This window comes from Phoenix dactylifera, unplaced genomic scaffold (genome assembly GCF_009389715.1).
Source record: "Phoenix dactylifera cultivar Barhee BC4 unplaced genomic scaffold, palm_55x_up_171113_PBpolish2nd_filt_p 000051F, whole genome shotgun sequence".
Lineage (NCBI taxonomy): Eukaryota > Viridiplantae > Streptophyta > Magnoliopsida > Arecales > Arecaceae > Phoenix > Phoenix dactylifera.
In genome coordinates, this window is record NW_024067670.1 from 22,331 (window position 1) to 94,419 (window position 72,089).

The 72,089-nt window shown below is 39.5% G+C and overlaps 4 protein-coding genes across 7 annotated transcripts in view; 3 read left to right on the forward strand and 1 right to left on the reverse strand.

The window, feature by feature from the left end:
- The first annotated feature begins 3,943 nt into the window (after nt 1–3,943).
- On the forward strand, nt 3,944–5,323 carry LOC120104623. Its single transcript, XM_039116072.1, has 2 exons — nt 3,944–4,540; nt 5,074–5,323. The coding sequence occupies exons 1-2, from the start codon at nt 3,962–3,964 to the stop codon at nt 5,227–5,229; spliced, it is 735 nt and encodes a 244-aa protein (XP_038972000.1). The 5' UTR covers nt 3,944–3,961; the 3' UTR covers nt 5,230–5,323.
- A 409-nt stretch (nt 5,324–5,732) lies between these two features.
- LOC120103921 lies at nt 5,733–7,124 on the forward strand. The gene is made up of 2 exons (XM_039116073.1): nt 5,733–6,331; nt 6,864–7,124. Exons 1-2 carry the CDS (start codon nt 5,753–5,755, stop codon nt 7,017–7,019), a joined length of 735 nt encoding a protein of 244 aa, XP_038972001.1. The 5' UTR covers nt 5,733–5,752; the 3' UTR covers nt 7,020–7,124.
- Nucleotides 7,125–11,914: 4,790 nt separating this feature from the next.
- LOC103705749 lies at nt 11,915–57,859 on the forward strand. Of its 2 annotated transcripts, XM_039116074.1 has the most exons (20): nt 11,915–12,240; nt 12,329–12,398; nt 16,608–16,650; nt 26,842–26,919; nt 27,054–27,138; nt 27,256–27,338; nt 27,561–27,618; nt 31,505–31,615; nt 33,923–33,980; nt 34,443–34,539; nt 36,414–36,449; nt 40,831–40,967; nt 43,944–44,014; nt 44,108–44,161; nt 44,987–45,129; nt 45,305–45,448; nt 49,857–50,096; nt 50,729–50,788; nt 55,969–56,202; nt 57,348–57,859. In XM_039116074.1, exons 1-20 carry the CDS (start codon nt 12,120–12,122, stop codon nt 57,486–57,488), a joined length of 2,064 nt encoding a protein of 687 aa, XP_038972002.1. In that variant the 5' UTR covers nt 11,915–12,119; the 3' UTR covers nt 57,489–57,859. The 2 variants fall into 2 exon arrangements, with proteins under 2 accessions (XP_038972002.1, XP_038972003.1); XM_039116075.1 differs by lacking the exons at nt 34,443–34,539; nt 40,831–40,967.
- A 7,423-nt stretch (nt 57,860–65,282) lies between these two features.
- The window catches only part of LOC103705748, a 13,267-nt gene continuing 6,460 nt past the window's right edge, over nt 65,283–72,089 (reverse strand). For 2 of the 3 annotated variants that reach the window (XM_008789590.3, XM_008789591.3), the window contains exons 2-5: nt 68,674–68,877; nt 68,452–68,574; nt 65,988–66,090; nt 65,283–65,795 (exon numbers count right to left, since the gene is read on the reverse strand). In XM_008789590.3, the coding sequence (XP_008787812.1) occupies nt 65,502–65,795; nt 65,988–66,090; nt 68,452–68,574; nt 68,674–68,768 (615 nt within the window). In that variant the 5' untranslated portion in view covers nt 68,769–68,877 and the 3' untranslated portion in view covers nt 65,283–65,501. Of the gene's footprint in view, nt 65,796–65,987; nt 66,091–68,451; nt 68,575–68,673; nt 68,960–72,089 lie in introns of those variants that run through there. The other variant, XM_039116076.1, reaches the window with a different exon arrangement.

The following is a 72,089-nucleotide window of genomic DNA, read 5'->3' on the forward strand; positions in this document are numbered from 1 at the left end:
TTACATTGTGACTGTAAATCTGCAATAGATAAGTGCAACCAAGAAAATGCCAATGTAAAAATGAACAGGCACTTAAAAGTACGTCATAAATCATTGAGATATAAATTGAAAAATAATGTTATTGCCTTGAATTTTGTAAAATCAGAAAATAATTTGGCTGATCAGCTTACAAAAGGTTTATCTAGAACAGTGGTTCTAGAGTCGTCGAGGGGGATGGGGCTTAGCCCATAAAGATAGATCACCACGGTGGGAACCCAACCTTAAAAGGTTCAATGGGTAGAAACAAACCGAAGTGTGACTAAGAGGAGCACTATTTTATGTTGTCCTCATCCCTATGGCGCTAGTGCTCATAAAAGCAAGCGGTAGGATGAGTTCGTTTGTATAACTCTTAATGAGTCCGAGACTCAAGAGGCAGGAGCTTCCTTGCTAGCATCCTTATTAGGACTCACCTATATGTGCAGTCGTGAGGCCGCGATTATGGGAAATGGGCGATTCCCTAAAAAGCACATGAAAGATACCTGCGCATGGCCATAATAGCGCAACCCGCTTAGAACCCAGATCGGGCTATATTATGTGTGTTGTTGATTTAATCTGAGCCATGGACCGAGGTTCAAGGTTAAGACCACCTTGGCTCCACAGATGTAATCAATTGTCACTAAGTGAAGGTTCAAACCGAAAGGTACCTACACCTATTACATAATATAAGATATCCAGCATTTTATTTTGATTTTAAAATTATTTAAATTTTTGTGGGGGATTGGTGGGAAAAATTTAAATGCGCACGCGGCCCGAAATTTGGCCGCGTGCGCGTTTGAGAGGAAAAAAAAAAGGTAACGCCCAGCGGGCGTTACGCATTTCATTCTGGAAACGGCCGCGGCCGCGGCCGCGTGCTCGTTTGAAAACGAAAACGCTCGTTGGCGTTTTCGTTTGCATTAAATGGGACGCGTGCGCCCGTTGGCGCACGTTCGCGAGAAGAGCGCGGACGCGTCCGCCGAAAAGACCATATTGCCCCCGATTAAATCCCTATATAAACCCCTCAATTTCATCTCCTTTGGTGTACGAAAAAAATATAGAAAAATAGTGGAAAAACTCTGGAGAAATTCTTCTTCCCCTTAGCCACTTCCGATTTTCATTTTTACATTTTTATTCAGTTTTATTTTATTCTTTTCATACTGCTCTTTGCTGGATCTGCAAGTCCGATCGGGTTCGTTTTGACTTCTTCCGAGACGTGCCGAAGAAGAGGTTGTAGGGTCGTCGTATCTCCGAGAAGGATTGCCGGGTGACCCGTACGTGGGGGCAAATACTTCTTTGGGACAGCGTCTACGCGCTTCGACCTGCTTTCAATCAGGCTACTTTCTTCTACCTTTATTTTTAATTTAATATTAGTAGATTGGTAGGATTTGAAATTCTATGATATAAACTTATTAAATGCATAGATTTATTTTGTGCTAGAATAGATTTATTTTGTATTAAAATAGAATTATTTGGATGCCGAATGATATGCATGTATATTATTTCCTTTAAGATTTTTATTAATTGAATTTATAGATTTATTTATTTAGTTAGGAGATATATTGCTAACACGGGGGACCAACTGAGCCCTAGCTCAACAGTGGCTGAGGAGGTTATGGTGGACGAGGCTCAGGAGAGTGAGGCCCTAGCTTCTCGTGTTAGTTCTGTCCTGGGGGACGGTGAGGAGAGTGACCAGAGTGTAGGATGGGGAGCTGTTGGCAGGGTGACTGGGGATCACTCTTCGGTGGTCCAATAGGTCAAAGCAGCGGTAATGCAGGTTGGCTCGGGTATGAGTGAGGGAGGTGACCGGAGGGTGGCAGTAGGCCACGACGTGGAGGTGGTCCATGAGGCTTAGGGGCAGATTGACTCCGAGGCCACACTATCAGGAGGTTGCCTATGAGGATCCTAGTATGGAACTATAGGGGGGCAGCCAAGCCTTCATTTATGTCGTCATTTAGGAGACTGGTGCAGGTCAATAGTCCAGAGATCTGCATTTTGTGCGAAACGCATCTGTCTGGAGACGGTCTTAGCCGGATGCAGCGACGCTTTGAGTTTATCTGGGAGCTGTTTGCAATAGAGGCCCAGGGCCGGTCGGGGCATTTTGGTCCTGTGGAAATGAGAGGTGGCAACCATTGACGTATTTCGACAATGCACCCAGCATGTGATTATGGTTATTTCAGAATCTCAGGCAGCTCCATGGATTCTTTATGCGGTCTACACAAGTACGGATTATAGGACTAGGAGAGTACTATGGGAGGAGATTGCCAGTCTGATCTCCCAAGGCTTTCCAACTGTTGTAGTGGGTGATTTTAATTGTATATTGTCCCCCAGTGAAAAGAGGGGAGGTAGGGCCTTCACGGATTCTCGGGATAAGAGGGAGTTTCGGAACTTTGTGTCACAAAATGCCCTGGTGGACCTTGGATACACCGGGCCACGCTTCACATGGTGTAATAATCAATCTGGTAGAGCGAGGGTTTGGAAGCGGATTGATAGGGCTCTGGGTTCCCTAGAATGGGTCCTCCGATTCTATACCTATCAGGTGAGGCATCTTCCCCGGATTGCATCGGACTTGCTTATCTCCACGGCTTTGGGCTCCAGCCATAAATCTCCTTTTTGTTTTGAGAAGAAATGGTTATCTTACCCCCAATCATGGGATATTGTGAAGTCAGCCTAGTCCATGCCAGTCCGAGGTGATGCAATGCAAAGAGTTTCTCATAAGTTTGAGCTCACCAAAAGGCGGCTTCGCCGATGGAACTGTGAGGTGGTGGGTAATATATTCAGGAGGTTAGAGGAGGTGGAGGCCTCGATTGTTGATCTGCAGGGTAAGAAGGATCAGAGTGGCGAGCTCTTGGCATCTGATATGGTAGGTTTGTGGGGACTTCTTGCCACCCACCACTCACTCTTACGACAACAAGAGGTTTTTTGGAGACAAAAGTTTAGAATACAGTGGGTCAGTGAAGGAGATCGTAATACTAGTTTCTTCCACCGATCGACTATTATTAGAAGACATAGAGGCACGATTAGATCCTTGCGAGATGAGAGGGGTCAGTGGGTGGGGGATGAGTCGATGGTTCGGGGGATGCTACTCGACTTCTTTAGATCCAGATGGACGGAGGTGGAGGATTCCTCTGGCACTGGTCGCCTTCCAACACCAGAAGTCCTTATAGGTGATATGGAAAATGAAGGCTTCGTTTGACCAGTTTTGGATAGGGAGGTGTAGCAGGCGGTTTGGTCCCTAGCGGCGGACAAGGCCCCGGGTCCGGATGGCTTCTCCCCCATTCTTTTTTTGTAAATATTGGTGCATCATTTGGAGATCAGTGATTGAGGCGGTCCAATGTTTTTTTCGACAGGCACATATGGTGGAGGGATGGAAGGCCACATATGTCACCTTTATCTCGAAGCATCAGGACGTGACTGAGCTGAGTCATTTTAGGCCCATTAGCCTATGTACAATATTGTATAAGATTGTGGCAAGAATTCTTGTGGCAAGGGTAAAGCTAGTGTTGCCGGCTATTATTTGCCAAGCACAGGGGCTTTTGTAAGAGGTAGGAATATTTCGGATAATATCATGATTGCCCAGGAAATGATGTGGGATCTTTGGAGGGCACCGAAGAGACGAAGTTTGATGGCGATTAAGTTGGATATGGAGCGAGCATATGATAGGATCCGATGGAGCTTCCTCAGACTTGTTCTGGAGAGCTACGTGGTGGGGACACCAGCCTGTCTGCCATTTAATTGTAGTTTGTCTGTTATTTTCTTGGAGTCTTGAGTTTTTAATTTACATCCAGTATTTTAATTTGAAGTTCAGTTCAAGTTATGTCAGCCCAGTCCAATTTTGGTTTGAATTTGTGTCAAGCCTAGACTAAGTCATGTTCACATGGGTTACATAATGAAACCAGCCCAAAGAACCCAATGCCAGCAACCCTATGGATCCCACCACCCCATCTCGATGTGTCCATCAAAGAACACCCATCATGTGGATCCCACGGTATCCTCTATCGCACCTCAGCCCAGTTTCACATCATTTAAGAGCTCCATCGTGAATTCCTCATCCCAACAAAGCATCCCAGCCCGGTTCTCCTCTTCCCGAAAAGGACTCCAATACAGCCCAACCGAAGCAATTGAAGACATTCCAGCCTGCAGCCGGTTCTCCCCGATTCAGCCAACGAAGGATATTCGAAATGATGCTGTGAAGAGTCCCCGTTTCCCATCGGGATTTCCCTTGCAGTTCCAGCCGAAGAAGATGAAGAGGAAGTTCAGCCTTTTTCCTCCTTTCCCGAAGCAAGAACCCAGCCGGTTCTTCTCCCAGGTTCTTCCCTTCCCGCAGAAGCTCCCAAACCGAAGAAAACCCACCCGGTTCCAAGCCCTCCAGCCGTTCCTTGAAGAATCCCAAGAGGCATCCCGTTCTTCTTCCCAAAGCATTTCAAGCTCCAAGTCTTCTCCCCAGGTGGCTCTTTCCAACATTCCAAAGTCAGCCACGTCTTCATTAAAATCCCATCACAAGATGTGCAACCGGCTTCTTCCCAAGGTATTCTTCCCACAGGTGGTTCTTCCAACACTTCAAAGCAAGCTGATTCCAAGGACTACTCTTCCCCTTTCCGAGGCACTTCCAGCAAGTCACCCATCCCCATCGAGTTCTCCCATGCAACGCTGCCAACTGTGCTTTGAAAACCAAAGAGTAATCTAGGAATTGAATCCCGAATGAATGCTGTAAAAATCGAGAATTAGTCCTTGTTATGCCTATAAAAAGGGCTTGATATTATGAATGAAGAACAGAAGCTGTTTGACAAATTGCCTGAAAGAGTTTGGTTTCCAAACCCAAGAACCTACCTTTCTTCCTTCTCTAAAATCTTTCTCTTCTAAGTGAATGCGGCTTCTCCCTGTCTTCCGCGAGTTCTTCCAGCGCAGGCGGCGCATCCACCGGCTCCTGTTCTCCTTCCGGATTCCTTTCCCGATCCGACGATCCGTCGTCCGGATTAGTTATCTTGTATTTTAAATTTGTCTTGTTCCATTTCAGTCCACACAAAAAAATAATCCCTTAAAAAAAAATCTTGTTTTCAGATCTACTCGGAGTCCACCGTGTGCCGAGACGAAAGGCGGCCCGTTCGACGATCCCGGATCTCAGGGCCTTCCTCCCTCTTCCAGGATTCCAAGTGTCGTGTCGGTGAGAATCTTTCCACTTTTATCAGGAGTAGATCGTTATTGGTAATCATGTGACAAAAAGCCCTATTTTATGCTTAACCCGGTATAATTTAAAAGTTAGATCGAGGTGCCTTAATTTTGTGTCGATTTCTTAATCGACACCGGTCCATATTTTCTTAATTTAAAAAGGAATAGAATTTTTTTGCATTTTGTTCCGCATCGTTGGTAAGGTCAGCTAAAATCTTTGACACATGAGTAACCCGAGAAGAGCTGCACCAGTTTTCCCTAATATTCTACCAGGTCCAAACCATATTTCATTCGACGGAGTCGAATTTTTTTCAGCCTGGGAGAATTGGTGGGGACACCAGCCTGTCTGCCATTTAATTGTAGTTTGTCTGTTATTTTCTTGGAGTCTTGAGTTTTTAATTTACATCCAGTATTTTAATTTGAAGTTCAGTTCAAGTTATGTCAGCCCAGTCCAATTTTGGTTTGAATTTGTGTCAAGCCTAGACTAAGTCATGTTCACATGGGTTACATAATGAAACTAGCCCAAAGAACCCAATGCCAGCAACCCTATGGATCCCACCACCCCATCTCGATGTGTCCATCAAAGAACACCCATCATGTGGATCCCACGGTATCCTCTATCGCACCTCAGCCCGGTTTCACATCATTTAAGAGCTCCATCGTGAATTCCTCATCCCAACAAAGCATCCCAGCCCGGTTCTCCTCTTCCCGAAAAGGACTCCAATACAGCCCAACCGAAGCAATTGAAGACATTCCAGCCTGCAGCCGGTTCTCCCCGATTCAGCCAACGAAGGATATTCGAAATGATGCTGTGAAGAGTCCCCGTTTTCCATCGGGATTTCCCTTGCAGTTCCAGCCGAAGAAGATGAAGAGGAAGTTCAGCCTTTTTCCTCCTTTCCCGAAGCAAGAACCCAGCCGGTTCTTCTCCCAGGTTCTTCCCTTCCCGCAGAAGCTCCCAAACCGAAGAAAACCCACCCGGTTCCAAGCCCTCCAGCCGTTCCTTGAAGAATCCCAAGAGGCATCCCGTTCTTCTTCCCAAAGCATTTCAAGCTCCAAGTCTTCTCCCCAGGTGGCTCTTTCCAACATTCCAAAGTCAGCCACGTCTTCATTAAAATCCCATCACAAGATGTGCAACCGGCTTCTTCCCAAGGTATTCTTCCCACAGGTGGTTCTTCCAACACTTCAAAGCAAGCTGATTCCAAGGACTACTCTTCCCCTTTCCGAGGCACTTCCAGCAAGTCACCCATCCCCATCGAGTTCTCCCATGCAACGCTGCCAACTGTGCTTTGAAAACCAAAGAGTAATCTAGGAATTGAATCCCGAATGAATGCTGTAAAAATCGAGAATGAGTCCTTGTTATGCCTATAAAAAGGGCTTGATATTATGAATGAAGAACAGAAGCTGTTTGACAAATTGCCTGAGAGAGTTTGGTTTCCAAACCCAAGAACCTACCTTTCTTCCTTCTCTAAAATCTTTCTCTTCTAAGTGAACGCGGCTTCTCCCTGTCTTCCGCGAGTTCTTCTAGCGCAGGCGGCGCATCCACCGGCTCATGTTCTCCTTCCGGATTTCTTTCCCGATCCGACGATCCGTCGTCCGGATTAGTTATCTTGTATTTTAAATTTGTCTTGTTCCATTTCAGTCCACACAAAAAAATAATCCCTTAAAAAAAATCTTGTTTTCAGATCTACTCGGAGTCCACCGTGTGCCGAGACGAAAGGCGGCCCGTTCGACGATCCCGGATCTCAGGGCCTTCCTCCCTCTTCCAGGATTCCAAGCGTCGTGTCGGTGAGAATCTTTCCACTTTTATCAGGAGTAGATCGTTATTGGTAATCATGTGACAAAAAGCCCTATTTTATGCTTAACCCGGTATAATTTAAAAGTTAGATCGAGGTGCCTTAATTTTGTGTCGATTTCTTAATCGACACCGGTCCATATTTTCTTAATTTAAAAAGGAATAGAATTTTCTGCATTTTGTTCCGCATCACTACGGCTTCCATAGGACTTGGATAGATTGGGTGATGGGATGTGTTTAAGGGCCTAGTTTTTCTATTTTGGTCAATAACACACCATCACCTTTCTTTCGTTCCACTATGGGGTTGAGGCAGGGGTGTCCACTATCCCCATTTTTGTTTATTATGTGCTCGGATGTTTTGTCTCGGGCCTTACGTGAGGTAGTGGCCACTTGTGCCTTGGTAGCCTATGTTCCTACTCTAGGAGCTAGACCTATCTCTCACATCCTCTTCGCTAATGACTGTCTTCTAGTAGTGAGGGCTAGGGCGAGGGAGGCACGAGTTCTTAGAAGAGTGATAGCTGATTATTGTCTAATATCTGGGCAGCGAGTGAATCTTTCGAAGTCAGCCATTACGTTTAGCCCGAGTACGGAGCATGGTGTTCGTGGGGAGATCAGGGGGATCCTTGAGATATCGGAGTAGGAGGGAGCTTGGAGCTATCTGGGGGTACCTATTACTGGTAGGAGGCTACGGGTCTCGGAGTGCTCTGGCCTCGTGCAGCGGGTTCAGAGCAGGCTAGAGGGCTGGCGAGCTCCATCTCTCTCCATGATGGGTAGATTGACCCTGGTTAGGTCAGTGCTGAACTCAATACCTATATACCTTATGGCCAACACAGTTGTACCGCAGACGGTGTTGGCTAGGATCGAACGGCTCCTTCGGAGTTTCCTTTGGGACTCCTTGGGGGGGGTGCATTTGGTCGACTGGGAGAGCGTGTGCCGGCCTCTACGGGAGGGTGGCTTCAGTGTGCAGTCTCTTCGGGCAAGGCGAGAGGCCATTATTGCCCGTCATGCCGTACGGTTTGTGCTGGAGCCTCAGGAACTCTAGAGTCAGGTTATGGCAGCTAGATATGGTCATGTGGGGTCTGCGGAGATGCTTCGGCGTAGACGCACGATCTTCTTTATGTGGTGAGAGATCGAGAAGTATTTGCCGATTGCTATGACCAACACTAGATGGCTGATAGGGGATGGGAGGAGCACCGATGTGGCAGGGGATACGTGGGTGGATGCATTGCCCTTGAGCCTATGGCCGACTATGGTTAGTACATAGGTGGGCAATGGACTACGAGTGTTTGACCTGCTTAGTCTTGAAGGTGGTCCGTGGGATGGTGATAGACTGCGGCGGCTTTTCGAAGAATCCCTTGTAGCACAGGTACGATCTCTTTCGGTACCTGAGTGTGGGGGTCCGGATGTCAGGGTTTGGCAGTTTTCATGTAGGAACAGGGTTAGGGTGGGGAATGTTGCTCGAGTTCTGCAGCAGGATCTCGAGGCAGGCCCGGACTATGCTTGCGTCTGGCAACTCGGCCTTCACCCGAGACTGGTTTTGTTTCTTTGGAAGGTGGTCTGGGATCTCCTACCGATGAGATCGGTACTCAATGACCGTGGGGTGAGGATTCCCCCCCGGTGTCCGACGTGTGATGTTGACGAGACAGTTGAGCATGTGCTGCTACAGTGTGTGTGGGCGAGGAGGACCTGGTCTCTCGCAGGGTTCCCACAAGACGACTGGGGACTGAGGGATCAGTTCTTACTGGTCATCCGATGCTAGTCTGCCAGGCCCCAGCTGCGCCTAGTGGCTATTAGAGCTATGTGCATTGCTTACTAGATCTGGCTGGCAAGGAATGTTAGGATCTTTGGCGGACACCGTATGTCGCCGAGATATGTGGTAGAGTATGCGTCTGTACAGGCAGAGGAGCTTAGTTATGGGACCTCGTCAGGTAGACCTTTGATAGTTCGGGATATCTGGGACTCCCATTTTGCTCACGCGACGCCTCGTTTGGTGTTCTTCACGTGGGAGCCCCCACCCCCGAGCTTCCTCAAGATTAACTTTGACGGGTCGGTATTGGATGGTGGATGTAGAGGGGTCGCTGGGTTCGTTATTAGGGATCTGAGCTCTCGTGTAGTAATGGTGTTAGATGTATGCCCTAGAAGCCAATCTGGCGGACACATTATTAATTCTGGAACATAAATTTGTACTTAACTTTATTATTATTGAATAATAAATGGGCATCTTTTCATTCATATTGTTTATGTGTCTATGAATCGTCCAAGGAATTAATAAGATAATGATACATATTCTCAAGAGTTGAGAATTTGAGCCATGTATCATTGGTGATTAATTGCTAAATGCTCCTGATCAATGGATCATCACGAGGACGGTGATCGATCCGATCAGTGCACAGATCGCTTTCCTTATGGATGGACGAGACTCGAGTCCACAGTGTAGGGACACTGAAGTGATAGTGTAGGTGCTTGTTAGAGAACAAGGGTACTGAACGTGACCAAGACAAGAAGTCACTTGGATGTCTATCCACTTGTCAGTGACTTGCTTGATGTTGCAGTAGTGTGACTGGTCCTTTGACTTGCGGTGCTTCGGCTATTCACAGTGAGGTTATTGTAGTTTGACTGCACATACACATGGTCTCTAGTTATATAGGTCCTTATAGAGTAGATTGGCTGCAATAGGTTCACTGTAGGAGTAGGGTATGCACCTACATGGAATCTATCGACCTTGATAGATGAGGAGTGATCCTATGTGATTTATTAGACTGAGTTCTAAGACCTTGGCCAGGGCAGTAATATAAAGTGGAGAAAGAGTTTTCCACTCTCGAACTCAAGTCGAATAAATCTAGACATATGACAGACGACGGGGTTTGACGAGTTATCCATGACCTCCGGTCTGTAGGGATCCACGATAGAAGGACTGTATCATACGATAACTGCACCTAGATATTCATCATTCTATTCTGCTGGGTAGCCACTACATACTGCTAGGTGTCACTGGTGGATGGTGAGACTCACAGGGATCATCTTGGTGGTCGATAATTCTTAGTGAGTTGAGTTGGAATTGTTTCAACCCATTGAAAGGAGTTTTCAATGATATTGTGATAGAGATCGCAATATATCTCACTACCAGTCAGAATAGAACCTATGGGGTCACACACATTAGAGGTATTGACCGATCCGATGGTTGAATGTGATTAGGAATCACAAATAATCAATTAGATTGATAAATGGATAACCCGCTAAGAGTTAGTGGTTAGAAGAAGGAATAATTGTAATCGGATTGCAATTTAATTTAATTAATTGGATTTAATTAATTGGACTTGATTATGAATCCTACTTGGAGTGGGATTCATAAAGTCCTAATTGGATTAGGATTTTAATTAAATTAGAGTCCTACTTGGAATAGGATTTCTAAAGTCCTAATTGTCTTAGGGCTGAAATTTGAATAAGTCCTAATTAATTTTAATTTTAATCTAATTAATTAAATGACTCCTAATTGGATTAGGATTGAAGAGTTCAATTGAGTCATGGTTCAATTAAATTCTAATTGGATTAGGATTTGGAGGAATTAAATTGGGTGCACTTAGTCCTATTTTGAATAGGATTGGACCTAGAACTAGTCCTAACCCAATCCCCACTTAATTTGATTAAGTGGGGCTAACCAAATGGGAGAAGAGGGAGGGGCCTACACCCCTCCCTTGGCTGGTGGCGTGAAGGAAAAAGGAGGGGCCACCCCCCTCCTAATTTGAATTCACAAAGAGATAAAGATGAGCTCCTAAAATTTAGGAGCCCATCTCTATCCACACACCATAAAAGAGGGGTTCAAAGGGGCTACGAATTTTTCATGATTTTTCTTGGGATTTTTGGCAGCAAGGAACCATCTCCCATTCCTCCATTCAACCACAAGAGCAAGGGAAGAAAATAAAGGTGGCGTCATCTCCTTTCTCTTCTTCTTTTGGTTCTAGCGCAAGGGAAAGTAAAAGGCTGCGAAGAGCCTTTGTTTCTTCTTCCTTGGCATTTCCTTCTTCTTCCTCCTCTCAAGCCAATCAAAGGTTGATTCAAAGGAGAGGACCTCAGCCATCTAAAGCCATCTCTGCAAGGGAGCTAGCACCCCGGGGAGATCCAAAGGCTTCGATCGACTCACTATCTCGTGTGGATACCCGTAGAGGCCGGACACGTGTGCGGCTTCCATCGAACCTTCTACAAATCCACGTAAATCAGATTTGTAGAGACCATCTACCCGCACAAGGTGAAGATCTGATCTTCTTAATGATTTTAAAATGGTTTAAAATAATTTAATTCTAATCTATCTACAAACGAAAGTTTTTTAAAATACGTTCATGCGATGAACGGATCCCGCATATGTTTTTCCGCTGCAATCTGAAAATTATTTCGAAATTTTCATGGCATATGAGGGATGCTAACAAACGGCTGATGGCTGTCAGCTAGTAGAGACCCCGGTTCCTAGCGCCGAGCTGAGGGCTGCATGGGAGGGCCTTCGATATGTGCGGCGAGTATTGCAGGCCCACTCCATTATTATGGAGGGCGACTCGGCCACTATTATAGGGTGGATCCAGGAGGGTCTGAGGGAGTCGGGGTGGGATCATCCCCTACTTCGAGATATTTGGGCTATGGATAGAGATGGGGACACCTTCCTAGCCATACATGTTTATAGGAAGGCTAATGAAGCCGCTGATTAGATGGCATCTTATGTGACCAGTCACTCAGGCGGTACTTTATGGATGCACGGAGGAGAGCTGTCTATGGCTTTCCGTGATATAGTATTTTCTAATTTTATTGGATGTCCTCGTACTCGAGTACTGTGAGACATCCGTCTAAGAAAAAAAAAAAATCTTATAATGGCCGTTTTATTGGCCCATGGGCGTCGTAGTATTTAACTATTTTCCACCCTGCCGTTTGCCGGTGCCAGTTTATTCAAGCACGCGACGGGACGTCCTCGATTTCGTGACTCCCTCGCCGATTTTCGAACTATATCTGGACGTTACACCGCCTATAACTTGGGAACCGGCATGCTCACACGTAGATAGAAACCTCCCTATCTTTCTCGTCTCTTTTTCATTTTCCTGAAACCCTACTTCGCTAGGGTTCTCGCGTTCCCTCTCCCCCTCTCTTACCTCCCCCATTGGAAATGGCAGTCTCTATTCCTCCGGTTCTAAAACGCTACTCGTTTCCTCTTTTCCTCTTTACCCTCGGCCTCTTCTTCCAGATCGCCGTTCTCCCTTCCTCCTTCCCCCCCACCCATTACCAGGGTAAGTCGACTGCTGTTAGGGTTTCTGGTGAAGTTTGCTTTCTTCTTTTCTGCTGCAATGACCGTTCTGGTACTTGGTTCTTGGCCAGTGCTCGGCGTGAAGAGGTATGCATCTGTTGAAGAAGTCACAGAAGCGTATGACAAACTTTCAACCAAATGGTACTCTCCTCATCTTTATATGATATATGCTTTCCTTTTCACTTAATTACTCTCATCTTTATGGTTTCTTTGTTTGTGAGTTAGCTAATTCTTTTCTTTGCTGCAACCGATCCTGTTACCCTGGAGATTTAACTAAAAGAACACTTTTTAATTTTGATAAACTTTCGATCTTGTAGATGCTATCATTCTTTTGATTTAGTTGGGATCTTTCTTTAGTGTGCACGCGATTCTTGTCTTTCTGAGTCCATTACTAATCAGAAGCATTTCGTGGAGAAGAATCTTTTCTTGATTTGTTTGCATTTGTTTGAATTATCTGGAACTCCATGTGCCCTATGAGAATCATAAAATTGACACAAAATGCTGATATTATATCTCCCGACAAGAGGAATATCTCAATCCTAATGGATTGATGAGCTTTTGTAGCAGAGGTAGGGCCCTTCCATAGTTCATCTTTGCATTTTGGTGCTTAATCTTCAGGTCATGTTTCTTTCTGCTTGTTTGGATTGCTCAATACCCCCCTGATTGTTGTAACAGTCTTTCCAAGACTGACAGTGATAGATATTAGGTAAATTAATTCGAACATCTGAATCTGTTAGGTCTATTTTGTCCTCAGGAATTCTACCTAAGGAGCATTGCATGACTGCAGCAAGAATTTATAATTGATCTCTTAAGTTAAATATGGCCTTGAGGCTTGGGTGGCTTTTTCCACCTCTTCTTTTTCCCCTCTTAATCTCTATTCTCTGACCTATTATATTCATCTTTTTAAGGTCTCTCATTCATTTTTTTTGGTATTAGAGCTGGAGCATTCTACTTTGATTCAATAGACCAAATTCATTCCTTCTTTCATTTAGTTGAGGTCATCAAGTTTAAGATAATACTAGGAAGAGTAAGTTCCTTCATCTACTTAGCCAAGGAATGATTAGTTTTTTTTTTAAATAAATTTTGTGCATATATCAGGAGCATGCATATGCTGAGTCAAGGGATTGACAAATGAGTTAGTGGTCTTAAAAAGGCCTTCCAGTTGGCATAAATGGCATAAACTCACAATTCATTTTCAAAGCTTCATTGACAAGATTATGTTGTTGTCCTTTCGTAGCATGTCCTTTTTAGATTACATCTATCGATGCGGCAAAACCATTTTCTTTTTCTAAATCTTTTATAATTGGAAGTCTTGGAAAGCTTGATCTTTAAAGTTTAAATGGTCCTTTGAGGTCCTGTGCAAATCTTCTTGTTAGCAATGAAGATCTTAAAGAGGATAATGCAATTAAAATGGGAATAATTGCTACATCAGTCTATAAGGGTATTGAAAATCATATGTAAGAGCAATGCAATTATGGTATGGGTATCCAAGGAAATCATATTATCGTATTATTGTTCATCTTCTTCACCAAAATAAGATCCTCAACCATGAACTGCTTAAAGGAGTTATGTTCTATGGAGTTCCATCATGTTGATAGAAACCATAAGAGGGAAAGGCAGAAAAGGGAGGAATTGGGAAAAGAAAGATAAAGGAAAAGTGGTGGAATTTACCGCTATACTTCAATTGACTTTAACTTGAAATCAAGTTTCCATGCTTCTTCTTGAGAACCGGGATGGGAGGAAGCTTGGCTGAAAATCAGGGGGAGGGCAGGAGTTGAACCTCGATCACTAGTATCCAAGACCTTCTGACTTCACCAGCTTTGTTATTTGGCACCCTTAAGTTTCCATGCTTCATACAATCGACCTATGTTCTATTCTACTTATTTAGACATAGGATGTTACATGCTTTAACTCCCTGTAAAACTTAATTACTAGTACCACTCTCTATAATAAAATTACAATATTTGAAGGAAAACCTAAGAACCACTTTCGCTTTCTAAGAGACAAATAAACCAATAAAAGTAATAAGAACTTAGCCACCAAGTACTCAATACATATGGGGGAAAAGAAAAGAAAAAGAGAGATGAGAGGGGCAATCATAGAAAGAAGAGAAAAATGGGACAAGTGTGTGTTGGTGGCTGGAGGGACACTATATAGTTAGAGAAAGTAAAGAGAGGGATATGCTGCATCAGCCCTCTCTTAAGTTGTGAAATGTGGATCCTTCAATGCCCTCTCATGAGCCCAACAGATATGGGTGATCTTGTATAACAATGTATAGCATAAAGATATAAAAGTTTCCTTATTGAAAGTACAAAGAATAAACTTGTAGCATAATAATTTTTTTGCTTGGGATTCATGTATGTGATAGGTGTCTATGTGGTTGGTTATCACAAGAGGGTAGACAAGACCAGGTGCCCATCCAACTGCCTATGCAACAAGGTATTTGACTTTTTTTTCTTAAAAAAAAAAATGGGGAAGGGTATACGACTTTTCCAGGTTATTGAAAACTCGCTCTGAAAATGCCATAACTCCTCCATCGAGATTCATAACCCCTTGCAACAGCCACCATATTTTCATATCTCAACTTATATATTCTTTCAATTGTGCTGTTAGGTACTTCATAGGCCACCTATGCCCACTATTTCCACACATGTACATACATGCATTCATACATACATGCATATATACATATATGAATGCATGCATTTATACATACAACCAGAAATCTTGCAACAACCCTCTATAATCCTTTAAACAGCTCTCTCTCTCTCTCTCGCACACGCACACGCGCACACACATGCACACATACGCATAGAGACAGACACATACAACCAGAAATCTTGCATACAACCCTCTACAATCCTTCAAATAACTCCCCGGCTATTATACTTATAAGCCTGCTCAACTTCCCTCGATTTACCAACTACAGTCCTTAGATCCTCGCACCTTGTATCACTAAAGCCTGTTTTCCCTATAATTCCTACATCAATTGCATGTTAGAAACATAAATTGTCTTAATGTGATAGTAAACAAGGATTGAGTTATCATTAGCTAACGTGGTAGTTTAGCACAGCGTCATTGGCATTGATAAGGTAAGTACTGTACCATGCCATGCTGTTTTGTGCCAGCAATTTGCATGCTTGGCATGCAGTGGTAGAGCAGCATGTCAATTACTGGAACGCAACCAGCTGGTGTTGCATGCAGGTAAGGCACTAGACAGTATGTGCAATGCCATGCTGAGCACCATTTAAATCCATGATAATAGTTATATCTAAGCTAACTTGTTAGCAAGAAAGACTATTGAAATGCTTTGATAATTGCACTGACCAATACTTTGAAAGACGAAACAGATAATATAATATCTTGTTATTATTTGTTGTCTTATTGACATTACACAAACTATAAGGTATTTGTGGTGTTGTTCCTATTTATAATAGGAGGAACGATAGTCTTTCTTTCAAATCTAAGTAAAACTTATTTGTTTTAAATAATCAGTTATAAATATTTCAAAATTTAGTATATTTCAAAATTTAGTATATGCATTATTTCCGAAGTATAATGGCTTTTCTTGGTCAGAAGTGATCATCCACATCTACTACTTACGAGTTTCACTAGATCTATTTGGGAGGCTGTTCCATTAATTAGCAAAAATGCACGAGTCACGATGGAATTATTTTTTGTTGACATTGCTTTTGAATAATGATATAAAAATATTTCTGAAAATGTTTTCCTCATCACATAGCATTGTCTTTATCTTGGATATTCTTAATATCCTCAAGTAATGGAGCAACTTTTTCAATGAAGCATTTTAAATATCATTACATATGCATAGTTGACTCTTATTCTCCAATTTAATTAAAATTAGGAAATAAAAAACCTTTAATAAGAATAATAATTTTATAGTGATGATGAAACATTATACCGTCTATTTGTTTTTGTCTGATGATTTCTTCATTGTCATTAGCTTCTATTAAGGGCAAGAGCCTCAAGAGTCAAGAAGAACCAATCTTTTTTTAGTTCATTCATCAAAACTTCCATCTAGGATCTTTCTTACCAAATATCATTATTTTGATTAAGTTTGATAGATGGCTCCATTAGAAATTGCCAACTTGGCCTTGGTCATTTGGATGGCACCTTTCTCCTCGGCATGTGCACTGGACAGAGGTTCTAGATTCAATTTGGAAGGTTGCGATGCCACCATTATTTAAAAAGAAAAGAAACTGCATCATGAATTTACTTAATGACACAGTTCGGACCTTCACAGCAATTTTCTTTGTGTGGCCTACCGCTAGATGGTCCTTTTAGTCCAAGCATAACATTTGGATTCATGTGGATTTATTGACATTTCAGGTTCTCAGGCTCAACGCCCCCAACTACTATAGAATTCATCAAGGTTAGTTTTTCATTTCATTTTCAAATTCGTGACACTTCAAAAATTCATAAATCATGAGTCCATTTTTAAATGATTACTGTGGTCATTGAATTTATTTAAATATTTTTGTTATGGTGTCAATTAAATGTATAGTTGTTAGAAATGTGGTTTGTAATATAAGCCTATTAGTGATATGTAATGTTAGACTTATGGTTTAACTGATAAGATATCTTGAACTGCCTATACTTAGTTAATCTTTTTAATGTATGAATTAGTACGGACCCTTTTAAATCATAATGAATTGACATGAGAACCTTTAAATTGTAGATGCAGTTATTAAATATTTTTGTTATGGTGTCAATTAAATGTATAGTTGTTAGAAATGTGGTTTGTAATATAAGCCTATTAGTGATATGTAATGTTAGACTTATGGTTTAACCGATAAGATATCTTTAACTGCCTTTACTTAATTTATCTTGTTAATGTATGAATTAGCACAGACCATTTTAAATCATAATGAATTGACATGAGAACCTTTAAATTGTAGATGCAGTTATTACATTGGTTTTCTATAAACGAATATCACAACATGATCCTCATAAATTGAGTGTTGCATGCAGGTGCTTTTGTACATTTATGATTGCAACGATGCTTATATGATTCAAGAGTATTGTTTTAGGCTGTGTTTTGTTGTGGAATGAATGCTAGATTATGGGGTTATTCTAGTGAAACTATTTTGTAAAATTGGGAATGGATGTGGAATTTCTTGTTTTGGTCAAAATGTTATTTCCAGCATAAGTGTTTCTTCTAATTGGAGTAGCCACCTTCTACCCAATTTTTTCCCATTTCCTATGCCTACCTAGTCGATGATTCTTGAAGATATTCTCTCCTTTCTCCTTTCCTCCTTTTCCCTTTGTAATTTATTATTACAGGCAAATTTATGACAACAACAATATTATATGCTATGTAATATAACATTTCTATAATAACAACATAATTGGTATATGGTATGTGAGATATGATTATATTAGAGGAGTTGTAGGAGTTGCACAAATTAAGGATAAAGTGATGGATATTCAATTGAGATAGTATGCAAATGAATTGTGAATATCTAATGGATTTGAACTTTTGTTGAAGGATGTAGAAAGAGGAGGGGAAGATTGAAGGGAATATGAATGGCAGTAGTCAAAAGGATATAGAAAAGCTTGAAAAAACATTAGAGGCAATTGTTGATAGGAATGCCGGGAGAAAGAGGATTCTTAAAGGATTATTGAAGAAAAGAATGAAGGTGAAGGGTCTAAAAGATATGCAAGGTATTGAAGAGTGTGAGGAATAAAAAGAGATAGCCAGATGGTGTTGTCGGCGCCCACGCCGGAACCCACTCACACCAGCGCCGCCACCGACGTCGGACAAGCAAGAGAGATACAAACGGATAAGCACTCTCTCGCTCCCTCGACTCCGGACTCAAGGATCACCTCTTCGCTCCGCCTACGAAGGGCAAAAGATTACCCCGTGGTATCAGTAGGGTAAAACACTTGAGCACCGCAACGGATTATCAAAGATCAAAGGAAGAAGAAGGAAGAAAATAGCAAAGCAAACACAAAGATGTAACGAGGTTCGGCTACAAATAGCCTACGTCCTCCACCGCTCCAAATCTCAATAAGGATGAACTGATTACAGAGATAGCACACACCCGAACGATCACAAGCGATCGATCTACAAGAGATTCACACAGAATTCCCTTTGCACAAGAAGTAGGATCCCAATCCTCTTCTTCTCTAGAACCCTAGCCTCACAAACAAGAGTCTCTCTCAAAATACGGCCAATCCCTTAACCCTAGGGCTCTCATGAGTCCTATATATAGTCTCAAGACCTTCAGATGATCATAGCCGTCGAAACGCCAACAAAACACCAAAAAGAAACTCATCCGTATGATTTCCCGCGAGCCCGAGTCGACTCGGCTGAAGTCCGAGTCGACTCTGGCACGTCTGAACAACTTCCAGTTTAACTGGCACGATCTCGAGTCGACTCCACTGTATCTCGAGTCGACTCGACGATGCTCCGAGTCGACTCGACTGTAGTTCGAGTCGACTCTGACAGTCCAGACAGAAACATGGTTTTTGCGGCTTTCTCCTCTCGGGTCGACTCGACAGACCTCGAGTCGACTCGACTGTTCCCGAGTCGACTCGACTGTAGCTCGAGTCGACTCCGACAGTCCACCAGACGGAACTATTCAGAATTGATTCTCCTTCAATTCTCTTCATCACTAAAGGTCTCCACATACCCCAACAATCTCCCACTTGGAGACCTTGGGTATATTCTCTTGTTACTTGGTTCTCCTCTGTGCTCCTACTGAAACTGGATCATCCTAGTGAAATCGGTACGATGCCTCCTCAACGTCTTCAAGCATGAAGACCAGCAGAAGCTGAACAGCTCCTCAGCTTCTCCACCGTGACGACCTTCGTCAACATATCTGCAGGATTCTGACTTGTATGAATTTTCTCCAACTTGACGAGTCCCTGCTCGAGCAATGACCTCACGAAGTGGTACCGTATGTCAATATGCTTCGTCCTTGAATGAAAAGCTGAATTCTTCGCCAGATGAATTGCACTTTGACTGTCTGAATATAACATGCAATCCTTCTGTTCCTTCCCAAGCTCCTTCATCAAGCCTTGAAGCCATATTAGTTCCTTGCATGCCTCTGTGGCTGCCACATACTCCGCCTCCGTAGTCGACAATGCAACAATTGGTTGCAACCTGGAAATCCAACTGACAGCTCCACTGCCCAAGGTGAACAAGTACCCTGTCGTGCTTCTCCTGCCGTCCAAGTCCCCTGCCATATCTGAGTCCACATAGCCCTGTAACCGGATCTCAGAACCTCCATAGCACAATGACATGTGCTCAGTGCCTTTCAGATACCTCAGTATCCATTTGACCGCGCGCCAATGCTCCAAGCCTGGGCAGCTCATGAAGCGACTCACAACTCCCACTGCTTGAGCAATGTCTGGTCTTGTACACACCATAGCGTACATCAAGCTCCCCACTGCCGATGCATACGGGATTTTTGACATATTGAGCTCCTCCACCCGCGTCTTCGGACTTTGCCCTTTTGAGAGCTTAAAATGGGCACCCAGCGGTGTGCCAACAGGTTTGGCACCCTCCATGCAGAATCTCCTGAGTACTCGGCTGATGTACTCCGCCTGAGATAGTCTGAGGATATGTTTAGACCTATCTCTGCTGATCCGCATCCCAAGGATCTGTTTTGCTGCTCCTAGATCCTTCATTGCAAATTTTCTTGACAGCTTCAGCTTCAATTTTGCAATCTCATGCATGCTAGCTCCTGCAACTAACATGTCATCAACATACAATAGCAAGATAATGTAAGATGTACCGAAGTCCCGGAAGTAGCAACAGTGATCCTCCTGACATCTCCTGTATCCTATCTCAAGCATGTAACTATCGAACTTGAGATACCATTGTCTGGGTGCCTGTTTCAAATCATAGAGGCTTTTCTTTAGTTTGCAGACTAAGTCACCCGTGCCAGCTGCAATGTATCCCTCCGGCTGCTGCATATATATCTCCTCATCGAGATCTCCGTGGAGAAAGGCCGTCTTCACATCAAGCTGCTCTAAGTGAAGATCCTCTACTGCCACCATGCTCAGCACCGCTCGAATAGTACTCATCTTGACTACAGGAGAAAAGATCTCTGTGAAGTCGATACCTGCTCTCTGCTGAAATCCTTTTACAACCAGCCTGGCCTTGTATCGCTTCTTCCCGCCTTGCTCTTCCTTCAGCCTGTAAACCCATTTGTTTGACAGTGCTTTCTTCCCCTTGGGCAGATCCACCAAATCCCACGTTTGATTCTGCTCCAATGACTTCATCTCATCATCCAGGGCCAACTCCCACTCCTTCCTGGTATCAACCTCCAATGCCTCCGTGAAGCATTCAGGTTCGCCATTATCTGTGAGCAGCAAATAACTAAGAGTCCCATCATACCTTTGAGGAGGCTTCCCATGAGTACTACGAGTGGACCTTCTTAGTTGTGGAGGGGGTGCCAATGCTTCAGGTTCTTGCTCTGACTGAGTCTTCTGACCAGAATTTGTAGACTCCTCTTCAGGATCCACAAAACACGGCTCAACAGGTTTTGTTTCTGATTCAGTGCTCTGCTGCATTTTCTCATTGAATACCACATCATTACTACGAATGATCTTCTTGTGTTCGGGATCCCAAAGCCGGTACCCAAACTGTTGACCTCCGTATCCAACGAAAATACACTTCTTTGATTTGGCGTCTAGTTTGCTTCTTTGACTGGAATCAACATGGACATAACTGGTACAACCGAATACTCGTAAGTGCGCCAAATCAATCTTCTTCGCTGTCCATGCTTCCTCAGGAATCCCAAATTCAAGTTTCTTTGATGGCCCTCTGTTGATCAAGTAGGCAGCAGTGTTAACTGCTTCCGCCCAAAACTGCTGTGGCAATCCAGCATGTATCCTCATACTCCTGGCACGCTCATTAATTGTTCTGTTCATCCTTTCAGCAACTCCATTTTGTTGTGGTGTTCCTGGAACTGTCCTCTGCCTGACGATCCCAGCATCTGCACAGTAGTCCTCAAACTCCCTGCTACAATACTCACCACCGTTGTCCGATCTCAGGCATTTCAACCTCTTTCCTGTCTCGAGTTCTACCATCGCCTGCCATCTCCTGAAGACCCCAAATACCTCTGACTTGTGCTTCAAGAAGAACACCCAAAGCTTCCTGGTAGCATCATCAATAAAAGTAACATAGTACTGAGATCCACCAATGGAAGAAACTGGTGCAGGCCCCCACACGTCCGTGTGCACGAGATCTAGCTTTTCTTGCTTCCGAGGTTTACCTTCTTTGTTGAATGAAACACGCTTCTGCTTTCCGAGAACACAATCCTCACAGAAGTCCATCTCAACACTCCTGAGACCCTGCAGCTTTCCCAACTGGTGCATCACCTCCAGTCCCTGATAACTCATGTGCCCAAGTCTACAATGCCATAACTTGGTGTCCACATCTGCTGCAACAACTCCAATAGAGTTCTCCGTGCCGTTGGTGCAATAAAGTGTCCCAACCTTCTTGCCACTAGCCACCGTCAACGAACCTCTGGATATCTTCCACTGATCAGCTGTGAAAGTAGCCTTGTACCCCTGGCTCGCCAACTGTCCAACAGAAATCAGATTCCTCTGCAGTTGAGGCACGTGCCGTACGTCCTCAAGCTCAAGTGAAGATCCAGAAACCAACTTCACTTCCGCGCTTCCCCTTCCTTGTATGGTGCAAGGCTCTCCATCCCCTAGGTAGACTTTGCCAAAGTCTCCCTTCTCATATCCTCCAAGAAGCTTCCGTTGGGATGTAGCATGGAAAGACGCGCCCGAGTCTATCACCCAAGACTCGTCACAGGTAGACAAAGATAGAACGAGGGCATCCATATCACCGTCTTCAGCAAGATTTGCCAGATCCTTGCTGACTCCTTCGGTGTGGTCGCCTTGCTTCCCTTTAGGAGATTTGCAATCCCTCCTAAAGTGCCCCGTCTTCCCGCAGTTCCAGCACTTCGCTCCCTTGTTCTGAGGTGCTCGAGACCTGCTGGATCTCGACTTCGAGTCGCTTCGAAATCGACCGTCCTTCTTTTGTCTTTCCCGATCAGAGGTGTTTAGTGCACTTCCAGACGACTCCGTAGCTCCAGAAGATTTCCTTCTTGCTTCTTCACTCAGAAGCACTCCCACAACGTCATCAAAAATCAACTTCCCCGTTGCCGAAGAGTTGCTCACCGCCATCACCAGGCCCTCCCAGCTATCAGGCAATCCGGAGAGGATTAGCAATGCCCGAATCTCATCGTCAAAACTAATCTCCACTGACTCCAACTGGGCCGTGAGTCTATTGAACTCGTTGAGGTATTCTGCTACGCTGCCGCCATTTTTCATACGAAGATTAAACAACCTCTTCATGAGAAATACCTTGTTTGATGCTGAGGGTTTCTCGTACATCCGCGACAATGTTGCCATCAACTCCATCGTCGTCTTCTCGTTTTTGATGTTGAATGCCACTTGGGATGCAAGTGACAATCTGATGGTGCCGAGCGTCTTCCGATCGAGGACCTCCCAGTCTTCATCGGACATCTTCTCTGGTTTCTTTGCTCTACCTCCAAGAGGTAAATAGAGATCCTTCTGGTAAAGGTAATCTTCTATTTGCATCTTCCAAAACCCGAAGTTCGTGCCATTGAACTTCTCAATTCGCAACTTTCCTTCATCCGCCATTGCAGAATAACCAATAGCTCTGATACCACTTGTTGTCGGCGCCCACGCCGGAACCCACTCACACCAGCGCCGCCACCGACGTCGGACAAGCAAGAGAGATACAAACGGATAAGCACTCTCTCGCTCCCTCGACTCCGGACTCAAGGATCACCTCTTCGCTCCGCCTACGAAGGGCAAAAGATTACCCCGTGGTATCAGTAGGGTAAAACACTTGAGCACCGCAACGGATTATCAAAGATCAAAGGAAGAAGAAGGAAGAAAATAGCAAAGCAAACACAAAGATGTAACGAGGTTCGGCTACAAATAGCCTACGTCCTCCACCGCTCCAAATCTCAATAAGGATGAACTGATTACAGAGATAGCACACACCCGAACGATCACAAGCGATCGATCTACAAGAGATTCACACAGAATTCCCTTTGCACAAGAAGTAGGATCCCAATCCTCTTCTTCTCTAGAACCCTAGCCTCACAAACAAGAGTCTCTCTCAAAATACGGCCAATCCCTTAACCCTAGGGCTCTCATGAGTCCTATATATAGTCTTAAGACCTTCAGATGATCATAGCCGTCGAAACGCCAACAAAACACCAAAAAGAAACTCATCCGTATGATTTCCCGCGAGCCCGAGTCGACTCGGCTGAAGTCCGAGTCGACTCTGGCACGTCTGAACAACTTCCAGTTTAACTGGCACGATCTCGAGTCGACTCCACTGTATCTCGAGTCGACTCGACGATGCTCCGAGTCGACTCGACTGTAGTTCGAGTCGACTCTGACAGTCCAGACAGAAACATGGTTTTTGCGGCTTTCTCCTCTCGGGTCGACTCGACAGACCTCGAGTCGACTCGACTGTTCCCGAGTCGACTCGACTGTAGCTCGAGTCGACTCCGACAGTCCACCAGACGGAACTATTCAGAATTGATTCTCCTTCAATTCTCTTCATCACTAAAGGTCTCCACATACCCCAACAGATGGTTGGTGTGTTAGCGCTTGGCAGGAGGAGGTAGGAAGGAGGAGGTAGGAACTGAGAAATGTGAAGGGGCTGGTTTGAGGGAGAGGGAGGTGATAGGCTGGGAGGTGTGTTTGGCCAAGATATGTTAGAAACTTGAAATTAGAAAAAATTATTTAATTATCTAATAGGTCAAACTCTTATGTCTCAATCATGATTTCTAAATATTTAATTAATGTTTTTAGATGCCCCTTGCAATTTGCGAACCATGAGTAGATATAGGGGCATATTGTGGTATATAGTATATACTATACGTAAACATAAAACTTATGCCCTTGTTCTGAATAATGTAAAATAGTATGCTCGTAGTATATTATATTATTACATGCTGGTAATTTACACCCAACAAATGCCATTATAAATCTCTATAGATCTGCATAATCAATAGATTTTTAGATCAAAACCATTCATTAGGCCTTTCAACTTGCAATAATCCTTGAACCTGTCAAAGATAGAGTTGGAATTTCATTGAAATGAGCTCACTTTTTTCTCTCTCCAGATTTTCTGCTCGTTTCATATTGGAAACCAAGAGATTTGACTATTCTGGCTTGAGAAAAGAAAAAGAGTGTATGTCCACCTAAGAAAAATGAACAATCATGGCATAACAATTCAACGAAGAATAAGTTTTCTTATTCCATTTCTCCTATTCTGTGATTGAAGACTGCCTTAGGGTTTAGGAGTTTGAGGGTAGTTGAGTATCTTAACTTTTATCATAATTTCTTGATATATTTTTTCAGGGTGAATCTTTTTCAGTTGAGTCAACTTGTGAATATTATACTAATCCATTGTCTAGTGACATTTAATCTTTCTCATGACTTGTTAAGTTATTTGATGGTGTTTCAACTTGGCTCTTTGGGTTGTGTTGCTTGGACATAGTTACAACTCCGCTTTTTGAAACTTGCATTTTAGCGGTGGTTGCATGTTATTTTTCCTAGTCTTGAGGAATCTTGGTGGGTTGTCCCTGGGTTGCATATGTTATAGTTTATGGACAATAACATAGTCTTTCCTCGTGACTAGATTTCAATTTTGCATGGATGGCTTCTCTCTTGTTTCTGGTTACTTAGAAATTTGACACCAGAGCACTGGGTCCTGTAGGCAGGTGTCTTTGAAAGTTATTTTTCCTTTCATCAATATGTTTTGGTTGAAAAAGCCAAAAACATAGTGCTTATTGATTAAAGTAAAGATACTTGACTTGCTAGGTTGTCATATGGCCTTTAAAATATGAATTTATAAGTAACCATATGAGTTTTAACTTTTTAAGTAAGGTGTTCATTAACTTTAAGAAGTATACAATGCCCATTTCAAGTGATTTTCTGCTAAAGAAATCCAGTTTAATTGTGTACGAGCGTAATACATCAGGGATATCCATTATTTTTAGCAGGATTTAGCATCACATTATTTGTGTATATGTGCATGCATTCATGCATGTATGACATACTGTTGAATTTTTTATTGCGGTTACCTACAAGCAACTAATCTAGTTCTTTTAGTGTGAAAGCAAAGCCCTTGAAGGCAATGATGCCTTCTAGAATTTCTTTGGATCAAGGATCGCCGAACCAGTACTGGTAGGCGTACCGGTCGGTCACCGGACCGGTTCGAACCGCTACCACTAGTTCGGCCTCCAAAAGCCCAAAAAAATTCAGCCTAGCAGGTACGGACCGGTACAGGCTGGTATGAGGGCCGGTACCGCTTTTAACGCCGAATCAGACCGGTCAGAGACCAGACTGGTTTGGTACGGACGGAACCGGCTAGTATGGGCCGGTTCAGCATTCCTTGCTTTGGATGAAAATAAAGGAAAACTAATTATTTAGGATTTATTAGTATGATGGAAAAATTCATGCATACTGTGAGTCAATTCCATAAATTAAATATCTTTCAGGCAAAGATACATTGAAAGGAATACGACACATTTGCTTTCTTTAACAAGAAAATAGATCCAAAATTTACATAGTGATTGATTATAGCAACTAGCAGCAAGCCTCACTGCTGCTATTGGGCTTGAATTTATGAATACATTTTGTCCCTGTTAAGGTGAAAGAGTGAAACACTTATGATGGATCTAAGTCAAAGGTGGAGAATTGGCATCTTATTGACCATTAGTTGTAGAAAAGAGGCTTAAAAAAAAAAGATTGGATATTGGTTTTTCATAAACAGTTAGGTATGAGGAATTATATATGTTGGAAAAGAAATATATATGCCCTCATGAGAAAAGTGTTTTAGATTAAGAATAATAGACCCTGATTTTTTTGTTGGATCACATTATTGGAATAGTAAAATCCAATGACTGGATAGCATTCACTTGTGAAAAGTGGTTCTCATTTCTCCTCCATGGTAGTGGTGAATTTGAAAATCGGACAAGGCCAATAGTATTTATTTTACAGTTATGTAGCAGGCTTTGGTCCAATGCCTTGTTCAATGTTTCTGTTGCACACTCCTTTGATCTGGCATGTGCAGCATTCTACCACTGCCTTTTTTCTGGATGAGGTTATTCTAAACAGTTAAATTACATGGTTTAGCAGGTGGTATCATGCCCTGACCTGCCCTTTGCAGAAATGGTCATCCAAGTTGCAATATAAGTTGATAGTGCAAAAAGTTTATCCATGGAAGCTATCTAGCTGGTATTGGGCCAGATGTGTGCTGAAAAGATCATCAGTGTTCCTGTGGATATTGTGTCCTGCAAGAAGCATATTTAGTACTTTTTGAATAAGTTGGGGTTGTAAAATATGCCAGGATCCGCATATATAGCATATTAAATTCTAATAGCATTTTAAATTCTAAGAAATACTGTATTTTATATTTACATGCAGGTATGAGAAAAGCTCCCATTTTAGTAGAAAAATGACACTGCTTGATTCTTGACATTTAAAACATATCCATCACCTCTTGCAATGATCATTATATTTACAGGTTAGTTCATGGTATTTGCAGATTCGCTATGCATATGAGATGTTGACAAATCCTATATGGAAGAGAGACTATGACCTTTTTGGTATTGATGAGCAGCTGGTGAGATTTAGATTATTATACTCTAATTATAGGGCATAATGAAATCAATGTTATTATCTTTTGCGATTTCATTTCCTCTATCATCATAGTCAGTAAATAGATGTTGATGCTTTAGCGTCATTTCTTGGCTGTAGCATGCCATCGAGGAACTTAAAAAACATTATGATGGGGTGGACTTTTCAAAAATTGAACTACCACTGTTGAATGCGTCTATATCTGGTCAGTTTGGATTATTCAATTTTTTATATTTTGATATCAAATAATATACACTTGGCAACTTTTTCCTCCATTTCCTTATGGAATGAGGATTGATGTTTAAACTTGTCCTTGTCTTAGACTCGGCGAACCATGGCTTTAATGTACTCACACCTGAGGAGTTCGTTTCTATTACTGGGAAGAGAAAGGTGGTGCTAATACAAGTAAGACCGTTAACTATTCTTCAATTGAACATGCTATATGTTGATGAAAATCAGATAAACAAAAGACAAAACTGACGTGCTTGTTTGGCAGCTAATTAAAAAGCATGAAAAGCATCAATTCATGATATGGAAGCATATTATTTTAAACATGATTATTCTAGGGATGAATTGTATTCCTAACCTTTGCATTATGAATCTTGTTCATGGCATTGGCAAAATAAGGCTTATTCAGTTGGGAGTTCTCGCTGTGCCCAATTCCTCAACAGTTGGAAGAGAATCGGTATGTGTGTCTTCTGCTGTACATTAAATCATAATAGCTCGAACAGAGTTCCTTGTTATTGTATCCCCTAGATTTGGGTAATTTAACTATTTTGGTCGTTTCTGTACCCTGGGTCAAAAACTTTGAATAAAGGGATAGCAAGAATGGCCTATTGGCAAATCCCTATTCAAATTTTGGAGTTAAAGAACATGTATAGCAAGGATTTTTTGTGAACCTCTTGACACACTTCGCTGCTCATTGGTGTTTGGCAAGGATAATATGGTGGTTTCATGTCTGGCTAATATTACTGTTCTTGCAATACCCAAACTCATCTTCTTAGCTCATTACATTTTCAAGAAGCATGACATGCTGCACCAGTGTGCTTCTTAGGCTGTGTTTGAATACTGAATATCTGGCCACCCTTGAATAAATTTAATCATGTGTATTCACCCCCTAAAGCAAATAAACTTATTTGCGGTTTGGTTGGTGCTCCCTTGGTTAGTAGGATAAAGTTTTGGGAAAAAAAATGAAAAAGTAAAGAGGGAGAGAGAAAGCTCTGGTTAGTATCTGTTTGAGTCTTCGACCAAATAAAGTTATACTTTTTGGATGGTGTTTGGCTAATTAAACAAATAACTCCTCTTCATCCACAGTTTAACCAGCATCCAAATGCAGTCTAAGAAAGATGACATGGAATAAAAACAGCTCAATCTAGTTATTCTATGAAAGGCTGAAATTTTTTTCCATTTATCTTGAAATTAATTATTTCAGTCAAGGTAGGAAATCTGGTTACCCCAAAATAAACTACTCTACCAGGAGAGATGGAGTAGTTTATTCCACGTGCGCAGTGTATTAACACAATTCCATCCCAAACATAACCCTTAAGACTCTTTCTCCCCCATCTCTCGATTAAACCCTCTTTTCTCTCATCTCTATGCCTTGGCAGATGTTGCCCTCCTCCCCACTATGGTGCCCATCATCACCGGTAACCAAGGCTCCCACTCCTCCTTTGCTGCTCGAGCCTCCACCATCTACTAGTTCATGCTATGGCTCCTTGATGTGAATGAGGTGTTGGAGCAAGCATGGGCGACCAAGGTTCCAAGATTTCCACTCCTCTCCGCTGCCTGAGCCTCCACCACCTCCTAGCCCATACTCTGGCTGCTTGACATGAACATGAGGTTGGACCATGTGACGGTACCCTAGCCCCGACTCCAATTTCAACCTTTTCCTTTCTCATTTTTGAGGACTGAGGAGCCTAGTGAACCACGAGGCTAAGAGCTTCCTCACCCAACTTGGTCTTGATGCTACCAACATAGTGTATGATATCATAGGTTGGATTTGGATTAGAGGGAGAGGAAGAGGTCAGAGGAATTGGGGAGCTCTGGCTTGCTGAACTTTACGTGTACTCACAGGAAAATTAAAGAACTTATGGAATTTATTTTTTTATATATATATGATATTGGGAATTTCATGTAGTGTGTAGGTTTCTGTTTTTTTGATTTTTGAAATTATTGGTTCTTTCACTTATCATTTGATGTTAAGAAGATGACAATCTAGGCAAATAGAGGTGGTTAGATTAATTTAAGTTAAACACATATCATTTTAAAATATTAAATATTATTACTTTCACATAGAATAATGGTAAGTAAATAAAAAATTATTCATTAGCTTATATACTGTTAAAATAGTATAAAAAATAATATAATATACTTTCTGTTCTTCCATGTCATTTTTTTCATATATACAACAACAATTTTGTCCAATTTCTATTTCATATTTTAACCTTCTTATTCCAAACAAAATTTAAGCTTTTTCCATTTAATTCACGGGGTAACTAGAATACAGATAATTAGAAACAAATTATTTTAATAATTGTATTCCGCTTCCAAATGCAGCCTTGATGTTGCACCCTATTTTGATTTCATCTAATAGGGAGTTTAGTGATCTTCTTTTGATTAGCCTCTACACCCCCATTATTCATCTGGGCTTGTAGTCATATGCAACACCTGAAATAGTATGCCTGAATACAAAGGGTGTACATCAATTTGCTCTTGTTCTCCGAGCAACCTGCACGATGTTGCTTTTTTTTTTTTTGCAGGATGGGGGACCCTAGCTATTTGTATTGTTATTTGTATGATACAAGGTAGGGCTCAACAAACTTAACATCTAGACAAAAGGATGAAAAATGGGGGAACTCCATAAATACTTGTTAACTAAAATTCCTGCCGTACCTTTTGACTTTAAAAATTCCAAAAGAGTTGTGCCACATCTCTTTCAAATTTTCTCCTTAAGACTTAATAATAGTGCCAGCCATGGTCTGATGCCGGTATTGGGCATCAGACTGATTGCCCAGTGGCACGGGTCGATACGGGCCTGTGTTGTGTTGTGTCGGGCCGGTACCAACACAGTAGAGGAGGCAGGAGAGAGGGCGAACAGGAGAGAGGAAAAGAGAGAGAGAAGGGGGGAGAGGGAGGGAGGCTAGCTGACTTTATTTAAAAATTGCAAAATTTTTTAGCGGCCGGATCCCTGTTTCGAACGAAACAAGAGACTCGGTTGCAACCTCCGCCTCTTGCTCGGGCGCCGGCCTCTGAAGGCCCTCCGCCGGCCTCCCTCCCTCTCCCTCTCCCTCCCTCCCCTGCTCGCTCTCTCTTTTTCTCTTTTTTTTTTTTCCTTCTCCCCTTCTGGCAATGGATTTTGTTTCTGTTGCCGGAACCGTTCTGGTCCGCAATCAAGACGGCTCGGTACGACTGGAACCGCCTGGTTTGGGACGGTTTCGCCGACCCTAGTGCCAGCTGATATAGAAGTCCATTTTGTAAGATGGGCTTGCTTTGTTTCTCTATCTTAAAATAGTTAATTGGCAGTTAACTAACAAAGGAAGTGCCATTATACACTCTTTAAGCATACGGTCATCAGTAGTAATGTCCCATGATTTTCAGCATCTAAGTGAGCTGTTTATATACTATGTAAAGTTATGACATGCATACCTACTTGTGAAATACAACTTGTATTGATTTTAGAAATCACAGTTCTTGAAATGAAAGGCACTTAAAGTGATCCAAATTGAGAGATTCCATAGAATGGAAATGTTTCAACCAACTCTTAATCAGAATATTGATATGCTTGAATATTAGAATCATTGGTGTTGTTATTGGCTAATCAGAGGTTTTTGAGATGCATCCTTTAGAAAAATTAGAAATAATAGGTTTTGTTCAACTTCTAAATGATTTGTAAAGTAACCTAAAATCAAGTGTTTGTCATTTTATTTTTGATAGGAAACTGCAAATAGACAATCCAATCTGTAGCTTTGTTGATTTGAACTGGCATTTCTGACTTAACCATTGTTGTCAGTTGGAAAGGATGCTAAGTTGGTTGGCTGGTTGAAGTTGATTAATCAGGATCTGACAAACATCGAATTAGACTATTAGTTATGGCTAAGCTGGTAATTTTGCCTCCATCTTTTCACCAGAGTCCACACCTGATCATCCTAAACTCAGATTTGGTAGTCACATATAATGGGGATTACTTTTGAAGATCATAGCAAGAATTCCCTGAAGAGCTGTAGAAAGGATATGAGTATATGATTCTACATTTTAGATCTTATATTAGTGAACTATATATCAAATAACTTAGGCAAGTTAAAATGTCACACTAGTTTAAAGTTTAACTGATGACTAGCTTTTATATGAGTCGTGCTATCTTTCCTTTCAACTTCCCAATTTCCCTTTCTCACTTGTGAAAGTCAAATTGCCTCCAAATTGGTGCATTGACACAAAGTATTGGATGGTTTTTCAATTTATCTTACTTTGCTGTGCTTGTTTATATGTATTTTCTCTATTATAGTCCATATTTCCATAATTCATCTGCAGTTGATTAGTGGTCTCCATTTTATTTGGTCCTTCTGGATATGCAGCTAATTTACTGGAAGGGGTTGCTGAAACTGGTATGGTGGAACTTGGTGATGTTCAGGTGGCTGCTTACCTTGCTGATAAGAAGTATACCAGGCAGCCATTTTTTCGAAATGGTAATGTATTAACTGTAATTTCAGTATTAGTTCTATATTTGTTTCAAGGGAACTTAAAATAAGCACCCAAATAAAATACCAAGGGACATAATCGAGTGCAACTTGAGACGCCCAAACAGAAAGTTACTTTTCATGCAATGATGCATCTCATGATTAAGCCTCAAAATGAATATTAGTACCATGAGATTGTTAATAGGAGCTTCATTTCGTGCACAACATGATGAGTGGTGCCTGCTTTTAATTTTTTTCATTAAAATAAAGAACAATACAACGAGATATCTTATTCTGTTTGATTTGAGAGCATTTTTAATGCAATACTTTGTTACTTTCTGCTTGTCCTAAACTGACATGGTAAATAGTTTATCAATTGTAAAAGGTGGCTAGAGACTGCGATGAACACATTTGACATTTGCTAGTTCGAGCTTTTAGTATGATTCATATAGCCAAATGTATTTGCATAAAACTCATTAATAATGATTTACTTAAAAGTTAAAATGGTCTCTTGGTTGAACCTAAACAGAAATAATAAACCTAATATACAATTTAAAGAATTTTTTTAGAATGATCACACCTTTTTCTTAATATGCATCTCCAATTGCTATTGTTGGTATTTATGAAACAGTTTGTGATCTGCATGTGCAAAGTTTGAGTTGTTTCATGGAAGATGATGCTATTAAATTACATTTTATGATTATTGATCTTAGGTTGGTGGTCTTTTAGGATCTTTAGGGTTCTGGTGGCTGTCTGCTTTCCTACATATCGGACCTGCCAGCCACTACGATTAGCATGAGGAAAATGGATTGTTTTCAGATTTATTTTTGCTTGTCAGATGACTCTCTGATATTTATGACATTGTGAAGATGTTGATAACATACTGTATATAAAAACAAATCATTTTCTTCCTGAATTCTTTTTAGAAACATTACTCCATCCAGGCATGGATTTACATTGTGTGCCGAATTTATCGATGTTAGGTTCTGCCAAGAGATGATGACTAAAAAAATAATAAAATGCATCTTATTCAGTTTAATTTTGGTTTGTTTGTATTTGAACATAAATCTGGCATACAACCCTTGCAACCTAGAAATGTTTGTCTATAAAAGTCACAAGTGCATCTTATTGACAGTTTTTCTTTGTTGCAATTAATAATAGTTCTCCTCTTAAGACCTAGAAAGAATTGCTGGTAAATATTAAAAGTACTTCAATTTATAATCAGCATGTTTGAAAATAAACATATTTGTGGTTTACTGGTAATCATTTCTTGTATCTTAGAAGTGTGTCTCTATTAGAATAAAAGCAAATTTCAGAAGTATATTTGTTTCTTTCTGTTCAGTTCCTCTAGGATTTTTGATAAATGGTACTCCATTAAAGTGCACCATACCAGCCAAGTATTGGGTAGGAATGATACCGATATGGTCCTATACCAACACGCCGTATGTTAGACCGTGCCGATCTGGTATAAGTACACCCAAATTCATTTTTTTTATTTTTTTTGGTTTTTTTAGTTTTCCCAAGGTGATGAAGTCTAAGTGGCTTTATGTTATTTGTTTTGACTTTTTTTTGTAAATGTTTTTAGGGGTTCCAAAATACATGTTTCAGGGTTTCAACTTTAAAGATCATGGAACATTGCATGAAACTAATAAATTTAAATAGATAAATGGTTCACTGTCTCCATATCGGCTTTCGTATTAGTACCATCCTATTACAGTGTCGGTATACGGTATGGTACGAGACGGTGAGGCATACCGAATACCCGTATTGTATGAGACTGCGTACTGGTTAGGTACCGGTATGGTGCAGTATGCCCGGTGCGGTAGGGTATCGTCTGGTATGGCAAACTTTGGATAAAGTAATAAGCTGTTACTTTAGAAAAACATCAAATAAATGTAAACTGCAGGATACATGAATAGATCTACTGTCTGAGAACATCAAGAAGAGAATATTGCGTTTCAGAAAGATGATTTTGAGAGGTAGATCATTTCTCTTCAATCATTCTCTCTTACCCACTTTGCTTGATTTCCCTTGTGAGTATTCTAAAGAAAATTGTGCTTTCAAAATCCTCTTCTCTTGAGGAAGGAGTACGTCCAATTAACTACATCAATAAGAAGTGCATCCCAAAACTTAATCTTTTGGGCAGCATGACATTTTGTGAATAGATATTCTGTATTATGATGTACACTTCATTATGTTGATGGCAGTTTGTTGATCATGAATTTTGCTATTTAGCCTTAATTTTGTCGTTAAATGACAGTCTCAAATTTATGTTAATTGTTGGTAATAATTTAATAATGTTAGTGATGTATGCAGGTCTACCTGCCCTTGTTGCGTTTCCACCTGACTGTAGAAGCACAGACTGTTATGTGAGGTTAGTTGAGTCTAATATTTTTTCTAAGTTGAACAAAATTAACATGGTAATAGACTAATGGTTATAGTGCCTCAGACATGGTATGCTGAACCGGCCCATACCGGATTGGTTCGGTTCCTGACCGGTATGGTACGGTGGTGGAAAATGGTTTCGGCCCCTTTGGGGCCGAAATCGAGTAGTATAGAGGCGTACTGGTGCGAACCGGACCGGTTCCCACCTGTATGCACACCCGCGGGCGCTGGGAATTGCACGGGCGCGCGTTGGGCGGCAGATCAAAAAGGCACCGATCCGAACCGGTATCGAACCGGTTTGGTAGGCCACCAGTATGCCTATCGGTATTGGTTCAGTGGACCTTGGCCTCAGTTGTGACTTTAGAAAATGGGTGTTGTTATGTTTATGCCATGTCTGAATTATGCCTAATTATTCAGCTTAATCAAAAACTTGATATGTTTTTGTTGCTAGGTACCAAGGAGAACTCTCAGTATATGAAATTGTTGATTGGATGGCAACAAATATACTTGGTTTACCTCGCATATATTACTATTCAAAGGAAGCTTTGGTAATTCATGAGATTTTTGTTCTAATTATTCAATCAATCCCTGATAATTTTCTTTGGTGAATAAATGAAAATGTATTTTTCCACATCAGCTGACCTTAAATAGTTTGGACAAGGCTCGTGGTCATGGTCATGGCATTTTCTTTTCGTTGAAAGGGGTGGTTCTGAGATTGCATTCTGTGTTTTTTTTTAATTTTGTATATTTCCATTAGGCTAATATTTTCCAGGATGCAAGACATCATCTTGGTTTCTTTGCCTGTTGTTTGTAACCGTCACCTTATGATGGTATCCCTTCCAAATCATTGCATCTGTAGAAGTCTAGTTTGCATATAGCCACATACAACATCTCAGATTCACTTGGCCTGAAAATTTTTCTGTTTACCAAGTATCTTGCTATTTTCATCCATCATGGAGTTTGCATCTTTAGCAGTCAAATAGATCTGAATTATTCATGAACATCATGATCTTTTTTGCTGTACCAATCATCTAGGATATAGAGAGGTTGATTGGGTTGGAGACCCCGACATTTGCGCTCTATGATTCGATTCATCTGTATCTTGGATCATTCTTAGTTTTGGTGCTCTGGCAACCATGACATCTCAAGAGTTGAAAATGTTTATGATGTCTGGTTGCTAAAGCTGTAGGATAGCCTGTTGTTTGTCTCTTAATCTGAATTTGGTCCATCACTTCACAATCGTCCATCAACATTAAGAATCAAATTTCTGCAATTTGGTTGTTGAAGCTTGCAAAACATATTTGAGTTCCATCGCCATTTTTTTAGTGAAAAGTTTAAGATCTTAGAGTTCATCCATTAGTTACCATATGGCAACATCTTCACCAAAAGCCTCTCTCCAAGATAAACCATAGTAACCTTTGTACAAGTTCTCATGTTGGCCAGCACTCAGATTACTGAGTGCAGGTGTACATGCAGATACACAACTGTATATACACAGTGCACAGATATTACATACATGCATATCTTTTGAATCTGGTGTCACTCTTAACAATCTTCCATGCACATGAACACTTACATTGCAATCAGATTTTTGCTATCTGATTCTTGAAGCTTGCACAAAATAATTTGAGTTCATCAATCTTTTCATGGAAATATTTAGATTTTAGTGTTCTTGATCTGTTAGTTTTACCAAATAACTACATCTTCATGAGAGCCTCTTAAAGAGAAGTCATAATAACCTCTGCAAGTTTCCATGTCGGCCAGCTCTCTGCCCATGGAGTGTTTTCTGTGTAGGTTCAAAAGCTATCTTTTTAAATTTAATACATAGAAGGTAAAAATCTGTCTCGTGTACACAAAATGAAGTACATTTGGTGTCTACTAACTATTAGCTATCTGTGATCCACATTGGGTTGACAGCACTTCCTTTCAATTTCAGTTAGTTTTATACATGGTAACTGCTCTGCTCCTACCTCTGCTGAGCATGCTTTTCATGGGTTTTTGGCCACTGTCCTCTGCTTTCTTTTCATGTTTTATTTTTCTTGTAGTCTGTCCTTTTATCGATATTTGGAATGTACCTTTTTTCAGTTTTATGCTGCTTTATTTTGAGGCTTTTAGGTGCTGATGTTTAGGTCCTGTATGTACCACTTTGATTTTACCAAATGAAAGGATCTGTCAGGTACTGCCCATCTTCCTTTTAAAAAGAAGACAGAAATGTTTGTATAAGAGGAGGTTTACTGGTTACATTGATGGAGGAATAAGTGATGAAGCAAAAACATTTGAACTGTATACAATACCTGTTACATATAATTTGTGGGATATGAGGTTGGACTGGTCTATTGACTGGTCTTTTCCTCAATCTTTGTTGGAATTTGATTTCGATAATAACCATATGTTGTAATGTGAAGCAATATTTCAATTTCAGGCTCCCAAATTCATGGCGAAGATTGGTCAACATAAGGTATTGAATTACTGCTTATTTAGGTTTCTAATACTGTAACTATCTTTATGTTCCTAAAAAAATTGTTTCACTGACATTACTGGGACAAACCAAATGGGCAGTTCATATTGTTTAGTATCAATGAAAAATTCTATTAAATATTAATGTGATTCGCCTTTATCTATTGACTGCATATAGACTTTGCCTCATAATAGCTACTAAATATAGCTATTTGGGTAATGCATGTTCAGATGGCTTGGTGATGTTTAGATAGAAACATAAGGCACTAAATTATTATTTCTCTGATTTTCCTCTCTCATGTTGTAGCTATTATTTATATGTTAAAAGTTATCCTATTCACATTATTGAGATAAATCACTAAATACTCAATGTTGTACAATATCAAAGAACAGTTGGATTAGTATTAACGAGGTCCAGTTTTGTTTATTGATGCACGCAATTTTTGCCTCATACTAGCCAGTGGAAATAGCTATTTGGGGAAGACTTTTTCAGGTGGTCTCGAGTTGCTTTGGACAGATAAAACATATAATTTTTCCTAAGGTCATCATGGGCCCTAAAGAGATGGAGCTGTATGTTGCACAGTATGCACCCAGAGGAATCTCATGGTGAATGATATGCACCCAGAGGAATCTCCCCGGTCTGATCTGCATCCCCACACTTGATTTCGAAACAACTGGCTCATTGTTGAGGAGACTTTCTCTTTAGAGGTTCAACAATTTCTAACCACCAGGAGGCTGTGCCAATGGAATTATAATTTTCTACTTTGTAAGCATTAAGGGGATTAACAGCTTTGGAAATTTAGGACCCTGATCCTTTTTCATTGCCGTCTTTAATGAAGTTTGAGATATGAGAGCTGATTGCGTTAAAGACAGCAGCGAAACAATGTATATGTTGGCTATGTTGGAAGTTGTCCATTTCTATGCAGAGGACCTAACCGAGGTGTCTTGGATCTTAGTCATTTAATACAAAATGGGGGAAACTCTATTAGAATTTCATCCTCATACTACATAGTGGGATCCCAACTCCCAAGCATAATGATTAGGTGGATGAACCACACCTTGTTGTCCTATGGCTTCTCTTGCAACTTTGTGTAGTTGTTGCTTGACTTGATAGTTTAATTGAATGCTTTTCTTTCTTGTTGCTTGACTTGATAGTAACTCAATAAGACTTGTAACTTCTAAGGCTTGCTGAGATGTAAAGATGACCGTATTCTGAAGCACCACCACTCATAGACCTACAACAACTTTGAAGAAGCTCTTAAACATCCACTGTTGCTTGTGCTGTCAAATAATTTTGCTAAACTTGTGTTGTTGATGTCCAAATTAAGTCTAGGAGAAATCTATATTGGGAATTAGATGTCTTGAAGATCAGACCAATGGTGGAGTTTCGAGATAGTTCAGTATTCCCCTTGGTGGCTTAAGGATGAAAAGCCAAAGTAAGGTTTGCCGTACTGGTTGGTACTGGTGCGTATCGACCGTACTATACCGTACCAGTACCAATTTGCGGTATAGAGGGTGCACCGACTTGTGGTACGCCCAACCAGCCCTTGTACCGGGTTTACCAACATTGTGATAGGATGATATTAGTACAGGATCCGGTGCGGAGACGACGAATCTTGAGCCAAGTTTCAATGATTTGGCTGCCAAATGTGGCAAGAATTTGAGAATGAAACTTCTTTGCCGTTTTTTCAAGGATGCGCTTGAACAAAGATCAGGGTTTTTTTTCTCTCTAAAGTATTATAAACATGGGCATATTAATTAAATTGCTAAGGAAGACACCTGTAGTTCTAAGGAGCAAACTTGGGTTGTATTTGAGGATCTTTGGTTATGTTGTTTTTTGTCAACAATCTATTTGCTATAAATCCGTTGGAGGATCCTTAGAGCCATCTAATTTAGCATAGGTAATTGGCTTTAGACCAATAATGGAATAAAAAATCTCATCAAAAAAAATAATGGAATCAAAATGCATGTGCCAAGTGTTCGGTAGGGTGATCTATAGCAAAGTTTGTCGTACCAGTTCGTACTATATCATATCGGATGTACTGTACCGTATCGGTGTAGTCTCGTACTGTATTGACACTTGGTAAGTCTCGCCGTTTCATACCGTATTGCATATCAACACCGTAATAAGATGGTATCGATATAGGGTCGGATATCGAGACAGCGAACCTTGCTTCTCTATAGCACATTAAGCTAGAAGTCAAGTTGGCCAACGAGGAGGGTAGGTAATAGCGAGAATGGACCCATGGGTAAATCTCTGTCACTGGAAAAAAATATCTATTCATGTTTAAGCATTTTTGTCATAGTGTATAGTAGGCGTAGCACATGTTGATACATGCTAGGAACAAGCTATATGGCACCAGATGCACTTTTTCATTGGCGTGGAGCTTTTATATTTTTTCTTTTGATGTTTAATTCTTTATATATCACTTGTTTTCAGTTTAGTTGATAGTTGTTCATACATGGTGAGAATATGTATGCATCTGGAATATTGTGCCGTGTTTTTTAAACTAATTTGACGTCCTAAAAATAGAATTCCATACCACCCCAAGTACTCGATACGAGGCATAACATACGTTATCAGGTTGGAACCAGTACGAAACTCGTATTTGAGTTGGTACAGGCCTCGTACTGTCCTGTATCGAGATGTATCAAGGCATGTCAAGGTGCGTACCAATCGTACCGAGGTGTATCGATCCTTATTGTGATAAAAAGTGAGAAAAATGGTTCGAGAGCTGTTTCAGCATAGGGTGCATACCGTGCCATACTGACCCATATTGTGCCAAACTAGTAATGTACCAATACGGTACTTGGTATCGAGATTGCGGATCTTGATCCTCACCATATGCTAACATTGATTTGATGTCAGTTTTTAATAAGAAGTAATCGTCCGTAGAACAGATGGTATAAAAAGTTATCAATAGATCGTCTGATAAAATATCAAGATTAGCCTTGTTTATGCAAATTGCAACACTAGTGACATAATATGTGGTTATCCATATTTCTTAACGTACTTGATTACAACACATTATTCATGGTTCTTTCTCAACCTCAGTTCTCCACTCCTCTGCAACCCTTCTGCTCTCTTAAAATTTGTATAAACAAAAGATAAATGGGGTTAGGAACCCTTTTGACTCGGCAGTTGATAGTATGTGAATTTATCAACCTATGGTATGCTCAATTGGCATGGGTTGATAGGGGCTGGCATTACTCAATACTGAGTGGCTTGGCGTAGAATTCTTGATACCTTTTGAGAGAACATAGTAGGAAGTTGAGGAAGGAAAATGTTGGTCGCATCGTGCAACAAGTTGGCAAATGAAACTCAGGCTTTTATAAATTTTTTTTTGGAATTTGGTGCACAATAAGTTGACCTGATAATGGATGTTCAAATTTTGATGAGCTTGGGATCCTGCTTGTCTCATACGTTTTGTCATTTTGAGGAACAAATGATACCAAACATGTCTTATTCTGGTGTGAGTTTGCTGGATAAGTTTGAATGACATAAAAAGACCTATATGCTGCATCATACCATGAAGGAGATGATATCATCTTGTCATTATAGGGACACACTGAGAAAAACATTGAGGGTTTGCAGAGGTATAGTATTCTCTGGACTTTATCGCACACCAAGATTAAGTGCATCTACAAAGAGAAAGGAATGACCCACTTGGTGAGTGGTGGAAAGATGTGTCCAGATTAAGTTGTTAATTGGGAGATGATGGGGAGACTCACTGAAAAATGCGAATTAGAGAATGAATGAAGTAAGATGGGTGGTGATGCTGATGGTGTCGACCAGCAGTGTCTTGTAGTTAGACTAGTGATTAATTTTCTAATGGAAGCCCCTATTTGGACCCAAAATGATTCTATGATTGTTAGAACCCAACTACTGGTTTTGTCTAATCTTGTAATAATTACCTTATTGCAATCCTTCCATCAGCTGGAACCCAATAGATTTGTGATAATTCTGTGTTGTTTTACATTGTATTGACTCAAACACTTGCTTCCCGAGGATCGCAAAATGGTTTTGCTTTGCTTCAAGAAGGGAGGAAATCACCTTACAGATGAAGAGAGATAATATCCAATGACTAATATAGCTGGCCAACGATCTCCTATAATAAATGGCTATCTGAAAATCTTAGAGGATTAAAAGGTGAATCTAGCATTTCCGCCCTTATGTTATTCTAATATGATGTCATCAATTTTAAATTTCAACATATGTAAGAATTTAACAATCATGCAATTGAGACAATATAGTAGTTGTTCAAGGTTGTTCTCCTTCCTATTAGGATAAACATTTGTATTTTTTCGTATGATCATCTATATCCCTTTGTTCTCATTTTGTGATCCTATCAACTTGTTGGATTTACTGCATAAATTGATAGGTCAAAGTTATTTGCTTCTCAAAAACTGGAGAACGTGCTGCTCCATTCTTGCGCCAAGCTGCCAAAGATTATTGGACTTATGCATCTTTTGCATTCGTTTTATGGAGAGAAGAGGATTCTTCCATTTGGTGGAACTCGTATGTGCTTTCAATTCCATGCCATTTGAATTTTTATTCATTTGACTAAACTATAAACAATTATGCATCACAAATGAGCATTTCAGGATGCATCATGCCACGGTTGATGAATATTCTCTTCAATCATTCATCTTTGAGACTAGGAGGGGCTAATCCTCACCTTTTACCCTATACCCACCCACCCCTCCCTTGAGGGTAGACTCCAACCCGAATTAAAGCCCCAACCCCTTGCCGAAATGACAGGGGATGTTACATCCGAGCAAGCACTAGGTGGTCTTCAATAGGTCATTTTTATTTAACAAACCAATGTAGCATATACGCATGTCCTTGTTTGCACGCATGCATGGTTGGGTGTGTTAATGGACGTGTACATGGATGCAAGGCTTTTACTGGATGGATTGCCTTGGAGAATGGTCTATTGAATTTTGTCTAATTATTGATGTGGTTATGTGTGCTTAGTGATTCTAACTACTCCCTTCATTTTGTTGGTTTGTTTTTTGCAATTAATTCTTTCTTGCCTGCCAATATCTTATTATCAATTTTCATTCCCTCCATTTTATTTGCTTTTACATGCTAAATATAAAGCTATTCTATTCCACTCTTCTGATTCAAGTAATGACATTTTTCGGGAATGATAGAAGTTTTGGTCTTTAGCAACTTAAAAATGTGGCTTTTTTTTGCCTCTTTTTGCTTCAAATATGCCCTGCAATTGTACATGTCCATTTCCATTATGATGACCCTAATACTATGAAGTGAGAAGGTGCACCATGCACTGGTATAGAACCACAAATCACATGAAGATCCATCGGGTGGTCTCTCTCCAGCAAGGATTCAAATGTCGAGATATGGGGTTATGTCATGGCCGGCCAATATGTATGCATCATATAGCATATTGTATCAAAAAAGAGACATACTTTGGTATGACTGTGAGTCTGTGACAGTCTCTTGTTAGGGCCTAGTTTGGCATCCAATTTCGTACGTTAGTCTTTTTTCGTATGTTTTATTGTTTTAATTCTATATTTTTGCATAAACTGTGTTGATTTAAATGCCCTATTCATCCTATTTGATGTGTACGGAAGCTTTTTTTTAGTGCTAATTTTATTTAATACATAACTTGAAAAAACTTGCAATTACATAACCCCTCTTTCGAAATAGGGGACGCGGCTGCGGCTTTTTAATTTAGGGATTTTAAGTGAAGTCGGCAAATTGGGTGCCGACTTCACTTAAAAATCTCCAAATTAAAAAGCCGCGGCCTCCGCCGCGCCCCCGCGGGTTTCCCTCCCCCACCGCAGGCTCCGCCGCCCCTCCGCGGCTATCTGATGGCAGCCACAGTCTCCTCCCTCCCTCTCTTTCCCGCGCTCTCTCTCGTTCTCTTCTTCTTCCCTGGCTTCGACGAGGAAGAGCTGGCCGCTTCGTACCGGCTGGTTCCGGTACGAACCGGAACCGTATCGGTCCGGTAGGCGACCGGTACGCCTATTGGAACCATATCGGTCTGGTAGGCGACTGGTACGCCTACCGGATCCAGTACGGGGAACCTTGTATTTAGTATCATTTTAGGTGAGATGCTTTGTAGACCAAAATATTTGACTTTTCTTTGTGGTTTTGGTTTTTAGCAATTTTTGTGTCAAATCAAAATTCACAAATCTTTAGAGTTTGAGAAATAACTTAAGATTTAAAAGTTGAAACTCTGACCGAACCCCAAAAATTTGAAATCGAACTAAAGTTGAGAACCATTTTTTATTCTTAAGAAATTTGAATTTTTGAGGATTATTATTTTACTCAAGTATAAGGTTTTCCTTGTTTACATGTAATATCTTAAGTAAGACAACATTTGCATAAATGATGTTTAAGTAAAAGAGTTTATATGTAGTAGTTTATTTGGCTGTGTGTTAGTAGTCTACTTCACCTGAGTTGTTCCTATCTTCCAGCATTGAAGAAAACCCAGAAAGGGGGTCTGAAGGCATCTTGGTCAGTAGTTGACAGTATGATCGGTCCTGGACTGTGTTTTCTCATGATCAACTCTGGCATGATCCAGACAGGGCAGCCCAGTTGTACTAGCATCTGGCTGGTATGGATGAGATTTAAATTCTTGTTCTCTATCCATCATTTATCACCAATTTCCCCAGTCTTAAAAAACACTTGTTCAAAGTTCCTCTTTCTTGAGTCAAGGGCAACCTGATCCTAAATCTTGAATTCACCAAGATGTGAACTGCTTTGTTCCTTTATGTCCTCCTTGCCTTCTTCACTAAGTGTTGCCTTCTTCTCTCCTACCATTAATGCCTTTAACACTCTTTAGGTCTCTTACCAGTCCAGGTCACCCTCTCCTGTCACGCTCGCCTCTTTCAACATCACTGCCTTCATTCTTGGCATATAGCAGCCATGTGACCATGGGAAGCCTAGAACAAATAATTGGTGAATTCAATAATGGATGTTATTGTATTATAAGAAAGTATAAGGGGTTTCCATAAAAGAAAACATATGGTTTGACAAAATCTTTCCAGGACTATTTAATTGATGGTGTCATTTGTTTAGTGTACCATGTTTTATAATGGAAATCTTTTTTCAACCTGCCTTCACTTTTCATCATTATGGTTTCGTTGGCAATTTGACATTCAATAATAATATCTCTTGTTTCATAATTATGTTTTTGTAGATTATTATCACAATTTTGAGGCTGTCATATGGATATCACTTATTTTTAAGGGTTTTCTTGGCCTTAAAACAGTTATAGGCAATTATTGCCTATATATTGCCTGGTAAACTAATGGCCCAACTGCCTTACTCTCTGTTTGCAATTTAAATTTCTTAGTAAACAATATGACTTTTTTTAAAAAATTCTGATAGGTCTTCTTTTCTTATTAGTTGTTACCTCAGACCTAATGGATTCATGATCAAGTACCTGCTAAAACAGACTCAGTTAGATTTTGTCATCATTCTCTATAAGGTTATGATGAATGGTTTTATTGCTATTATCAGATTTGGCGTGGAATCAGCCCCTGCTATTGCATTTCTAAAGGATCCAGGTTTAAAACCTGTTGTGTACCATGGTATGTTTCTTTCTTACCTTTTTATGTCATTACCTGGGAACTGTAGGCTTCCATTTTGTCTGAAGGACTAGTCATCCATTCCTATTATTGCAGGAAGCCTAGACAGCTCAGAGTTTATAACCATCATGGAAGAGAATAAACACCAAGGTATGGTGTGTTTGAAAACTTGGAACACCTTATGATTATTGGTTTATTGCATATATATTTCATTTTCTTTTTGTCAGAGAAAATTACCTGTGGCTAATTTTGGTTATTTCAGCTGGAAATTGAATAGGCAATGCTAAATATTACAATGTGATATCAATTGTTGTGGACCATTAACTAATTAGTGATGTTTTTGTGTGCTTGTTCTTTAAGGCATATTTATTTTGATAGGTGTTTTTTCTGTTATTCGCTTTGCTATTTCATTTGGCACTCTCATTTCAATATTCGCAAAAGCTAGAAGTCCTTATTGCACTTCTTGTCCGTTCAAGAATGTAATGCAATACTTGTGTTGTGAGGAATGAGCTTTTCATTGTTGTAAATTCTTAATGTGGATTTCTAATTGTCAAAATTCAAAAGTGTAAGTGGAAGGTAAGGGCTTGTGCTATCTGAACTCTGAAATGCGCAGACTAGGAGATGGATTAAGTTGGGTATTTTTATTTGAGGTGAGAATATTTTTAGCAGTGTGAAGACATTTCCGATGCAAAAGCTTATTGATGGAGTGGCAATCTGGAATTTGGGTTTAATGTGCGCACGCGCATGTTCGCACTCACATGTACATTCTTGTTAACAAGTAAGATACGGAAATGATTGAGTAAACCTTGTATAAGATTTCCAGTATATCTTTATTCATTTTTTTATATGCTTAACATCTTAAGAAACTGATGGTGGTTTAGAGTAAAATAAATTATTGAGTATCATTTGTTATTATCTGCATATATTTTTCATGTGAAATAAATTCACGTGATGACCTTTTGCTTTGGTTTCCAGAACTTCCCCAACTAAGGAGTGTGACATCTATGGAGCTAGGTTGTGATGCAAGAGGTTATTCTCGAGCTGGAAATGACACTAAGATCTGGTATTGCGTGATTGTTGCGGGGCGCCCTAGCCATGAGCTAAGTAAAATGCGTGATGTAAGTCTCTTTCGAGTGATTGTATTGTAATTTGATAATATTGGAAGGGTCAATATGTGTTTTAAAGGCCCAATTATGTTCTGTTTAGTGGGGTTTATCAACAACGGAGTATATGCTTTTAAGCTATGTCTAATGCTTTGCTTTAACTTACCACATGCATCTTAGATTACTATAGACCATGCGCAGGGTCCGCAATGTATTGATGGATGCTGTTGATCCAGATAATGCCAACAAAGTTAACTCTTCAGTTCAAGCATCTGCTGCTGCATTAAAAGAGAATCGCCTGACATTTACATGGCTTGATGGTGAACTTCAGAAGGTCTGTCCCACTTGAATATCATCATTTTGTCCGTGAAACTTCTCATATCAGTGGAATTATTGAATTTGCTTTGTAGCACTCAAGTTTGTGCATGCTGGGAAAAGCCACAACTCAAGCTTGCTACTTAATTTACTCAAAGAATCTACTCAAAACTATGCTAACCTTGCTGCATGGACAGAGCCAAGGGGGTGAAGTGGGGCAACTGCGCACCCCCTCCCCCCAAACATGTCTCTATTTTATTCCTTGTTGGAGATGTCCAATATACTTTGTTTCATTAGAACCAACGTAACAAATTCATAACCATAAACATCAGACTATTCAAGGTCACTTTATGAATCCAACAAGAATTGTCCCAAGTGGCACAGAGTTGCCAAATATAATTAGGATCCAAGCTTCATGTAAGCATAATTCAGAAGCTAGTTATTCAAACTTGATGCAGAAATCATTTTTGACTGCTAGTTGAAAAGCATTTATTCTGTGAATGTTATCAAATTCCTCTTCAGAGATTTTTTTTAAGGATTTATGCTAGCAACACTAATAACATCCCTGAGTTTCTTAAAAAAATATAAACCCTCACAACTAAAAAGCCATATGTGCTTAAGTCTTTGGTAGGTGACTTAAAAAGTTAGGTTAATTTTTCTTTACACCTTAATATTTCTAGATGGATCTTTCTAAATATTTTGGATTCTTCCATAAAGGTGAGCCTTCGTTTTAGACCTTTTACAATCTTATTTTCCTTAAGTGGTATATAAAAGTGAGCAAATTCATTTTCCTCATCATATGAAAACTTTTAATATTCTATCTTTGATAATTAGGTTTTCAGCATTTGGAAAAACAAAAAGCACATGCAGGTTAATTTGGGTCTTTTCTAGTTGAAGTTTATCCAACCTATAAATGATCTCATAGTGATTATCAGCAGTCAGGAGTTAATACAAACATGTGACACATTACATGATCATAACTTGATTGTTGTAGGACTCCAAGAAATGTTTTCTTACATAAGTACTTCCTAAAATCTAGTCCTTTCATTGTTTCCTATTTACAGTTATCCTTCAAAACAACTGAATAGGACTGCCTGACCCATTAGTACTATGCACAATCAACATGTGGAAAAGATTATTGTATATTATGCTTGTGTTAGTCGAGCTGGCACAGTACATTTATCATATTTAACACTTTGCATGCACTAGCACAATATAACACATGATTCTGTGATAGATTTGTAAATAGCATGCTAAACTCTGCTAGTTTATTCAAAAAAATTATATTATAATTTATAAACAATTTTAATTTCTCTATTACAGTGTATAGACATGTTTTCAATAAATAAACATAGTTTAGTTTATTTGTGGAATTCTAGTTTCCTACACAATGGTGCTGGTTGCAATTTAATATGTATATTCGATAATATTAGAGGACTATTCTGTATGTAATCAAACTCAATATTCATTATGAAAATTCGGAGGGGGGAGCCTTGGTTTTTTCCTTTTTGCAGCATGGCTGGGCATGGGGGAGTGGACCAATTATAATAATTAGTAATTCAAAAAAGGCACAATGTCATGTTTCCAGTTCACAAGAAAAGAAAATAAATAAAAGTAATATGTTTAAACATTTCAGTTGCAATATGAAGGGACTTCATGATTGTATTTATAACTAAATGACAATTATTTTATCAGTATAGGAGCATGACTGAGCTCCACATGCATTTGACACTTCAGGGTGATGTGGTACTGGATGCGTACCTTACTTTGTTATCATTTCTACCTGTATTGTCAAAGCATGATTGTGATCCAACTCACCCAAGTTTGCTGACCAATTTGAGCATGAATAACTAATCCTATGCTGGAAGCAATGTGTATAACAATAGGAATAAGTTAGGCAAATCCAATAAAAAAATATCCTATGTATATAATGATAGGGGCGTTTATATCTAAGGCCTTCTACTTAAACATGGAAAATTGTGATAATATATTTCAGAGTCTAAAGAAATGAATAAAAGAAACACATAGCTATGTTTGTTAGGAAAGGCAATTAAATTTTCTAAGGTCTTTGTCTTAGTTTTTGAGCCTTTTGTTATAAAAGATCCCTCTCTTCTCGTCTTCCTTTATTCTCTCTTCTTCTTCTCTTCCTTTCTTCAGACCCTGTAGATCTGACTTTGTAGTAACTTATAATATTCGGGAAAGGAGATGGGTACAAAGAGTTGAAAAAGGTTGTATTCTGGGATGGCAACTCAAAATAATGGGTTGCAGTTTTACTTAAATTGCTTAAACTTCTTTCAATCTTAATCATTTAGGTCATTGATGTTTATAGTTGATAGGAAAGTCAAAAAAAAAATATGATAACAAATTCCTTGATCATAGAGAGGAATTTAATCCAGCTTTATTAAATTAGCCACTTATGGTAAAACCCCACAACTATATCTCTCCTAATAATAAATTCCAGAATAATAGAGGGAAGCCTTATAATCGATCAAAAGTTCATCCTATATTACTGAACAATTCTAAAAGGTGGGGGGAAATTGCCCCCCATCAAACCCCCTTCTTCCAAAAGTGGGCTAAAATGACACGGTCGTTTTGTGTCAATTGCTATCATTTGTGACCAAATGTCTCGAACTGAAATTTTAGGTACTCATTTATGGTTACACAACAGAGGACGGGCCTTGGCACAATGGTAAGGTTGCTTTGCTATGATTTGGATGTTATGGGTTCAAAACACAAAAACAGCCTCTCCGTACATGAGGGTACTAGGACGTCCCTTTTATTTATGGTTGTACAACACCAAGAATGGTTCCTTGTGAACCATGTGTGAAGATCATCGTGAAGAAAGGCTGTTTTTCTGTCATTTGATAGAGGAATTATTGAGAAATTGTGATAATAATAATGATGATCATATTTGCAACAGGATCATTGCTCCTTATATAATTGCTCTGTATGAAGTAATGGACCATTAAACATGCTTTACAGTCCTGCATTGAACCATTTAACTACGTCTTAGTCTTGCACCTACTGACAAAATACTAAGGACCTTCACGAGAGGAAGAGATGAGATTTTGAGTTTGGAACTTTGGATGTGCTGACCTGCCTTTCCTTGATGACATTTTTGCCACCCATGAATGTATGGGAACCTATGATGACTTTGCAGCTCTAAACTTTTGTAATGGCCAGCAGATATGACCTAAATTAAGAGAAAATCAATTAGAGATGATAAGATCATGCTATTGAGTGTATGGTAGATTTGAATAGTACAGTCGTACCTGGATGGAGTGTTGAAGCAGCAGAACTTTTTGTTGATGGTGTACCCGGAGGACCAATAGATAATGGAGACTTGTTAGCAACTTCTTGTTGATGGTGACATGAACAACAGGAGAGGGAGTGGAACTATGAGGGTGTGTATTGGATTTAGAGTAGGAGCGAAATTCAATATTTCAGTTGAGGGTTCATCTTTAGTAGAAGAAAGAGTCAACAACAGAAGTGATGGGGAGGAGGACTAACAAGAGCTGGTGGAGAAGATGCTCAAAGAAGGTTGCATATGGGTGATTTGCAAAACAAGGTCATGAAATATTTAGTTTCTGAATCTTAATTTACCTAGAGTAGCGTGTTGGAGAGGAACTGCAAATTTTGGCACGTGGCAAATATGTTTTCTTTTTATGAGGCGGAAATTGTTTCACATCTTGCTAGTTAATATTGATGCACATTGGTTTGGAAGAGGATTTGGAGTATATCTTGGATGAGGAGAAAATATGCTGTAATTTATTTCAAGGGGAACTAACCTATTCTGAGCCAGGTGGGATTGAGAAAATGGTTGTGTTCTGTTTCATGATATCTAATGAGGAATAGGTGGAGGGTATTTTCGATTAGTTTATGGGTGCTTTGAGAGGGGGTTCATTCTGTATGTTGTAAATATGGGTCTACTTTACCTTGAGTTTCATTTGGGGCTTGGTCTTCCATTATTACATTTATTAACTAGGCATATGGAAGTCACTTCTTGCACCTTCTGATGTTCACATACATTTCTGATAAAAAGAGAAATATATACATTTTCACCCACCCACTTGGTTCACCCATCGAATGTATTACTACATTATTATCTATTTCTTTTAAAAAAATGATGTACTTCATCCATGCATGCTTTGGAGTAGGCCTGCTTATTCTAGTATGTATATGTGGTTGCTTTCGATAATAAACTTAATTAGCAAACCCAATTTTATAGTATGTTTTTCTGGTTCAGAGAAGATGCACTTCTTCCCTTAAAGAAAGAAGAAATGCATGGGATATAAATATGGTTTTTGCATTTGTGAGTCACAGGAGATTTAAAGGTTTGTTTTGCATAAATTCAGTAGGTTAAGCACATGTTTCAGTTCTTGTTGTCATTTATACTTTTTGACTAAATGTTGCTATATTCAATGCAGAAATACTGTTTGTTTTACCTCTTTTCGGATGATGCCTATGAAACTTGTGGGCCGAGGAGGTATGGAGATCTTACTGATGTGCCTCGGCTATTTATTGTGCGCTACAAAAGAAATTCAACAGAAGCAAATCTTGAGGTCAAGAAATGGCCAAAAAGTATATGGGACACTCCTTCAGAGGAGAATGCTAATGTTGCCTCCCAGCTCGTGGCAAGGTACAAGGGTTCACAGGACATTCATGAGGTATGTGCTTTTACTTATTGTAACATCCTTTTCTTTGTTGTAGTATTGTAGATTCTTTTGAAGATGATGAGACCTAAGGTAACGTGGGTGGAGGTTCTGGGAAAAGATATAGAAAAGCTTGAAATATCATCACAGATGGCCCTAAACAGGATATATTGGCAAATAAGGATCTACGAAGTTGACCCCAAATGGTTGGGATAAGGGTAGATGTTTATGGTTATGGTTTTGTTTGATAGATAATTTCCACCTTTTTTGAGCTCATATAGTGTGACCTTATCCTCTTTGACTATAACATGTTCACTGACTGTAATCCTCATCTTTTACTAAGTTTACATATTTTGTATTTTTTAAAATTTAATTGATTAGATACTCACATGAACTGGCCATTAATGGGGATAAAGATGACATGATTTTGAATCCCTTCTAACCCTTTTATCATATGTTGGCTTTCATTGATTGCTATGGCAAATTCAAATAGATACCAAATCTTCATTTTCATAATGTGTATAGTGCACTTGAGTAGTGATTAAACTGCATAACAACATGCTACAGATACCAAGGCAGAACTTTTATGCTGAATTGCTCCGTTAGTCTGTTAATAACCAGTGTCCCCTTCTGGACTTTTTTTGCAGATTGTTAATTGGATCTTGGAGATTGTTGAGGATGGTGACACAAAAGAGCTTCCATATTCTGTAAGTGGTTTATGAACGGTCGACATCATGCTAATAACATATTTTCCTGAAGAAATTTTGGCATCTTATCGTGTAGTTGTCACAATGATGGATTTTATTCTTTTTAATTATGTATGTGGTTTGAGTTGTAAACTTGTAATTATATTCTTTGTATCAATTTGTTGCAGAGCTATTAGCAGATTATGTCAATTTTCGTGATTCTGACTATTCATGTTAGCTGGTCTTTTGACTGCATAGTTTGGATTCGGTCTCTCACCTACAGCGATCATCTGTACTTATCATGTGCTCAAATACCTAGATCATCTAATAGAAACATCCTCTTCATGTTTTTTCATTTGGATTTTTTTCCTCCTATTTTTCTTTTTAGAATAATAATGAGAGACCACCTTTCTGTGTTTCGGATACGGATCCTCTCCTTAGTCAATGGATTAAGGAGAGGGGTGCCAACTGGCAGACCCAAGTCCTAGTGGCCTTCTTTCTGGGTGGCTAGAATGTCAAAAGAGAGGTCAATGAAAGACCATTGTTATGGGTCATCTAATAAGTATAAATTTTTTGCTATCCCTTTGATGGCGGACACTAGGATTGGGCTCTGTACAGGGGGTGGCAGGCAGAAAAAAAAAAGGAAAAGATTTTTTAAGATTTGAAATTTCTGGATGCTTGCCATCTAGGATTGAGAAATAGGGGAGATATGAATCAGTTCCAGTTATAGTGGGGAAAGAGAGTTTGTGTGTTAGCTCTAGAGTTTTGGGAGGTCTCAAAACATAAGCAAGAGCAAGGTTTTAAAAATTGGTGGAACAGGATGATACGAGCAACACCGTATCGTTTCGGCAGAAAACTGGCACCGATACAGCGTGTCAGTACAGGATGCAATCCCATATCGTATGTCAATATTTGGTACCATACCAGTTTTTTGAAAATCCGGCATGCTTTCCAGTACCGGTTTTTAAAACCATGAATATGGGTTTCTAGGGTTCAAAAGAATGTCAGACTAGGTATACTCAAGGTCATGACCTGTTCAAGGAGATTAGAAGTAAAAAGGAAGTTTTCTGGATCTGATCAAGGTTGAGCTCAACAGAAATCTGAGCTAGCTATGCGATAATTCAATAGTCGAGAAAATATCAGCATTAACTTGATTGAGAATGATTTTGAACTTTTGATATATCAGATGTTAATAACATGCAAAGATCAATCTACAATGCAATAATCCAGCAAAGAAAAAGAATAGCAGCAGAAATATACAAGAAAAAAAGAGAATAGCAGAAAGTGGAAGAAATAGGAAGAAATAAGAGGAGAGAGAGAGGGAAAGACAGCCATATCAGGCCTCTTCTTAAAATATCGTTCAAAATTTCACATACAATCTGTTGGACGCCTATCCATATAAAGCCAGCTGCTATTCCTTCCCATTTTGGAGTCTTAGACTCCTACAATATCAAGATTCTATTGAACCAAGCTGATAAAGGGGGGAAAAAGAACTCTAGTTGGGCATCACTGTTTACAGTATTGTAGCATGAACAATGCCAAACAGTGGCCCTTTTTTCCTATAAATTAACTAAAGCATTCCTTATAAAGATAACATACTTAAACTACCTAATCAGCAATCGATTCGTTGCCGTTGGATGAAGTTGCAGCAACCTCTCGCCTCATGGTTGTTCATGGTAGTGGGGTGGGGTCGTAAAACACCTCTATAGCCATCCAATCTTGTAATCTCAGCCTTTCTTTGCTCATAATTGTGATAAATATTCTTGTAACACTGAGATTTGTACCCATTGCCTCCACCTTGAGGCCATAAATGCTTCTATTTGTTAGCAATTGCATTAACCCCCCCCCCCCCCCCCTTCTCTCTCTCTTCTTTCTTCTCTCATTTTTAGAAGTAGAAAAGTGCCTAAGATGTCATTTCCTGATGAAGCCACACGTTGAAGAAGAAAAGTGCCCAGTCTTTTTGAGCTTTGTTACTGGAGAATCTTAAGCCATCTTTGCTTCATTAATAAGTCTCCATGCTGAAAAGAATTAGTGCTCACATAACCATCATGTCGTACTTCACAATTAAAAACCATGGCTTACCCAACAGGAGGTGATGCACCTTCACAGGAAGTCTGTCACATTGAACTGTATCAACAAATTCTTCAATGGAATAGGTGACCAAACACCTTTCCCTTGCTTTGAGATTGTGATTATTGAACCAAGCTATTTTTCAAGGACTTGGATGAGCCTGTCTTTAATTTGAGTTTGTTAACTGCATTCTCTAATACCACACTAGTCAATGACCATTGTGCACAACTGTCTGCTACACCACACACGAGTCTGAGATATATTGGTCCACCAATTTTCATTTTAACCTTCTAGATGTGTAATCAACAATGGCTTAAGAATAACACAATGATGTACTATCTCCTCACAATTGCTCTTACTCTTATCATCGTCACTTTCTGGTTCTGGCTCTAACACCACAGCTTCTCTTGCCTGTTGTTCAGGTAACAGCTGATTTATCTGCAAAAGTAACCAATTGATTTCGGCATTAGGCTGAAAAATGATCAATCCTTTGCATGTATAGCTGGATTTCAGCCCTCGCTTTAGAATTGGAGCCCGAACCATTATAGGTACCAGAAGAAGTGGAGGATATAATTGATCTATTAGTAGAAGCATTAGAACCAATTTGAGACATCCTGCAATAGAATGGTCAGCCCTTAAGGTAACTTTGTGAAGAAGCCCTTAGGTAACTTTGTGGGGAAGCCCTTATAGCTATTTTTTCCCCTCTGTTCTTTTATCTGGTAAGCCACCTGAACTGCATCAGCCATCGTATATAACCTGCTAGTAGCCAGACCTAATGAGATGGAAGGTTCAGCCCTTGGCAATACATTGCAATCATGACATATTCATTCCGAGGAAACTCTGATTTGTCTCTAGGCTAGAAAATTTAGTGCTGTAACTCCTCCATTGTCATGCTTCCTTGTAAAGGCTTTGTCAATTGGATATGGACTCATTAGTTATAATTTGGAGGGACAAAGTGCTGACTAATAGCTGTCGTCATGTCATTCCATGATCTAGAATTGCATAATAGGTTTAGTGGGGGATTTAATCCACCAAACACTTAACCGTCCTTTTTAATGTTTTTTTCTGCAAAAAAAAAAAAAAAAAACTTTCATCTTCTAGCTTGTACCAGCAAAATAAATTCTCAATAAAAATCAGCAGCTTCAAGCTTTGCTCCTTGCTGCACATCAACAGATCACTGCTCTTCGGGCTGTTGAAACTGAATTTGCTGAGGGGGGATGGGTTCTTGTACATGGGGATCTTTTGATGCTCTAATGCTAGACAAATGTAGGACACCTTGTTTCTTATGTTTTGAAAGTTCTGGATGCTTGCTGTCCAGGATTGAGAAATGAGGCAGATCTGAATTAGATTCTAATTATAGTGGAGAAAGCAAGGTTCGTTGTCTCAGTATTGGACTCCGTACCAATGCCATCTTGGTACAATGTCGGTAAACCCTGTACGGGAGTCAGTTTATGTACCGAGAGCAGGTATGCTCCAGTACTGAGTCTCGATTCGGTACCTATATGGTATGGTATGCTTGGTATAGGGCGGTACACAGTGGTATGGCGAACCTTGGAAGAATGAGAGTGTTAGCCCTAGGGTTTTAGGAGGTCTCAAAACATAAGCAAGAGTTTCTAGCAAGGTTCTCCGTACCGGTGCCACACTAGCACAGTGTCGGTACGGTACGGTATGAAATTTTTTTGGCATGCCGAGTGTCGGTACGCTATCCATATCGGATATTGATACCGAACCGGTATTGTACGGTATGCTCTGTATCGTCCGGTTCGGGCCAGTATGGCATACCATGGTTTCTAGAGTTGAAAAGAATGTCAAACTAGGTGAACTCAAGATTAGATCGGTTCAAGGAGATTAGAATAAGTGAAGGAAATTTGCTGCATCAGATCAAGGCTGAGCACAGCAGAAATCTAATCTAGCTATCCGATAATTCAATAGTCAAGAAAATACTGGTGGTAATTTGACAAGGATATTGAGAATGATGAAATTTTAATAGATCAGATTTAATAACATGAGGAGATTTATCTATAATGCAATAATCCATCATAGAAGAAGATTAGCAGCAGAAATATATAAGGAAAAAAAAGGAGAATAGCAGGAAAAGAAATAAGAAATAAGAGAAGAGTGGAAAAGGCAGCTGTACCCGACCTCGTCTTCAATCTCTATCAGAATTCCATGTACAATCTGTTGGATTCCTAATGTGGTCCATATACAAAGCCAACTACTGTTCCTATTTTTGCGTCTCAGATTCCTATAATACTAGAACTCCATTGAACCAAGCTAATAAGTAAAAAAAAATAGACTTTAGTTGTGCATCACTGTTTGTGGTAATCCTTTTTGTTACTATAAAACGAAGACACTGCTTATAAAAGGTGAAATCCATAAACTAACTGATTAGCAATCAAATCAATGTTGGTTGAAGTTGTGGGACCTCTTGTCGCATGGCTGTTCATGGTAGCAGTGTGGGACCCTAAAAAGCCTCGGTAGCCATCCGATGTTGCAATCTCAGCCCTTTGTTGCTCATGGCAGTGATAAAGATGCTCATAATGCTGAGATTTGTACCCGTTCCACCCACCTTTAGGCCATAAAAGCCTCTCTTCAAAAACAACTGCATCACCCTCTTTCCAGACATACATGAAATTGAAGTTCTGGTATATCTAAGGCATTAGCCATGAGTGGTGAACATGTAATTATAGCATTCCTATAAACTAAATGTCTTTTCACGTAGTAATTTGCCTGCAATTGTCCTTATGGCATTTGTAACCCATAGTGCAGTATGCTTGAAATTTATTTTGATTAATTTAAAGTATACATTGTACAGCATTGCAATTTAGTTAATGTCCCGCTAGTGTAGATATTTTTTTTATTATATATTCTTATTAAACAACATAAATCTGTCATAGCTACAGTTGTAATTACCAAGAAATTTCTTTGTAAATCCTATTTGTGATTTAGCCATGTTCAGTTGAAGAAACCTTAGTCATGTTATGTATCTTTCATGCTTTGTTGAGGCAGTATCTCCTCTGAAAAACAATTTGGATTTAGCATATAAAACAAGTTTCACATGACCCAATGTTTTATTGACTCTTCCTACTGTTTGCAGCAATATAGATCACTAATTTGCGTCTTGTGTGCAGACTCAATCGACTCCAGATCTTATTCCTGAGGATGCCAACCCAATCTGGTCAAGGAGCACCCAGGGTATGCTTTCTGCTCGCAATGCTGTAAAAGAGAAGATCCAGAGCATTGCTTTCTATATTGGTGATTACATGAGAGACCCCAGAATTGGTCCTGGCTTGCTGTTAGGTGCATGCATATCCTTGGGTATGGTTTGGCTGCAAAACAGTCAAACAACCCAACCTACTAAAAGGGTGAGAGATCAACTAAAATTATTATATGGTGCTATTTCTCTCATGAACATTTTTGTTATATGTGCTGCGTACTTTTAGTAGGATAAATTAGAATAACAACTGATATCATGGACATGCGTTCACCTTACTGTTTCACTTGGCTCTATTTTTCTCTGTTTCTTCCTCGATGAGAAGTAATAACATTAAAAAGTTTTGTCAAAGGTATAGGTCAAGATGTTTTATAAATACATGACATTGTCAAAAAGAGATATTTAGATTGATCCATAATTTTCAATTCTAAGGTTGATTTATTCCCATAAATAAAAAAATATTTTAAGAGGGACTTTGAAAGGCAAGAGAGCAACACAGAATACACACAAGATAGTTATCCTGGTATAATTATTTAAGGCTTAAGCATGTGTTTCATAATGGCAACATTGCATGTGCCCGCACTTGCATGTGATTCTGAGGGGTAAGCATGTGATTCTGAGGGGTAATTCCAGAAGCATGGCTCTTGTTTTTGATGAGTAAGGGTTTATAGTCTGTTAGCTTTATATTGAGCTTGTATTTGATTGCATTCAGAGAAGTTCTTTGTGACTTGGATCTTGCGTTGGTTTAAAATATCCAAGGCTATTAATGGAATCTATGCATCATGATTGTATAGAGTGATTCCAAGAAGCTTGTAGTGACAGAATACATGGTCCTGTGTAGGAATTTGGAGGTCTTCCAGGGAATAAACTGTACTTAGAAAATGGGGATTTACTGTTCTTTGTGCTCATTCTAAGAGCTACCTCACTTGGTTTGACTTATTTCCCTATTATTGATGGTAAAATAACAAGGTATGAAACATAGATTTCCATGGAACAGGCTGACTTCTATGGTCCTTTCTTTTCTATCACCCTTGATCAACTTACAGGACTGAATTTAGTGCTCTGGATTGCTATATATGTATGGTACAGCATATTTGTGTGGAGTAAAGAAGGTACTGCATATGGTGTGTGATTTAGGTCTTAGAGCATGTCTTGTACTTTGCTTGTTTGCTTCTGTTATTTAGTGGTGATTGGCATGGAATCAATGTCCTTATATACATGTCAGATTGCTTTTCTTCAAAATTCTTTAGTTTTTGCTTGGAAGATTCTAGCAAACTTTCTTGCTTTTTTGGGCAGGATGAAGGAACAAACAGTAGAGGAGCCAGCAGGAGACGTAAAAACACAAGCAGCTTAAACCATGATAGGCCCCCATCCATCACTGATTCTGAACCAAAAGATGCATATCAGATGCTATCAACAGACTCTGACTCAGAATAGGTGGCGTTCGTATGGGGTGCTAGAATGGAGCATATAGCGCGCAGCAGCAACTACTGCAGATTTTATTCAGATTTGCCCGTCTATATTTAATGTTAGACTGAAATTTAAGCAAAATTTCTGCCAAGGTGTTTGAAAAAATGTCATTTGTTCGATAGAAATGCAAAATTTATAATCGATGAGTGTCTTTCCAAACCACGACAAGATCGGCATAAACTCTTAACTACCTTTCAAAAGGTGACATGAGAGTGATGAGTCGTGCAGAAGAAATGGTAGCGTTTCTCATGTATCCCTGATTTCTTATTTATCTGAAAGGTTGTACTTGCAAGTGCTACAATCTTCAATTATAAAAGAAATCAAATTCCTTTGAAACAGATCGCCCCTACCCCCATTTATACGTCTAACCTCTGCGGATGTTTGTCAGACAGTGTGCTCGATCCTTTGAAAGGCCACTCATGTTCTCTCTTTTTTTTTTTTTTTTTTGTTTTTGGTACAATGGCAGCTCACCTACTCATGATGGATGATTTCAGAATTGCCTGCTGCACCTTGTTAGTAAGGCACCACGGGTTGATGATGCAACGACATTAACTAGCGATCAAACTTCTAGCACCATCCTTGGGACTTCGGAACACGGGAGACAATGTCCACTTTACAAACTGAATAAATGAGAATGTCTTAAGACTCCCATCTAGAACGATAGACTTCATTTTGCTTTGCTGCAAATGGAGGATTCTTACAGAAAGTGCCCCTTTCAAAGATTGGACATTGTTGATGCTCTTTTCTTGAGCCAGTATCTGTGCTTTCGACTTGGGTAATCCAAAACTACTAACGTCACCAGTGAACCGAACCTGGTAGTCAGCGTTGTAGAAAGCACCGAAGCACCAAGTGTTAAGGGTTTTTTTTTTTTTTGTGAATAACTGGAGGGTTTAAAGCCGCTAGAATTTATTGATGAAGTGAAAAAAACTTGATGCGTCTAGCTTTAACTTATATGATACAGCCATTCAAGGTCGGTCGAACAAGGCAGAACCATCCGGTTCGGCCTATGCCATGCCGACCGGGTCAGGGACCGGGTCGGTTCATCGAATAAAATCGGAACTGGCTCAGACTGACTGGAACCGGCCAGAAATGGCCAAAACCGGATCGAACTGGCCAGACCTGATCGCGAATCGACCAGACCTAGTCGCGAACCAGTCAAACTGTTCGGAATCGGCTGCTTTCATTTGAACTTGGTGCAAATCGAACCGGCCAAAAATGGCCGGAACTGGATCAAACCGGCCGGAACTAGTCGCGAACCGGCCGGTCCTGATCTTGAACCGGCCGCTTCCGTTTGAACTTGGTGCAAACCGGACGATTAGCACTGAGTTGATCCGGTTCGGAACTGGGCCCCCTCCCCCTTTTCTTCTTTTGTCGGTCGGAACCACATTGAACCGGCTGAAACTAGTCGTGAACCAGCCGCTTTCGTTCGAACATGGTGCGAATCGTGCGAACTTCGCTTTCGTTTGAACATGGTGCGAACTGGACAGTTCGCACCGAGTCGGCCTGGTTGCCTTCCCGACATTTCTTCTCTATAACATATACACTTTAACGGCTCCACCCTTTCCCCCAATTGGCTAAATTACACCGATTCAGTGTGATTGAAGAAAGATCCAAACTTAAATAAGGTGTGTTTCCTTTCTCCTATCTCATTTTCTCTATTTTTTGTGACTTCAAAAAATTGTCCAAAATTTACAAAATAAGAAAAGATCATGCCAAATTTTTTGATTTGGGCTTGATTTTATGATATGTTGTATATCAAATGGAAGATCTACATGATGACATAAAAATTATTAATTTTTGCATTATATATAATTTTAAAAAATTAAAAATATATTTTGATATTAAAAAATAAAAAATATAAAAAAATAATTTAAAAAAATAATTTTAAAAAAAATATAAAATTAGAAGAGTATTTAGAAGTATGCAAGCTATGCTTCAGCAAAATTTGATGTCTATTTGTTCAATTTTTGATGCGATCATACATATAGTGGACTAGGCCTAAATTTGAAAAAAATTAAAAAATAAGTAGCCTTTGCTGCATGCCCATAGAACTTAAAAAATAAATATAGCATTTATTGTTGGATTCTACATAAATCTGAGTTGAAATTAATTTTTTAAAATATTTATAATTAAAAATTATTTTTTAATTTAAAAATAATTAAAAATATACAATTAACACTAAAAATAATGAAAAATTAGTAGTACGTAATACATATTTTAGAAGTATTTTCTGAAGTAGAAAATATATTTTTTCTGAATTTATGGTATTTTAACATATTTTTAATTTAAAAATTATTAAAAATATATAAGTAAATAAATATAAAAAATTAGAATTATGTATTAGATAAATCAGATGCATTTTCTAAGATAAAAAATATTATCTCATCATGAAATTTTTTTGCTATTTTTAAATAATTAATAAAATGATGTACTTGATAATCCTGTAGGAATGGAATCATCAAAGAAAAAGGAGCTAAAGCGTGACATTGGTTGAGATCATGGGCAAATACTCTCGGGTCGGCACCATTGGAAGTGCAACTGGTGCAACACAGAGTTCAAGGAAGAAGGGGTAATTAGGTTGAAGCAGTACTTAGCTATTGGTTACTCTAACGTATCTATATGCCAGAAATGCCCACAGGAGGTCAACAACTGATGAAGTACTTCACCGATTTCAAAGCAACGATGGAGAGGGTTGCCAAGATGAAGGCGGAGGTGGACCACCGAGCGGTAGAGCAAGCTTTTTATCATTTTAGGGAATCAAAGTAGACGTCTGATCCAGATGACGAGGAGGCATAGATCTAGACTGTCATTGAGGCAAGCTTTGATGATTAGTGACACCAGGATGAGGTGGCCAGGTATAGGACTTGAGTTGAGCTCTCATGCTATGATTCGGGCTCTAGTTCTATGAGCAGCATGGCAGATCCAAAGTTTAGGAGAACCTTCTCAGTCAGGGAGGTCGTTAGTAGAGACAGTGGCCATATTACATCTATTATAGGGGCTTTTGGTAGCAAAAAGAAGTCATTCAAGAATATTCCACCAGGAGCCACCATCCATGATTTAGATCCACATGCCTTTTTTCCAGCAAGGATTCGAGACAGTAGAGGGTTGACATAATGCTAAAGAAGGATAAGAAGAAAGATATGTGGTGAGCTATTAAATCCTAGTTTGACTTCAGCCCTATTCCAGAAAATGTGGCAGATAATACATACTATAGGTTTGTCATTTCCTCAATATAAGTTGCCAGCCCCAGTATAGATTCTTCGGGACTGAAGGACATCTAGGGTGAGCTTTTTGACAATAATAAGGATAAGCTAGAGAAGTGGATTGCCTTATACAAGAGTAAGTGGTCCACATATAGACTGACGGTGATGTGTGATGGTTGGACCAGGTTTACTGGCGGAGTATTAACAACTTTTTAACATTTTGTGATACGAAGATTTTCTTCCATAAGTCAGTTGATGCTTCCGATCAGGTGCACGATGCCATGTACATTCTTAAATTGATGGAGGAGATGATTGATTAGGTAGGAAAGAAGAATGTCGTGCAGGTCATCATTGATAATATGCCACAATATAAGGCTATCGGGGAGATCTTGATGGAGAAGCTACCACATATTTTCTAGACCTCATGTGCTGCACATTGTATCGACCTCATATTGATGGATATTGCGAAGATTAATATGGCACAGCAGATAGTGGAGAGAGCCCAAACGATCACCAGATATATTTATAACCATATATGAGTCCTTTCACTGATGTGGAGATATGCAAGGGGAGAGATCTTGAGATCAGGAGTCACATGGTTTGCTACCAACTACGTAGCACTTGATAGCCTTCTTGAGAAGAAAGCAGCTCTACATCAGATGTTTGTCAATCCCGAGTGGTAGAAAAGTAGATTTGCGAGGGCCGGCATTAAAGAGAGCGTTGTTGAGGACTTGGTGATGAGGCCGACATTCTAGCAGCAGGCCGAGAAGATAGTGAAGGCTATCAGACCATTGTATGAAGTGCTTCAGGCCGTAGACAGCGAGAGGTACCCTTAGATGGGCTTCTTATATCATATGATGGAGAGGGCAAATATTCAGATCAAGGAGGTAGATCCGACATATGCCTAAGAGTACATCAACATCATTAAGCAACGGTGGGACTACCAGATGGATAGAGACTTGTATCTAGTAGGTAAGTAAGATTATTAAAAATTGACTGCTCCTGTACTTATACAATTTTATTAAAATAATAACGAGCTTTATCTGCAACATACTACTTGAACCCAAGGTTTCAGTACACCATAGCCGGAATTGAAATAGATGACGAACTTCTAGCCGCTCTATATAATGTGATTTACAAGATGGAGCCTAATCCAGAAGTTATGAGCCTATGTCTACAAGAGGTAAATTAACTTAAGTGATATGTGTAAGTTAACTAGTATCTTTAATTATTAACATATTACAATACGATTTTTTTTTCACATACCAAAATATTTCGAGAGGGCATCAATAGGTTTGGAGTCTCGGCAGCTATCGTAAGTAAAAAAATTATGAATCCGTGTATATTACACATCAAGAGGATATTTACCTGGTGCTAGATAGTTACTAATATGATACTATCTTACATATATTTTTTTCAATATTTTTGCTGTCAAATGGTGGATTCATTTTGGTTTGTTTGTGAAAAATCTTAAGCGGCTAGCTATCTGGATCCTCTCTCAGATGGTCTTCTCGAGTGGCTATGAGTATAAATAGTCCACCTTTGCCCTCATCCATAATAAACAGACGAACCGTTTGACATATAAGCGCCTCAATGTCCTTGTATATGTCCCCCACAATCCGAGATTGAGGCTGAAGTGCATTTAGAAGGAAGTGGAGCTAAAGTACATAAATTCGATCCATAGTGCTTTCGTTGATGATGAGGATGATCCTATGATCGGATGGCTTGTGGGCTAATAGCAGAAGCCGAAGCTTGATGAGTGAGGATTGCCTCCATGGCCGGCCAATTTCGTAGCCAACAAGGCTAGGATCAATATAGGGTAATGGAAAGAGAGCAATATTCCATGCATCCTTCCTACTGATCGACCACAGCCATAAGGGTCACTAGGACGCCGATCACCACTTGACTTTTTGTCCAAGATATTTTCTTAGACGAGACCGCTACGTTATCCAGTTGACTTGGTCAGGAGAGCGACATACATCCTCCCAACATAGCTAGATAGAGAGGGGCATAAATAGTAAGCAGACAGTGAGTGGCACGAAGGATAATTAGTCAGCGAGTGGCACGAAGGGTAAGCAGGCAGTTGCTTAGCACACAAAAAAGAAAAATAAAAAAGCACCTACAACCCCAATTGAGTGTGGAGGAGAAGCCAGCTCCTCAGATTCAGAGACCAGGAGCAGCAGTTTTGGTGGTCATAGATCTACTGGCTATGAAGAGAGTGGAGGACATGAGACCACCGTTTATGAGACAACCATAGGGTAGTCTTCGATTCACTGGTGAGTCCTAGTTTATTCATGCTACACAGGATAGTGACCATGGTGCACGATTTGGTAGAGCCCGCGAGGATACGATTGTATATAGAAGATAGGCTCCTTAAGGTCATTCAAGAGGATACGATGCAGTTGCAGATGACCTCGCACATGGAGTAGGATTCGTAGATGTATTAAATTTCGAGTCGTATACTGGATCCCATTACTTGCAGCCATAGGCAACCTATGACTCATATAGATATGGATATGGATATAGTGTGTTGGAAGCATCTTCCGGTTACTACTACCCTGCACAGTTCGGAGCATTTTATGAGTCGGATTTTACTGTCGGCTCATTCAAATGGGCCCCTTTACAGTCGTTTTATCAACCAGAGGATACCTATCAGAATTAGAGGTTCAGCAAGAGATTCGAGAGTGTTTATAACCCAAAGCGTGTTTTTTATGCGATGAACATACAAAACTACAATATCGTTTAGTTTGAGGGGTGGGCTAATATAACTCTTGACTATGCTAACGATCCGGATATCTACGAGAGACATCGTCACTCGACGAGATTTTAGATATCAATGTGTATATTGTACTTTAAATATATGTAATTGACTGTATTATTTTATATTTTTTACCTTACTAGTTAATTTTAAAATATTTCATATTGCTTCTTTTAGCATGCAACATATCACTAATCATTTTATGTTTTGTATTACTTTAAAACAACAAGATGCATTATTTAGGTTAAACTGGAATCATAGAAACATCAAAAAATATTAAATTAGATTTAAAATTATTGAAAAAGTTGAAAAGAATTGACTACAATTAATCGAAGTTGAAAAACTCAAAAAAAAAAGGTGTCCATCGACCGGTACGGATCCCAGTACTAATTCAGGGGATTTTGCTGCTATCATTCCGAGTTTATGCTTGCAAGTTACTTGATTCTACACTTTCAACATGTTGATCACCAAATTTTTGAAAAATCTGCCTTTTTTTTTTTTTTTTTTGTTAAACAAGAATTTATTTGACATGCAGTGGAACATGTCAGCTTGTACGGGCAAAAACAGGCTCCAATTTGGAAAGAAACAGACAATGGAGGCCTCAATATATTTATGTAATTGACATGAATTGAAATTTTAACAATTAAGCATTAAAACAACTATTGTCAAATTTCCTAAATACATTCAAGTGAAAGAAGTAATATTCACCAGCAGTTTGTTTCTGGTTGCTCCAAAAATTGCACTATTTCTAGCAGGACCAGAAAACCATTAACAGGGGACATTAGTGCAGCTTTTACCATGATCTCCATTCACCAAGATGGAGAATATTGATGGTGATCTTGGTGAAATATTGTAATTTCGGGATGGGCAAAGATATCAACCTGTATTTGCAAAGACTAAGGCACCAATTAGTTCAGTTGGTAAAGTTATTCTGCTACGGTATCCAAAGACCTCAGTTCAACCCTACCTGCAGGAGGCTGGATGGACATCGCCCCATCCCTTGGATACACACACACACACATGCATATGTTCTCATCTTCTTTTTTTTTTCTTTGCTTAAAACGAATGCTTCATACAGTGCGTGTATGAATATACCCAATAAAGTCAAAATACAACTCACGGAGTGCCAATGGTAGCTCCCCCTCCCCCGACCAAAGGGCGTACTCTGAGTGGTAGGCCGCGTAGGCAGCCACCCACCCAATCGGCCGCCCCATTGGCTTCCCTAAGTACATGCTTGGCCTGGATGGCCCCCCATCTCTCATCATCATCCCTATGTCGCGGATCAAGGGGTAGTCTGTGCTCTCACCCCTCGACCCTCTCTGAATCCACCTGATGACCGTGGCCGAGTCGACCTCCAGAATGATCGAACTGGCCTACAGCACCATCCGCGCATGTCGAAGACCCGCCCAGGCAGCTCGCAGCTCTGCCCCCGGAACTGACGTATCAAACAGCTGGCAGCCACCTACTGCCATTACCCTAGGTGCGGGCCTCGTATGACAAAGCCTGCACCGCCCCGCGTACCACCATCCAATATCGACTCGTCGAAATTGATCTTGAGGAAGCTCGGGGGTGGGGACTCCTATGTGACAAACACCGTCTAAGGAGCTGCCGGAGCAGAGAGGGAACCCTAGGTGTTCTGAGCTGTCAAAGGTCTATCTGAAGAAGGGGTGGGCCTGATCTCCGTGGCCTGTGCTCGTATGTTCTCATCTTGCTGGAACTTTGATGTCACACGTAATTAGAAGCTTCCTATAAAGACATGCACAGAAATTGAACACATGGTGAATCACAGGCTACAAGGTATAAGTAACTAAGACTCGATGAATATGCCACTAGTTACTGTGTCAATCTTTGATACATTGTGCTAAAACTGCGGACAAAAAGCTATTTTCATTTATTAAGAAGACAACCAAAGTGTGAATTACATACCCCCTGAAGATGAAATGTTCGCTAGTTTCTGAACAAACTGATCAGACAAAGGACAAAATTTAACAAAGCCCCTTATATAACCATGAATGGAGTTCACCAGCGCTGACCAACATTCCAGCCACGAGGCTGGCCGCCACCTGTACCACTTCCGCCACCTCCTTGTTGATCTTGCCTCTGCGCAGCCTTTTCAGCTTTCATGTTTCGCACAATCTCAAGTATCTTGGGATTAAAGAAACGATCATGAACATATTTCTTCTCCTCTGCTTGTATCTCTTTGATGGCACTTGGATATGGGTTTGGAGGTGGTGCCTTCCCCTGGAGGCGTGCAATTTGTTTCAACTCGGCGTATGCCTTCTTCTTTGCTTTCTTCTCAGCACGATATTCCATCTAACAAAAAAGGAAAATTGTTAAGACAAGGATATGAAGATTCAGTGAAGTAAATCCAAGCAAAGTTCCTGGTCATAAGAGCTAATGGACTTGTAAAAATGGAAGGATATAGGGGTAGATCAATGTTTCAACTTTTGACCATGGGCTCCTGAAAAAAAAATTTATGAAGAATCAAAAGAAACGGGGATATACATCAGCTACAGCCATGGCCTCCTCTTCACAGACACCCTGTCCTTTCAGTTCCAGCACGCGCCAAGCAAAAACTCGTGCAGGAGGGGGATCAAATCCACTTATCCTGATGAAAATGAAAAATTCATTATTGTAACTTCCCAAGGCACCAAATTCACTCGTGATATAATGTAGTTAGGGAAAAAAAATGGTCAAGACTAATAATTATTAATATGATTTTATTAGAATGATAACAATTTAAAAAGGCAAAAACTGCGAAAGGCTGGTCCGACTAGATGAAGGAATTAAGTAAAAGCCTGTACAAGGGATGACAAGGTTTCTGACTTTAAGATTTCAGTTTCATCTCGACTGAAATGCAACACCGATGAAAGTTTAACCAAGAATCTGAATGTCTTGGACGATGGAAAACAACCCGGAGATGAATTTATCAGTCAATATAGTATGTGATCCAACAATCAAATGAAGGCACTTGTACACAATTATTGATCAGCCATTATCTAGTGATATTTCAGATTATCAACCAAGACATACAGGGCTACTTTTCTGAGCATTGTAAGGAATGAATAGCATAATATTTTTTTAAAAACAAATATGATTGACATTATATTTTGTAATACCATAATTTGCAATGCATTTAAGACAGATATAGCATCCAATATAATAACATAATATAGCAGATTTGCTGAGATGTTACTGCCCACCGCCAAAGATACATTTAATGTATTGCAAAACATGAAATTCTTGGATTTTACATAAGTTTTAAAATTGCATATTATGATTTTATAATACTAGGTGTTTCCTTGTGCCATGACGTTACATAGAATCCCTATAGGGTCATATACCTCTACAACACTTCACCATAAGAATATTGCCTCATTTCAGGCATGTGCTCATCTACAGGATAAGATGTGCCTCAGTAATATCTAAAGAATATGGAGATTTCCGCATTGAAAGAGAGCGAGGATCTCTGTCCCAAACAATTATGTGGATTCTGCATAATTTTCAAGAGAATTCCACCTGAAGTCCCCTCTAACAAATATTAAGAAGATAACACCCTACCATGAGAAGGATAAATCAAATTCCTGATCAAAAGAAAGGTGAAAAGTAAATATTATCAAGCATATGGGCCGTAGGCTAAAACCACTATATCCTGTCTTTGTGTCTATCAGTCTCTCGTTCCTAAAGATTTGTACTAATGCTAATCATTACCTCTCATTGAATGGATTCACACTAGATAATTCTGTCTTGAAACAAATGTCTTATTTATATTTTTTGAGATACCACATTTTCTTCCTGTTGATAGGTAATGCTTCAGTAAATTTCTGAGAGGATACACCCTCTCTCGCCTGCAATTAGAGTAGACTCATCCTCCTCCAGGAAACAGTCCTTATTGCGACTCTTGTCAAGTAATTACTATGGTTAAATGTAAACATCATATATTTAAGAGAAAACTCTTGAGCTAAGATGAATGTTTTTCACTGCTTTCCTTTTGCAACATGGTGCTAGAAAGGAACAAGATGTTGAATAATATTGAAGAACTCCAAAGATGAAAAGGTTATAATGTAGGAGGACAAGCACTCCTAAAATGAATTGATTTGTAAGGTATTGCCATCCCTGAACAAGAAGGAAACTATGATAACCACATGATGGAACGGGCACTAACAAATCAAACAAATGAACATGCCAATAAATTAATTTTCAAATATTCAGATCCTTTGAGGTAATGAAGTTCTCTGTTCCTCATTGTTTGGTTCAAGATAATCATCATGACTTCTATTAAAAAGAATCTCTGAATACCACATCACTAAGAGGATTGCCACCAGATAAAGTTAACTCTGAAAACAGGCACTCCAAATATGCTTCTAATGAATATTGACTCAAGGGTTGGTTTTTGCAAAGCATATTGTATCAGCTTCATCCATGTAGAAATTTATACCCGTCAATTTTTCAAGAACAAGATCTTCCATGCCATCAATTCAATTGAAGACTTCTGAAAACATAAAATGCCTTGTAAATCTATAAAGACACAATTAAGAAACACAAAGTCAAATTATCCCACATTCAAAGTATATTTTGGGCAGTTACATATTGCCGAACGTAGAGGCATATACAGAAGTATAACCAAAATTTTGGTAAGTAATGTTCTACAAATAAGGACAGTTGACAACCATACAAGAAATGTGGTGTTTAAGGATGCTTTTCTATCAATAAATTGTTAAAATAATCAAAATTCTTATATTTCTTAATTACATCATGCAGGTATCTTCTTATGAGCATGTAAATTTTTGTCCAAATTTCTTATATTGAAGTTTCGCCACATCAATTCGAATATTTGTCATTCATTATGAATCAAATATATTTATCATGTTAAACTTCCATGCATTATGACAAACATGACAAATAATAAGAACACACAAACAAGATGTTAAAAAAAAAACAAAGCAGAGATAGCAATCGAGAACAATACTTTATGGCATCGTGGTATAGGGAATCCGGATGTTTCCTGAAGAACCTCTTGATGTAAATATCCTCCGGCATCTCAATCTTCTTGATCTTTCCATCGGTACGAGGAAATGCCACGGGCGGTGCCCTGAGAGGCACAATCAAATGAAGGCATCCATTTTTTCTTGAGTGAAATAATTATAATAAATAAAGGGAAGGAAAATTTCGAGAAGGGAAAGGCTCGTACCGTTCCATGGCCTTGAGCCAAACAGGGGTGGGCTTGGCGAGGCCCTTCACCAGCTTCCTCGTCCTCGTCAGCAGATCTCCTCTCATATATGACATCTCTTCGTTCCGATTTCGCTCGCCGTCGCCACCGCCGCTATGCGCAGTAAAAGTTTAGAATGAGCACTGAAGAGCAAGCGGACCGGGTATCGCCGAATCTGGACAGAACCTGCAACGTTTTTCGGTCTGTTTATTGGGCCCGTAGGTGATCCATCAGTTGAATTAAGTTTGGGTGCAGAATGGTAACCCGATCCATTTTTTCCCCTTTTTCTACAACATAGGAATATAGGTTTTTTTTGGCTAAAGTGGGAAATATAGGTTTTTTAAAAATTAAAAGACACTCGCACAAAAGCCTTTAACACTTGATAAAATTTGATGAATTTTTTTTTCTAATGAGATGCAGGAGGAGGTGTAATATGTAAATTCCAAATATATCCTTGAGCATGTCATTCAATACAAGGATTCTTAGTCCATTGTCCAAAAGTTTGAACACTAGATCTCTTGTTTTGGAAGCAAAGAAGATTAATATATCATTCCGTGGTGCATACACAGCATGCATTAGTGTGTGCATAGTCGAAGAAGAGTTAAAAGTTTGAATGAATTTTGATGAATATTTTACCATTCTTCTTATGCCAATATTTTTCTTAGATTCCCATTTTGATGAATTTTCTTTTAACTCTATGTTTCTCAATCCATTTCTTAGGTAGCAACAATGAATTTTAGTATAGTGGGAGGTTATCTCAAAGTTAAGACCTTCCATATCGAGCTTACAAAACTTTGACCTTGCTAAACCTAGAACACCTCAAAGTATGCTTGATCATTTTCTGGTGTTAAACCATTGGCTAGCTTGCTAGAATAACTTTCTCACTTTACAGCCAAAAAGGAAAAGTTCAAACGCTAGAGGATGTATTTTAATGTTTGTATACATGGAGTAGATGCTTTAGCTCCAAATGAGTGCATGAAAGGGTATGCTATATCTAATCAAAAAATAGAAAAAAAATGATATTCATAAAGCAGATAGATGGATTGACATTCACATTTGAAAGCATGCTCTATTTGCTTTTTCTTGATTGTAGGTGGGTCTGATTAGAAGCAAGCATGCAAAAATCAAATATTAGAGAATGTCGGATGACCAATCACGGGTTTCAAGTTCTATTATAGTTACATATTGAAGATTCATTTTTGACAAGTATCATGCAATTTTCCTGATGCATTTGAGTAATAGGCTTACTTAGTGATAATCTCAGGGCAATTGTTATAACTTTTTCTAAGATGCATTTTAGACCCACTTTAAAATGGAAAGTAAGTGTTCAACTTTAACCCAATATAGTGTGTCAAAAACTGCTAGTTCAATTTGTTGGCACTTCTCTATTGAAGATTGATATAAAAAAAGAGGGAAGAGTCTTGGCGTATGGTAAATATATTTTCTTTTTGGTGTAAGAATATTGCCCTTACATGAAATCATAAAATGCTTTAGTTGTTTTTCTTTTTGTTAATCAAGAGAATCAGAATCCCTTTTGCTTGATAATCTACCACTTGAAGATTCTATGTTTACATTCTTCTTTTCATTCTCTTAGAGCCCTATACGTGCAATGAATATAACTTACATTAATCATGGGAAAAAAGAATGATAAAAAGGGTGAAAACGGATTGCAAGCCAAAGAAATCTATTACATATCAAAGAAAGAAGATAGTGTCACATGATGACTATGAAAGGGGACTTTAGAAAGAGTCCAAGAGAATAGGTCCCATGATAGAGTTAAACAACGGAGCAGGGATCTGTCCCTAAAGTTCACTTTATAGTAGTAGAGATGTTTCAAGAAAGCCTTTTTTTTTCCTTCTACTTTTTTTTTGCTCCTTTGCCCCTTCCAATTATTTGGCATTAAGTTCTTCCTTTGAGGGCCATCTTTGAATTTTACACTTAATTTCTACTGATTGAAAATTTTATTCCCATCCTTTGATGGTCATTTTACATTTAATCATTCTTTTTATTCAATAAAATATCTATTCACATGCTTTAAGAATCATTTTTTATCTATTCATCCTTCTTATGTCATGGTTCTATTCTTTTTTTTTTCCTCTTAAAACTACAATCACTAAGAACTCTTAATTGTGTATTTCTTAAGCTTTATACCTTTCCGTCCATGAATTACTCTATATGGTTTCCCATTTGAAGCAATCCAATTTATCAAACTCATGTTTATTGGAGAAACTAGAGAAGCCCACAACTCAGAACATGGAGCTAGGATATAGGGTTGTTTAACAAAGTGAGAAAGATAAGGTCAAATTAAGAATTGCCCAGCTCAAGGAAAGCTTGAATCAAGCTTATTTTGCAGCTAAACAAATCAAACATGAAGTTGAAATTAATTTCAAACTAAGATGAAAGCTAACACTGCTTGACCAGGGTCTATTTGATAAGATTTGAACATAAGCTTGATTCAAACTTAAATTGATTTCAATTAAATTTAGAATTATCAAACCGAACAATTAGACTCATACTTTAAAATCAAACACAAATTTGAGCTCGAAATAATAATAAGCAAGTCACGCTTGATTTTAGAGTCTAAGCTCAAAATTAATATCAAATGAAGCTCGATCAAGCTTGGCCCAATTACAATATCGAAAGGAACCTAGCTATCCATGCTTCCACTGCATGGGCACGCGCCAGCCCTAGCTCATGCATTATTTAAGTCAGCTTGTACAAGTCGGAGCTAATTGAGACAATTGGGCTCCAGATCTAAATTAGTTATGCCAAAATGAGCTCAGTTGATTTGGTGCTCTCCTTGACTTTTGATTTTTTTTCCCCTTCTCTTGATTTCATTTATAACTTTGGCTAAGTGGATTGCATTAAATTTCAGAACATATTTGAATTAAATTATAGAGACATTGCTGGCAATCTTTATTATTAACTAATTTCTCTTCATATAATTTGTATTGATTTTCTTGAAATTCTTGGTATTTTAGTGACTAGGAAATGAATTTTCAAATAATATAATAATAAAAATACATTATGAAAGATGGAGGAAGAGAATATAAACAATGTCACATTTAGTTTTAGTGTGATTGCACTATATCATAAGGTTTCCATTGAAATCATTGATATATTCACTGAATAATTCTTCACGTAGTTATTGTTTATGTTTGTTCGGTTAACTTGATAGTTGCTTGGTGCTCATGAATCTTCCAGTGGATGAGCAAATTGAGATTCTTAGTGTAACTATTTCGAAGACTCGCATACTGTCGTTTCACAGTTTTGGATGCCGTGCTTTTCTGTTATTTAGAGCATGATCATCCACAGACATTACTAACCAAGCATGAATTATGTGACACCTTAGCATATTCAAGAACTCAAACTATTTACTACTTTTATGCTTATCTTAC

Bases quoted from the DNA above. Each gene is read 5' to 3' on its own strand.
- LOC120104623 (XM_039116072.1), top strand. From the start codon at position 3,962: ATGTGTCCATCAAAGAACACCCATCATGTGGATCCCACGGTATCCTCT. The intron at 4,541-5,073 runs GTATTCTTCCCA...TCTTGTTTTCAG, and splicing joins GCAACCGGCTTCTTCCCAAG to ATCTACTCGGAGTCCACCGT.
- LOC120103921 (XM_039116073.1), top strand. From the start codon at position 5,753: ATGTGTCCATCAAAGAACACCCATCATGTGGATCCCACGGTATCCTCT. The intron at 6,332-6,863 runs GTATTCTTCCCA...TCTTGTTTTCAG, and splicing joins GCAACCGGCTTCTTCCCAAG to ATCTACTCGGAGTCCACCGT.
- LOC103705749 (XM_039116074.1), top strand. From the start codon at position 12,120: ATGGCAGTCTCTATTCCTCCGGTTCTAAAACGCTACTCGTTTCCTCTT. The intron at 40,968-43,943 runs GTATGTGCTTTC...TGCTATTATCAG, and splicing joins TCTTCCATTTGGTGGAACTC to ATTTGGCGTGGAATCAGCCC. The intron at 56,203-57,347 runs GTGAGAGATCAA...TTTTTTGGGCAG, and splicing joins CAACCCAACCTACTAAAAGG to GATGAAGGAACAAACAGTAG.